The sequence below is a fragment of the Biomphalaria glabrata genome, chromosome 1 (assembly GCF_947242115.1).
Source record: "Biomphalaria glabrata chromosome 1, xgBioGlab47.1, whole genome shotgun sequence".
Classification (NCBI taxonomy): Eukaryota; Metazoa; Mollusca; class Gastropoda; family Planorbidae; genus Biomphalaria; species Biomphalaria glabrata.
This window is the reverse complement of record NC_074711.1, coordinates 77,380,353-77,452,441: the sequence shown is the minus strand read 5'-3', so window position 1 is coordinate 77,452,441 and position 72,089 is coordinate 77,380,353. Positions and strand designations below refer to the sequence as shown.

General features: G+C 38.4%; 1 long non-coding RNA gene and 1 other non-coding gene across 2 annotated transcripts; one reads left to right on the top strand and one right to left on the bottom strand.

Annotated features, from left to right (window-relative positions):
• The first annotated feature begins 3,658 nt into the window (after nt 1–3,658).
• On the top strand, nt 3,659–8,736 carry LOC129927200 (uncharacterized). The gene is made up of 3 exons (XR_008778806.1): nt 3,659–3,906; nt 7,559–7,681; nt 8,460–8,736. It is a non-coding gene; the product is annotated as an uncharacterized LOC129927200 (long non-coding RNA).
• A 44,297-nt stretch (nt 8,737–53,033) lies between these two features.
• On the bottom strand, nt 53,034–53,105 carry Trnag-ucc (transfer RNA glycine (anticodon UCC)). Its single transcript has one exon. It is a non-coding gene; the product is annotated as a tRNA-Gly (tRNA).
• Nucleotides 53,106–72,089: the final 18,984 nt, after the last annotated feature.

Below are 72,089 nucleotides of genomic sequence, written 5' to 3'. Positions count from 1 at the left end.
TTTTTTTTTCTGCATAGTTTTCTTTATCTCACTTTTTTCATCCTTCTCAGAAAACAATCTTTTTTTTATGCTAACATATTTCTCTTGATTAAAACTTGTTTTCCTAGTCATATTTCAAAATGAGAGATTCGAACTTGGTTCTATCACACTGTCTGGGCGTTGAATATTTAAAATTTGAATTTCGCAACCCAGCCTAGATTTGACATTTCATGAGCACTGAACACAATTGATTTCCTGGCTATGAGTAAATGCCACACACACACTCACACACAAACAAACAAACAGACACACACACACACACTCACACACACTTACGAGGTAAGAAAACAAGAACATCAATGAAAGATTGCAAGGGAAACAACAATTGAAACTTTAGTGATGTGTGTGAAAACAAAAAAAAAAACAAGCAAAAGACAAAAAAAATAATAATTAAAAAGCAAAGATTATCTAAGGGAAAGAACCGCTAATTACTGACATCCAAAATGGCAGGGTATAACTTCGTTTCTTCTATATAAATCAAAATGAATCAATTAGGACTAATTAATTAACTGGTTGATTGTTGGATTGATTGGTCTATTGTCATCCACTAGAAATAATTACGCAAAACGTAAAACTTCAACTTGATCCGAGATTGGGGGGGGGGGGGGGTGGGGGGTGGGAGAAAAAACAATTCACACTTTTTACCAGACAGAAAGACAGACAGAGAGGGGGAGTTGATCTAAGCTTTGTAAAAAGAATAGAAAATAGACAAAAAAATGTAATCAAAAGAATAACACTATTTTGTTTAAAATCAGAAGAAGAACAGATGAAATCAGATATTTCTACAAATAAAACCTTTGCACGTTTCTGGCTGAGGTGTCATCCACAGCTGCACAAAACTAGATCTTGTTTTGGACAAATATTTGTCAAATGTTTTACATCTTTCGGATGTTCCTCCAGAGTTGAAGATAATCTACTTCCTAGCCCAAAGTTCCCGCTGGAGGACGGGGGATGGCAGGGGTATGAACCCGAGATCCGAGACGACAATGGAGACGACCGAACAACAGTGCAGCGCGCGTAGCGCACGACCAAGCAGCAGACGTCATGTGTACAAGTTGTGTAACTGATTAGGAAGTCAAGATATAACACAATGTGTCCTTCGACCACTTTAAATAGAAACTATGATTTAAATAAATCTGTTGGTCTCCGTCTCTAACTTCCAAACTTCAGAAGTTCTGTACACGTTCACTTCCTGACTGTAGCACGTGCTTGTGTCAACTCTAAACCTGTTTGTTAGTGCTCACCATCTAGGCCACGCACACCACGTCACGTGACTTCCATATCCTTTTTGATAAGTGGAAGATAAATACTTTCAAATAAATAAAAAAAAAAATTTTCGAAGACTATTAATTAATTCTTACTGCTGTTAGCAATCAAATGAAAAGAAATAACCGCCATCACTATAAGAGGAAACAAAAAAAAAAGTCAACAATAAAAGTTGACAATGCGGGGATCTAAGCAAAGATACAGTAAGTAGGGGCCAATGTGTTGATTGTAGTTGATTCTCTGACTCTAGTTAGGACTTGAGACGTGTTCGTTTGTAGTTGATTCTCTGACTCTAGTTAGGACTTGAGACGTGTTTGTTTGTAGTTGATTCTCTGACTCTAGTTAGGACTTGAGACGTGTTCGTTTGTAGTTGATTCCCTGACTCTAGTTAGGACTTGAGACGTGTTCGTTTGTAGTTGATTCTCTGACTCTAGTTAGGACTTGAGATGTGTTCGTTTGTAGTTGATTCTCTGACTCTAGTTAGGACTTGAGATGTGTTTGTTTGTAGTTGATTCTCTGACTCTAGTTAGGACTTGAGATGTGTTTGTTTTCAGAAAATTTGTACATTTACTTCCTAGTCCAAACTTCACGAAGGCGTGAAAGAACTGAACCCGGAACCATCCAGACTCTAGATCTGCTCCTAGTCATAACCAAAAGACGTAGATTCCTTAATTAGAGGACATCTAGTTCAAGACAATCTATATGACTTGTAGATCTACTCATCGAATGAAATTAGATTCTAGAAATTAGACTAGATCCTAGATCTCAATTCCCATGGGTTGACTTAGACTGATTCTAGACCTCCTCTCATATACTTGTCTGTCTACTTATCTAGTCAATTTAGGTTCTAGACATCTAGATCTACTTTGACCTATCGCAATTTATTGTAGCTCTGACTACTGAAATAAATAAATTCTAGAGAGCTGGTATTTAATGTACCGTCTCCATTAGTCTCATGCTGTTGCTTTCCCTCGTGCTATATTCTGGCCACTTTTAAACATTGTAATGAGAACCAAACAAAAACAAGTCTCTACAAATTTAATGAGATATTGGACTCAATCATTGAACGGTCCTAACACCAGGCACACGCCATCCAGATGCTGAAAACGTGTGATACGGCTCCTGGCAGGTAAGACCAGGCAGTCAGCATCACATTAATTTGACATGTTTTAGCGCCCCAACCCACGCCAGGGCTTTTCTCGCCTCTCCGTTCCCACCCCAGTTCCCTTTCACTTCCTACTTGAATACCCGAGTGAGCACGCTGAAAACTCAAAGAGAAAGAACAGTCGAAAAAACATTGCAAGGACCGCAACTCTTCATCCCGATTTGAATAACAAAGGGAGTTGAACAAAATGTTTTCGGGAAGACAAGGCAAAAGTTTTAGAGAGTTGTCTTTGGAAATTTTTTTTTAGGCCGTTTTAAAAACACGGACCTGATCAATGTTAAGGTGCTTTAGTAAAAAAAACCTTCACATTGAATCGATATGCAACAGTGAACACCTGAAGGATCGATTTCAACAGAGCAGCGTTGTCACTGTTACTGAAAATGATTAGATCGTGCGAGTATTTGCCCTTTGTTCCCAGATACAATTACTACAATTTCTAATTCTCCAAGGGCTAACAGAAACATGAACTCGCTACAGTAGATGCACGAGAACAAATCAACAGTCCAAACTTTCCCAACATTTCATTGAACGGTTGGTCTCGTGTGTTAACATGTCATGTGATTCCTCTCACGATATGAAGATGATTATTATTAAAACTATTGTTATTGTTTTTGTTGTTTCAATTAAGTCTTGTAGCGTTCTATCTTCAATAGATTTGGGCTTTGCTACAACTTTCCCGACCTCAAATGTGACAACCGATAGATTGAAACTTTGACGGACACTTCCAGCCATAAAACTTGTGTCCAGACGTTAGGGAGACGACCTCTAGGGGTTTTTTTTAAACGCTTTGTGACCAATGACCAATATGTATGTATATATGTATGTATGTATGTATGTATGTATGTATGTATATGTGTATGTGTGTTTTTAACGCTATGTGACCAATGGCCAGGCATTGTTTGTGTTGTCCAAGTCTTAAGGCAGGTACCACACAGGAAGCTGAATGAACATTTTCCCTTTCATTAAAGACTCCCCCCCCCCCTGGACACTGTTCTAAACTGAGATTGAGATCTGAACCCTGCACGCAATGGATCAAACAAAACTATAACGAAGTTAGTAGGTAGTGGTTGCGTGAGTATAAAATGTTTTTGAATGCCTATATTGTTTGTGGTTATGACTTTACATCATATCTACGTAACGGACAAAGTCTAATTCGGCCGATTCGCGAAGTGGCCGGCCAAAGTAGAAAATATGCTTTTAATTTCAAGTACCATTCGCGAATGGACCACTATACGTGATTTGGCCGTAACGTATATCTGACGTTAAGCAAAATATATCGGCGGCATTCTCAAATATGTAGGAATTGTTATTGCTTTTGAAAAGTGCAACTTACATACATGCACTCTATATTTCACAGAGAGAAGCTGTTCCTGTTAATGCTCGAATTGAAACTTTCAAGGCTACGTTTGGATTCGAACTTAAGCTTTTTTGATCAGGTAGCAAAGAGTTAATACCACTAAAAAACAAAGAGTTAATACCACTAAAAAAAACAAAACAAATTCCTTTATGTAACTCTAAAGACATTATCTTCCAAAATAGCATTCTTACGGCTTCATTTGAGCTGACAGAAAGGGAAGTAACTTGTTTTGTTAATGGTCGACTGCAATTGTGGTTTACGATTTTTCCTGTCCAACTCTTTCTGGTGCCTAGAAGAAAACCTAACAAGAATGTCAGACTTTATGATGGTCACTGGTCCTATGTCGTAAAGAACAGAAGAAGGCGATCTTTACGACCTTAACAAACCTACTAGGGTTCACTGGGGCTCATCTCCCCACACACAATTCGAAACTAAAATGACACTATCTCTTTTTATTGCGCAGTCTCTCTCTTTCTCTCTCTCTCTCTCTCTCTCTAGCTGTCCCCTCTCTCCATCCTATTTATTAATAAACTGTCACAAAGACTTCATCTGGTGGGACGAGACGATACCATACCTTTCATTTCCTGTTGTCTCCAGCCCGGTTACCCAAAGTGATCGATACCGCCACCCCAAACGAAAGCCTTTACAGCTACCGCTGTCTCCGCTTGGCTGGCTGCTGCGATGATCGATACCGCCCAGCGTTCGCCCCCTTTACAAACTACTTGCATCTCCCGCTTGGATGGCTAACGATGGAGAAATGATGGGAGGATTGAAAGAGGAGGGGAGGGGGGAGGAGAAGATTGATTGGAGAACTAAGTGGAAAGGGGCGGTTGGCGGCGCTCTACAGGTCCCGTATTTATAAAGTATCATAGGCACACACATACACATGTATACTATTCATGTCACTCCACACAGCTGGACGGCAACTACAAATATTTTCTTTAGGAACCAGATACAGGGAACTTTCGGGGGGGGGGGGGGGGCGGAGGAGGTGGAGGGGGATATCAATTTCGTCTGTCACTGAATGACAGGTCCATTTAACAGTGACGTCACAAGTGGTGAAAGTAGATCTAGAAGTAGCCCAAGGATGTGGCTGCAACAGATCCGAACCCTTACCCACTCCTTACTTTTACTAAAATCCTCAATGGATATTTGTTTTTTTAAATCTCTGCACGTAATGAATCATGGCAGTCATTTTACATGTCTGACTAAAAGCAGAAGACGACTCTCGCGCCACAGGGATTGCATTAACATGGGGGCCGAAACGAGGAAAACGCAAAAAGGACGCCCTCGTATAACATTGCGCCGGACCTTCATGGGGGAAGAGGCTACTAACTTTGTTATAGCCTGATTTCTTGGTGACAATGTGTATCTTGATGTGCGGATTGGCGCGGGAGGATCTAAGTAAGACTACAAACTTGGCGGATTTCATGGGCAGATAATTGACATTAAAAACTAGGGATATGAGTTATCATTCATGACCCCAACCATAAGCCTATTAACAAATTCTTCCTATGAATCATTGGTTCATCCTAAAATGTTTATTTCAAAGTACTTTAAAGATAATATTTATGAAGAAGGAAACAACTTCTACTTTCGTATTCTAAGTGAATGTAAAAGAAGTCGGAGTCTTCTCCCCTGAAGCACACGTACGTCACGCTGACTGCCCAATATTCTAAAGGCCATGCCTAGCAAACAAATGCCACGGAGTTAGTTCTTTGGATGAGTGCAATAGTTCAAAGTGCAACATTGCTAGACCAACAACAAAAAAAAAGTCGAAGTTTCAAACAAATACACACAGAAATAACAAACTACTAGTTTAGCGGCACACGAAGTAAAATCAAACGTAGGTGAAGGTCATCTGTTAACTGTGGGAATTCCCATTCACTTCCGACTACTTTAAGAGTCCTTACGTTGCATAGATCTGGGTTTTTCCAATAATGACGCATAAATAGTATCATGATGAAACTAAAGAACGCCGTCACTCCTTAAACTGAAACCTACGTGGCCCAAGAGATCAGGTTTCGAGTTTTAATTTAATCTTGAAACATGTGTTTGAGTCAAAACAAAGTCCTTTTAGCAAATTGGAATGCATTTGTTTATAATACTACTGTTGTGTGTCCTTTTTTCCCTCTTGATAAATAAAACAAACAAGTGGTTGAGAAGCATAAACCATTTTCCATCTACCCAGACAACCAGAGGCTTGAGCTCAAATCCCGGAATCGCTGAGCGCCTGAAGGCACCACCATAACAGTCTACCAGGCACCCTGTCCCCCCCCCCCCCCCCCACAGATCAGCCAAAGACATTGGACATTAGCGAGCTGTAAGTTAGATATTTGTTGCTACTAAAATTCACTTGAAATAATTATTCCCCTCGAGATGAACTCAACAGATGACTACGTCCAACTTGATCATCATGTAGCCTCTCTTGTATCTCAAGTGTATAATGCAAGTCCTGGTGTATAATGCAAGTCCTGTAAAGAATGTATATTGTCCTGAGTGTGTATTCAATCTGATTGTGTTTGATCTTTACCATGTATCGCTACACCAGGGAACATCAGAAGGAGAAAGATGCATTCAGTTCACTGCTGAGCCATAGAAGGCACAAGTGGACTGGTTTGTCCTTGACCCCGTGCAGAACGCAAGAATTTCATTGGATTGAGAACCTCTTGAACAGAGATCATGACAAGCCGAAGTGCCCACATGAATCCCTCTTTAGATGTTGAAATTACAGATGTATCACGTGATCCCCCCCCCCAAACACCCACACAGACATAAAAGTAAGACTTCTTGGAAGTTTGACACGTGTCTATAATTATCACCGTGTAAATCTTGTATTGAAGATCTCTTAAGTACATAGATGTAGTCCTACAGTGTATCTCTTGTCTAGACACATGTTATAACATTTTGTTTTTGGTAGGGGAGGGGGGGTTGTTTCTCAATTCCTCCATTTCACACATCCACCTCCATATAAACACACGCACATACTGATATGATTTCTTCGTCATTTAAAAAAGAAATCGTTTATTTTTGCCTACTCTCATGGACACGTGACAGCCGGTTCTTTCAGCTGATCACGACTACAACTAATAGGTCTTTCGATTATAATCAGGTCATAGTCAGCTATGGAGTCTGATAAAGATGCAAAAGTCGTCATAGAATCTTGGCCAGTTTCATGTCAGGGTTTTAACTTCCTTCTCCGTTCTCAAACCGGAACCAGATTGAGAGATAAATAACTTTTTTAACGGATCTGTCTGTCTGTCTGTCTGTCTGTTCCTGTGTTTTTACTCTGCACTAAGCTAAGTATAAAACGAAAATGTAATGGACGAAATCTCAGCGCTAGACGATAGTTCCAAAATAACATTTCTTTTAAAAAATATCTAGAGGCGGAAATCACAAGGAAAACATTAAAAAATGTAATCAAATTTCCGGCTGGTTTAAATCATAAATTGTAGAAGATTTATTTGTCTAGGACCTGTCTATCATTTTTTCATTTCAATTTCTAACGCTGTTTGACCACCTGGATCCATGAGACCGAGTCTCTAGACTACGGCCCGACTTAGATATTAGACTGTTAATCCATCATCCTGTTTGCGGTTAACGGGGGTAAATAGTTTAAAAACAAACCCCGACAAACAACACATCTATTGTATCACTTTATACTTGCTATAGATAGGAGGGCTTTGGGAATTCCCAAATAAATTAACTTATTTTATTTTCATGAAACTAAGGTACCCGACCTTCCCCTTTCAACAAGTGTCTGTAACATAGGAGAAATTTCCGATTCCTGCTGACGTCTCAGTGTAGGGGAAAAGCCGTTGCTGTTGGCAGTTTGATGTTACGATGCTGAAAGTGTAAGCCTGTAACGAATTATTTGAATTTAAGAAGTACTTTTGAAATACTTGACAAATTTGTGGCGAACTTCTCTCAACTTAGCTCTTGAAGTAGTGTGAACATTTACACTTCCCGGTTTGTTGTTTTTGTTTGTGAGCTTAAAGTTGATGGAAATCAATTCTTTTTAAGTGATCTCTAGAGATAAGGCAAATCAAAGATTAATTCATTTTCTAATCAAACCACAAGCAACACAAATACAAAACTCACACTGATAAGGTTCAACATAACAACTTTCAATTTCACTCGTCAAATGTCACCTGTCTCTTTCTATCTACCAATAAACCAACCAGCGTCTCTATCTATTTTTCTATCTATCTATCTACCTACCTACCAATCTATCTATCTATCTATCTACCTACCAATCTATCTATCTATCATCTATCTATCTATCTACCAATCTATCTACCTACCAATCTATCTATCTATCTTCTACTGCTCCAGCACACATCCTACCCAACCAATGTTAAATCACTAAAATACAAGCCTTTATCCAGCGCTTCAGAAATGTAGCCACTGCTACAGCAAGGCATTGTAACACAGGCATTGGTACAGCACTGCGTATTTTAAGAAAAAAAATTGTTTCGTTTAACATAAGTCTCTCTCTCTCTCTCTGTAATGTTATATATGCGTATGTGTATATGTATGTTTGTGTGCATCTTTTGTTTCTATTTTTTTAAATCACTAACCTATATAATATATGACCTGTTGTTCAAATCATTTCATTCTATGTTATGATAGGGATACACCCAGAGCCTCCATGACTGATGGATGATACTCCCTCGTCATTTCTTTTTGTTGTTAATCTACGCTGAGAGATAATTGAAAACTAGATCTACCTGCGTTTTTGTTTAATCACGTGAGAACATTAAGTGTCTCAGATACATGTTCTCAATCTCTCGCTAAACAAATAAACATAGTCTTAAAATATTTACATTGTTTCCTTTGCTTCTTTGAGATGTCCAGCTTTTGAAGTTGGAGATTATCTGTCCCTGGTTTTTAATGATACAGCACAACTACAAACCACAGCTACATGAAAGGTAACAAAAAAAATGGCAATAGTGATAAAAATGGCAATGTCTTAATTTCCGAAATTTAAGAATGACTACGCAGGGCCAGTTACGACCTGCTCATTTTGTTGCACTTATTGTTGGTAGTGCCGTAGAGAACAACGCCAGTTGTCTATGTTTCAGATCTATGGTAATGGATCTCTGGTTTCTAAAAGGCAAATAAATTTATTTCTTTGAAGTCAAGAATGTTGGTCAGTGTGTATAGTGGTTCTTGTGGACATTTTTCTGGAAAAAAAAACAGCAACTAGTCAGATGTTCTCTACCTGGACAATGGTTTAGGCTAGAGACTTTCAAAGACTTAGTTGCATGGCATAGCTGGCAAAGTGGCCAAATCTAAAAATAGATTGTGAATGACGGACATATTGCATCATTTTCTCCTTCCCTTTAGTGTTAAGTTGTAGCTGGTAAAATTGTAGCTGGTAAAGTTGTAGCTGGTAAAGCTGTAGCTGGTAAAGTTGTAGCTGGTAAAGCTGTAGCTGGTAAAGCTGTAGCTGGTAAAGCTGTAGCTGGTAAAGCTGTAGCTGGTAAAATTGTAGCTGGTAAAGCTGTAGCTGGTAAAGTTGTAGCTGGTAAAATTGTAGCTGGTAAAGCTGTAGCTGGTAAAGCTGTAGCTGGTAAAGTTGTAGCTGGTAAAGCTGTAGCTGGTAAAGCTGTAGCTGGTAAAATTGTAGCTGGTAAAGTTGTAGCTGGTAAAGCTGTAGCTGGTAAAATTGTAGCTGGTAAAGCTGTAGCTGGTAAAGCTGTAGCTGGTAAAGCTGTAGCTGGTAAAATTGTAGCTGGTAAAGCTGTAGCTGGTAAAGCTGTAGCTGGTAAAATTGTAGCTGGTAAAGCTGTAGCTGGTAAAGTTGTAGCTGGTAAAATTGTAGCTGGTAAAGCTGTAGCTGGTAAAATTGTAGCTGGTAAAGCTGTAGCTGGTAAAGCTGTAGCTGGTAAAGCTGTAGCTGGTAAAGCTGTAGCTGGTAAAGTTGTAGCTGGTAAAGCTGTAGCTGGTAAAGCTGTAGCTGGTAAAATTGTAGCTGGTAAAGCTGTAGCTGGTAAAGCTGTAGCTGGTAAAGTTGTAGCTGGTAAAGCTGTAGCTGGTAAAGTTGTAGCTGGTAAAATTGTAGCTGGTAAAGTTGTAGCTGGTAAAGTTGTAGCTGGTAAAGTTGTAGCTGGTAAAGCTGTAGCTGGTAAAGCTGTAGCTGGTAAAGTTGTAGCTGGTAAAGCTGTAGCTGGTAAAGTTGAGATTCTTTGGTTTCAGGTTCATTGGTGGCTCTATCCTTCTTTAGTCTGTGACGTCATTAGGGTCTCACACTGTGATCTGTACATTTCTTGCATTTTTTGTTTTTTATTGTGTCTGTATTCTACTGTTGTTACCCCGTCTGTGTACTTCAAATAGTTGGTAGCATAGTCAGCATTAAAAAAATATTGCTTTTTGTTTTAAGAGTGAATTCAATTCTGTACTAACCTATGATGATGTCAAAGTAGATAATACTACTAATAAAAATCTGTATTATTTATATGTGAAGAATTTTGTTGTACAAGTGTGCATTACAAAACAACAACACTACATGATTAGAGCAAACATTCTGAACCATAGCAGACAAGATATACGTCCTAACTCTAGTTTCCTCTTTAACATTACATGCCAACTACGACAAGTTACATATTGTTTAACGATTTCATTGCCAAAGGAACTATAAGAGTTACTCAATGTGAGCCTAGCCAAAGCTAAGACTAGTGTAGAACAAACATCTTGTTATGAGTTACTCAATGTGAGCCTAGCCAAAGCTAAGACTAGTGTAGAACAAACATCTTGTTATGATAAACTAGTTGGTCCAAAAACTCTTAAGCATTAAATGTTAAAATAAATGAAAAGTTATCAAGGAATTCCCATCTTGACAAAATCATCCCATCAGCCTCAAGTGGCTTGGCGCGTGAACACATCCCGGATAGAAATGTTTCCTCAAACAATGCATGAGGGTTTGTTCAAATACAAATCAAACAAAAACATTCAACTAAAATGCTGTTTAACCTTGGTCGTACCAATATGAGAAAATGTCTCATCTGTTTTGGATCCATCAACTTCAGAATAAAGGAGAAACTACAATGGACGCAAACTAGAACCATGAGGTAGATTACGAAATAAAAATGATCAGATAAAACACTTATCTAGAACCTGCAAATAGAAAAACACTTATCTAGAACCTGCAAATAGAAAAACACTTATCTATAACTTGCAAATAGAAAAACACTTATCTAGAACTTGCAAATAGAAAAACACTTATCTAGAACTTGCAAATAGAAAAACACTTATCTAGAACTTGCAAATAGAAAAACACTTATCTAGAACTTGCAAATAGAAAAACACTTATCTAGAACTTGCAAATAGAAAAACACTTATCTAGAACTTGCAAATAGAAAAACACTTATCTAGAACTTGCAAATAGAAAAACACTTATCTAGAACCTGCAAATAGAAAAACACTTATCTAGAACCTGCAAATAGAAAAACACTTATCTATAACTTGCAAATAGAAAAACACTTATCTAGAACTTGCAAATAGAAAAACACTTATCTAGAACTTGCAAATAGAAAAACACTTATCTAGAACTTGCAAATAGAAAAACACTTATCTAGAACTTGCAAATAGAAAAACACTTATCTAGAACTTGCAAATAGAAAAACACTTATCTATAACTTGCAAATAGAAAAACACTTATCTAGAACTTGCAAATAGAAAAACACTTATCTAGAACTTGCAAATAGAAAAACACTTATCTAGAACTTGCAAATAGAAAAACACTTATCTAGAACTTGCAAATAGAAAAACACTTATCTAGAACTTGCAAATAGAAAAACACTTATCTAGAACTTGCAAATAGAAAAACACTTATCTAGAACTTGCAAATAGAAAAACACTTATCTAGAACTTGCAAATAGAAAAACACTTATCTAGAACTTGCAAATAGAAAAACACTTATCTAGAACTTGCAAATAGAAAAACACTTATCTAGAACTTGCAAATAGAAAAACACTTATCTAGAACTTGCAAATAGAAAAACACTTATCTAGAACTTGCAAATAGAAAAACACTTATCTAGAACTTGCAAATAGAAAAACACTTATCTAGAACTTGCAAATAGAAAAACACTTATCTAGAACTTGCAAATAGAAAAACACTTATCTAGAACTTGCAAATAGAAAAACACTTATCTAGAACTTGCAAATAGAAAAACACTTATCTAGAACTTGCAAATAGAAAAACACTTATCTAGAACTTGCAAATAGAAAAACACTTATCTAGAACTTGCAAATAGAAAAACACTTATCTAGAACTTGCAAATAGAAAAACACTTATCTAGAACTTGCAAATAGAAAAACACTTATCTAGAACTTGCAAATAGAAAAACACTTATCTAGAACTTGCAAATAGAAAAACACTTATCTAGAACTTGCAAATAGAAAAACACTTATCTAGAACTTGCAAATAGAAAAACACTTATCTAGAACTTGCAAATAGAAAAACACTTATCTAGAACTTGCAAATAGAAAAACACTTATCTAGAACTTGCAAATAGAAAAACACTTATCTAGAACTTGCAAATAGAAAAACACTTATCTAGAACTTGCAAATAGAAAAACACTTATCTAGAACTTGCAAATAGAAAAACACTTATCTAGAACTTGCAAATAGAAAAACACTTATCTAGAACTTGCAAATAGAAAAACACTTATCTAGAACTTGCAAATAGAAAAACACTTATCTAGAACTTGCAAATAGAAAAACACTTATCTAGAACTTGCAAATAGAAAAACACTTATCTAGAACTTGCAAATAGAAAAACACTTATCTAGAACTTGCAAATAGAAAAACACTTATCTAGAACTTGCAAATAGAAAAACACTTATCTAGAACTTGCAAATAGAAAAACACTTATCTAGAACTTGCAAATAGAAAAACACTTATCTATAACTTGCAAATAGAAAAACACTTATCTATAACTTGCAAATAGAAAAACACTTATCTAGAACTTGCAAATAGAAAAACACTTATCTAGAACTTGCAAATAGAAAAACACTTATCTAGAACTTGCAAATAGAAAAACACTTATCTATAACTTGCAAATAGAAAAACACTTATCTATAACTTGCAAATAGAAAAACACTTATCTAGAACTTGCAAATAGAAAAACACTTATCTAGAACTTGCAAATAGAAAAACACTTATCTATAACTTGCAAATAGAAAAACACTTATCTAGAACTTGCAAATAGAAAAACACTTATCTAGAACTTGCAAATAGAAAAACACTTATCTAGAACTTGCAAATAGAAAAACACTTATCTAGAACTTGCAAATAGAAAAACACTTATCTAGAACTTGCAAATAGAAAAACACTTATCTATAACTTGCAAATAGAAAAACACTTATCTAGAACTTGCAAATAGAAAAACACTTATCTAGAACTTGCAAATAGAAAAACACTTATCTAGAACTTGCAAATAGAAAAACACTTATCTATAACTTGCAAATAGAAAAACACTTATCTAGAACTTGCAAATAGAAAAACGCTTATCTAGAACTTGCAAATAGAAAAACACTTATCTAGAACTTGCAAATAGAAAAACACTTATCTAGAACTTGCAAATAGAAAAACACTTATCTAGAACTTGCAAATAGAAAAACACTTATCTAGAACTTGCAAATAGAAAAACACTTATCTAGAACTTGCAAATAGAAAAACACTTATCTAGAACTTGCAAATAGAAAAACACTTATCTAGAACTTGCAAATAGAAAAACACTTATCTAGAACTTGCAAATAGAAAAACACAATCGAATAAAATAATCATAAAGACACGAAGTCCGGGGCTAATTCATACAAGTGTTATTTCTTTCATACTTCCGTGACAAGAACATTGAACAGGTTGCCTGAATCAGCCAAGAAAATCTATTTCTGAAAAGCATCTCTAATTAGCACGTAAGACATAAGTTAACATCCTTGAACTGCGTAGGACGTAATCACCTTCTATTTAGGACGTCAGAACGTAATAATCTTTTTTGAAGGGACGTCAGTAACGAGCATGGGGCCGTAGACACTTCCGGCATGCGCCACAAGTCGCGTTACTGAGCACCTCTACACAAGCTATAGCTTATCCACCCCTTTTTTTCCCCAAATAAAACTGACCACTGACTTCTAATATCTTGACTTGTAAGGGCCACAAAAGGGCCCCATATGTGAAATGCGTATTGTGGGTCAATAATTCTAGCGGCAGGATTGCACCGCATCATGGGTTGGATATGGCCCGTGGGTCGTCGTTTAGGCATCACTGGGACATAAAGTCCACATATTTTCAAATTTGACTAACTGCCAAGGGGAAGATAACTTCACCCTAGCCATGTACAAACCACAGATCCTCACCGCTGAAGAGTCCACCCCACAGCAGTAAACTATGGAAGGGAAAAGGCTGTACATTAAGAGAGAGCTGTCTGTGAGCGCGTGGAGAACATTTATATCCCAGATGTGTTCACGCGCCAAGTCACTTGAGACTGATGGGATAGATAGGTCCCAGCTAATCGTCAGATCAACAAAACTAGTCTAAACAGCTCAATAGCTTAGCGTAAATAGTAAATTAAGATGGCCATCTGGATATAATTGACCTACTTCGACCTTCGACCGACGTGTAGACTTTGATTACTAATGACATTCTTGTTGCAGACGATGTCATTGTGGCGGGAAAAGAAAAACAATTTTTATTAAGTTGTATTGTAAAATTCATTAAATAACTATGAAGATTCTTTTGGCTATACTTTACATTATGACAGAAATATACCCTATCACTTGATTTGCTTAAATTCAGCAGATTTTAAGACTTGGCTATCTATTGCACCAAGTTTATTGATAACACATAAATCTACATAGTCATATGGAAAGAAACTTGTATTTTAAGTCCTCAAGATTTAGGCACACTGAAGCATTATGTAGCATTTTAAGAACCGAAAACTTAATTAGAGGAATTTCCTGTCTTCTAGATTTAAATCATTTTTTTTTATACCTGAATCAGTTTGGGTGATTTTGTTATTGTTGAACAGGTGGTTGTATTTGAAACGAGTTAAGGTCAGTGCGATCCCTATGCGGAACTTGAGTTCAGTACCGGAAATACCTGTATGCAAATTACTGTATCTTTTGATAAACATGTAGGTCTATACCTAGAGATAGAGAACAGTTTGCTAATGGATCAGGCTGGATAAACATTGAACATTATGTGCAAAAGACAAAGTTGATGCAGAATGCTTTTAGTATTTGTTGGTTTATGTAATGGCTGGTATTCCTTGCATTGGCACATCTAACAGTGATGCTACACTACACATCTGACATGGCACTACAGATCAATCTGTCGTTACACATTAGTCTGTCATTACACATAGGTCATGGCACTATAGATTAATCTACCATTACACATCAGTCTGTTATTACACATCGGTAATGGCACTACAGATCAATCTATCATTACACATCGGTCATGGGACTACAGATCAATCAATCATTAGACATCAGTCTGTCAATACACATCGGTCAGGCACAACACATTTTTTGTACAACTTTTTACACTCTTGTATTTTTCTGCTTGACCAACATGTAAAACGCATAAATATTGATTCAAGCTTCCCTCTAATACAGTTTAGTGACCTCATAGCAGTACTGCACGTTTAAATCTAATCCCTTATCGTTCACATCAGTAAATGCTGTAAAACTCGATAGAACTACATGCAAGTAGAACATTGCCTTTGATGTATTGCGTAATAACGAGTGAGTTATACAAACAAGTAATGAATGGAAGTTTCCAACTTTTGTAAGTCTATGGAGAAATATGCATTAAGCTGAAGAGAATAAAACCATTTGAATCCAAAGTAACTATTGAACCCAACTAATGAAATAGGTTCTATAAGATATTCAATTCCGTTTTCAGAGTTGTCTTTCCTGCTCAATTCATTAAAGCTTTGCAAATATCTCCGTTTTTTCTTTTGGTCACTCCTGTAGCACGTCCATAATGAATATTTGATGTCGGACAAGACATTGTGAAATATTGACGGCGTAACATTAGCTAGGGAAATATTTGATAGGCTTCTGGATAAAACAGAGAGAGAGAGAGAGAGAGAGAGAGAGAGAGAGAGAGAGAAGATTGTTACAAGCAAATCTCATCTCTATAGACGTCAATCGCTTATAGCCTTTTAACACACGTAATACTTTCTGGGGTTATTGCCCCCAGATGTTACCCATGAAAAAATCAAGTTAAACTGTTTATGTTGGGATTAGAGACATTTTGTGCTGGGATAAGTGAACTACGGTAGATATTTAACATTGAATGGTCTTTGTTGTTGCTGTCCAGAGTTGTATTTCTTGCCACACATTGGCTTTGAAAATAAGAATATCTCGGTCTATCGATGGCCATTGATACATTTAATCTGTGGTGCGGGTGGGGTACATAGATTATGGTATAACAGGCTATTTCTCTTTTAAATGTAGACATTTTGACGTCTTGAGATTGGAAGGCTAAGATTGTACATAATTAAAGAAGAGGAAGCAGAGAAAGCGATGGGAAGACAGCATTAAAAAAGATTCTATCCAAGGTAAAAGACAGGAATGGATAACGACGGTGGACAAATCATGTGTGGTGCCCCAACAGTCCAACAGACTAAGGGATAGGTGAAGGTGAGTTGAAGGTGAATGGAGGGCAAAGAAAGAGTGAGTTGCTCAACTCTGTTTAAGTTCGAGGCTAAAGAATGACCTCAATCAAAACGACCAACATTGTTCCCAGTGTTGACTTGATTTCATAAATCCGTCTGATGTGACATGTTTACAATGGAGCACAGGTTTGTATTTGTATATACTACAGGGTGGTCCGAAAGTAGGTGGACGGTAAATAATTTGGTGAACTAAGGATCGATCCTAGGGCGTCGAATTTGTCACGAATGTGGTAAATGGTTTGTCTCTTTGGTGCTTGAGCTGCAGATGTTGCAACCCTTTGTTGTTATGACTTCAGCATGTTGTTATTCCAAAAACTCATTTAAAATGTGTCTTCTTCCATCTACATTCAAATTATTTGCCTTTTTGTTTTATCTGAATTTTTCTGAAAAGAAAACAAATGAAAATCTAAATAATTGCAGTTTAATGAATGTCCAGCATGTAGCACAAAGAATATTGTTAAAATGAACCTAATGACAGTGGCGTAGTTAGGGATTTTGGGGCCCGGTGGGGAGGGGGGGGGCTTAGGTGCCCCTGCATTTGGACATTCTACATCTTGAAATGAGATCATGGCGTAATATTTAACGTAAAAAAACAATTTCGAACACTCATTAGGGGGCCCCCTCAAGTGGGGGCCCGGGGAGATTTTCAAATTTGGACCCCCTCCCCCACCCTAGCTACACCACTGCCTACTTATGATATAACCGAAGTATAAACCCCCTAATCGCCACTTACTTTTAGACCAGCCTGTAAATTACGTTAACGAAATGATGCAATGTTCAAAATAGATTGCAACAGGAATTTCTAACGTTTGTTTTTTTAGCGGCCCCCGAAATGGGAAAAGACGCTATTAGCTTTGTGTGGAATGCCTGTCCGTCCGTCCGTCTCGTTTAGATCTCATAAACTAGAAAAGATAGTGAAAAGCCGAATTCAGAATATTTCACACCATTCAAAGTTCTGATGCAACGGCTACTTTTTTCTTTTCTGTAAGCGAAAAATCTAATTTTTTAAATCACTTAATGCAAGCAGTTTTTCATAAAACTACACCACTTTTACAACTATTCAATATTAATAGTAACAAACACGGTAGGCACTTTAGCAGGAAACGTACACTATGTGCCATATCTTCAACACATTTATGCAAAAATGTTTTAGTTTTTTTTGTAAAAATTTTTTTACAAATTTTTATTGCTGAGATAAGTAAGTTCTGTCATACTAACTATTACACTTACACAAAAAAAGAGAAAAAAATTATTTAGTATGCATATAAGTTGGACATAATTTAAAACAACAATTGATAAGTAGTTTTTCATATTATCTCATGAACTGTAGAGTTACAACGCAGCAATAAAACACCGAAAGAAAAAAAAAAATTTTACGGAAATGTTTTTTCCTTGAGGATTGGAATAAGAGATTGACCCTTTACAAAACAATTAGATCAATTAAATATTCATTATAAGACATCAGTTAGGCCAGGCTCACATCTAACTTAATATTCACTTTCACAAATCTCTTGGTCTGCTGGACCGCTGGGGCAACACACAAGATCTGTCAACATTCTTTCTCCATTCTACTCTGTCATTTGTCTTTGATAGAATTTCATTCTGATGTTTTTTCTGAAAATACTGAAACCTGCCTTTTTACCTGCCTGGGTGGACCACTTCGGGAGCCGATTTTGAGTTTTTGTTTCCACACAAACTGTATTTGTAACTTTTTTTTTTCTCTTTGATTTTACTTTTCAGGTGTTGTGTTTTGATTCAGACTTTTGATGCATGTAATGAAATGTGTTGATTCAGGCGTTACATACGTGTAATGGAATATATTGATTCAGACGTTAGATGTGTGTAATGAAATATGTTGATTCAGACGTTACATGGGTGTAATGAAATGTTTTGATTCAGGCGTTACATGGGTGTAATGAAATGTTTTGATTCAGGCGTTACATGGGTGTAATGAAATATGTTGATTCAGACGTTACATGGGTGTCATGAAATATGTTGATTCAGACGTTACAAAGGTGTCATGAAATATGTTAATTTTTAGACTTGACATTTAAATGTGAACACATGGACTACTTCTTGTTTGCCGTTTCACTTTTTTTGTACTTCTAGTTAACTATTCGGTTATCGTTCCTGGAATTCCGTGTCCAGATAAAATAGAGTTTGCACGTGTGTAAATCTGTGTCTTACCGATAAATACAACTTCAGATCTTGAAACTTTAGCCTTCCCCCCCCTCCCTTTTTCTTATTTTGCCCTCCTCCCTTCCCCCGCCCGGTGTTTTTTTTTAAACTCCCGCAATGTCACCACAAGAATCTGGATCTATATTTTTTGGCGGAAGAACTCTACTTACCGACCGACTAACTGCTACTGCAATGTAAGTCTAAATAGATCTAGGTCATGACAAAACATCTAAAGTACCGCTGATCACTGAAAGATGAGATTTGGGGGGGAGTAAAAAAAAGAAGATAGTGAATGAGAGGGGGGGGGAATGAATCTGGTAGCAAGAAGGGTGGAGGAGGGTGGGAGCGGAGGTGTTTGGCAAGAAAGTCTCTGAGAGTGAGAGAAAGAAAGATTGAGGAGTTGATTGGAAAAGTAGTGTTTACACAAACTACTAATATTTAGTCGTACAAGGGGAACAACTGACATTTTCTAAGTAGTATAAACAAACACGCCGGATCACTGCATTTGGACGCGAGATGAAAGTGGCACCAGACTCTGGTAGTAGGTCCTCTGGCAGACTTTATTGCGGTTATTGTAATACGCGGACGTCCCAACAAACAACAATGGTAACGGAGGAAGGGGTATAATTAGATGTCATTAGGATAACATACGTCAATGTTGTGATAGTCTAATAATAATAGTGTTTCATACCAAAGCAGCTGGAGCTCTCTCAACAACCTCAACACTATTGAAGCAAAGATTTATTTCCAGCGTGGATAGGCATCGAGTACAAGAAATAGGTCACTTCTGCGCGTTTCTTTAGCAGAAGGAATTTCGCGCGACCATTTATAAAATAATGCGCCAAAACTCATGAGTATAAAACAATTAATAAACCACAGTAATTAAAAGAACAAATAATAATAATAATAAAAATAATAATAAGGATAATAACATATCTTTATTATTATCTTACAATTATACATAACAAATCATTACAACCAAAACAGACATACATTCATACAACAGCAGACGTTTTTAAACTTCGGGTAAAATTAGGATATTCAAATTAAAAAGCTTGGCTTTATTGTGAATAGAAATCTTAGCGCCTGTAAAGATTTCAGTCCTTCACTCCCGATCTAGCCAAGTCTTAGTAACGAAGATCCTTCACATATTCCTTAGTCTGTTGGACCGTTGGGGGGCGCCACACATGATCTGTCGATCTTTCACCATTGCTATTTCGTTTTGATTTGATTCGGGACTCATTCAATGACAGACACGCCCATTCTTTAATCTTCACATTGCTTTCTCTGTCTCCCTCTATTTCTTGACCGGGCATTCAAGGGCATATAAGGGCATACAATTAAAGTTTTCGGGGGTTTTTTGGTGTTTTTTTTTTTACAATGATCAGAATAGATAATGATAAATCCACAGTGATTGAAGACTGTAGAAAATCAAGAAATGTTTTCACGACAACAGTTGCCTTAGAATTTTCATGACGCTAACTTCTGTCTCAAGGGCTGGACGTCAGCAAAACAAAAAGAAAATAGATATTCCTTAGTGACATACTGCATGACGTGAACCGGAAGGAATTCATCAGGAGAATACACAGAGAAAAACCCAAGAACTATTCAAACAATTTTAAAATACATTCAGATTTACCTTACCTGTTCTCTTCCTGCAATTTTTTGTTCTTTCTCCATTTCTTTTAAGTCCTCAATTTTAAAACACAGTAAATCCCATCGTCCTTGACCTTAACATTCAATACATGAATAATTAGAATATATGCTATGGGGTGTTGGGTGTGGTGGGTGGATTTCAAACAACTTTGAGTAACTTATCTTTATAAGTATTTGAAGTTAACTTGCTTTTTTTCTGGACGGGAAGAAATATTTTTGACTGATCGTAAAATTTAAAGCGACGACTATTTAGTCTTATAGAGCAGAGCGGGATGTTTGGGGGGGGGGGGGCGATGGTTTCGAAGTATGAAGTTTTGATTTTGTATTTCTGTTGACATTTTCTCTACTCGTCGATAATCAACAGTTTTAAATTTTTTAGAAATTTTCATCAAAGCGGAAGTTGAATGCTGGGACGTGATGGGGTCGGCGCTCGTGGCGAGTACGTGGATCAATGAGTGTTGAATGTATTCTGCCATGCGAAAAGAATCGTCTGCTGATGGGGGCCTTGCAGGGCGTGCTTGTCGCGTGGACAGGGATGGCTGAGTCCTATGGAGTGTTGGGGCGGGGGCGGCTCTCGTGAAACGTGATTAATTAATGGGCTTCTTGTTAATGTGGAAATAATGTCCAGGGGTTTACAGACAGCCGCAGAATTGGTTTACGGGCATCGATTGGTTCGAGAAGAAGGGAATCGATATGAAGTTTTAAATGGAGCAGTATCGAATATGTGGCCTGAGAAGAGAAGAAGATCAACAGAATAAGAGAGAGAGAGAAAGAAATAGAGATGAACAGAGAGAGAGAGAGAGAGAGAGAGAGAAATAGAGATTAACTATTTTAAAAAGACAATACCTCCTTTATGCAACGAATAGTGCGCTTGTTTATCTCTTTAAAATTAATGAATGTTAGATTAAAGAATAATGGAACATGTTTTACCCCTTTCTCTCCCCTCTTCTCCCAGAGAAAGACTCCTGGTTCAGTGAATGTATGGATCTAGTACACTACATAATAGTCGGATGAGAAGTAGTGAGAGCTAGACTTAACAAGAAGATGAGGGAGTAAAAAGGAAACAAAAAAAAAAGCAGACAGACAGAGAAAGAGAGAGAGAAAGAGAGATAGAAAAAAGAGAGAGAGAGAGAAAGAGAGAGTGAGAAAAAAAAAAGAGAGAGAGAGGGTTAGAAAAGTAAAAAGACTTATAGTATCTAAACCTGAATGTACCTGTAGTGGTTCTTCATGAGACAAGGACTGAGGCGAGATACAGCACTTGTGTCACTGGCATAGATGGGACATTACATTGTCAGAAAATGTCAGATTCATGGATTTACAAATTTAGATTTAAAAAAAAATGATGTCTTTATGTTTTGACATAATTAAACATTCGAATGCAGGAATGAACAGAATTAGGCTGATGAAGTAATTGAAGAGACATACACATTGTGGACAATCTCCCATTTGATGAAGTAATTGAAGAGACATACACATTGTGGACAATCTCCCATTTGATGAAGTAATTGAAGAGACATACACATTGTGGACAATCTGCCATTTGATGAAGTAATTGAAGAGACATACACATTGTGGACAATCTGCCATCGACTCCTTAGACAACTCGAAATACGCTCCCCTCCCCCCCAAAAAACAACAACAATATCATGAGACTGATACGAGCGAATCTCAAGCAGGGGCGTATACCATCGCGTGGCATCTTCATAGAATTCTTTAAAGTAATGGACATCACTTGGGAACCGATCTCTCTCGAGACATCTCCCGCCCTATGTATTGAACTGCGTCGGAGTATCTTGGTCGAAATCGATTCGCCATAATTTACAATAAAAACGAAACCTAATAAAATGTTCAGAAAGACACAATGATAAAGGCACCTTTCTTATTCCATATGCTAGGAGAATTACATACTAGTGTTTCTTCTTTCCTATGCCATTAGAGCATAGAACTGGTTTCCAGAATCAGCCAGTAAGACCAATGAATTAACAGAGTCTGTAATTAACATGCGTGGCTAGATTAACACACGGATTAGCGTAGGAAAGTCTGTACTTTAAGAAGATACAAAACGAAAATTATTTCCACTAACAACGGTTTAACCAGAACCCCCCATGTATAACCATGTATAAACGCCTCTGAAAGTCTATTTTCTCAAAACTACCAAAAATGAACAGGAGAAGAACTATAAATAGAACAAGGTTCTAATGAAAGATCTGACTCCAAGCCCTTGATGACGCAGATAGCTTTTTTTTTTTTTTATTGAAGTTTCTTTTTTTCTAATTACATTTCAATCTGAAGATTTATTTTTATTTTGTTTTCTGAGCTTACAATAACAAACATTACAAACTTCATTTCTTTTTTTAATGTTACTTTCTTTATTTCACATTATTTCTCTTGTCATCTTACTGTACATGAACAAAACATTTATTTAAGAGAAGGTTTTTTTTAATTATTTCAATTTGCGTCATATATTCATCTCTGGGAGCATTAATCTAAACAAAGTCTACTATCTAGTCTCTACACCAACGAAGTGCTGAGTAGTGCATGTCAAAACAGTAGATTAATCGAATAATTCATCTAGATGTAAAACTTAGAAAATATGCATGGCATAAGTCCACGTAGTTTCAACGTGAAATGTAAATATAAAAATGCATTATCAAAATTTTGGAAATTACAGGAAACCGTAAGAATATACCTACACTACAAAAAATACTTCAAATATGTCTTACCTTTACCTATACTATAGTCTGTTGGACCGTTGGAGCACCAGGCAAGACTTGTAGACCGTCTTTCTCCATTCCTCCTTTTTTTTGCCTTGTTTAGAACCTCTCTCAATGGCAGGCCCGTCCATTCTTTAATGTTGTCCTCCCATCTCTTTTTCTGTCTGCCTCTTCTTGTTTTCCCTGGCCAATATGTCTGTATTGGATGAAGTGATATTCATGCCGAAAAAAGTACAGTTTAGAAAAAAAAAACAAAGCTTATCTAAGGTGAAGAACCGCTAAATCATTGTCATATCTCTCAATGCTGCAAAGTTTAAGTCCCTTTTTTTATATAGAATAATAACCAATTATCATGCTAATTAAATAATTGGTTAATTATTTAATTGATTCATGTATTTTCATCGACTAGTGATAATTGTATAAGTGTACGGTATTACCACTAACACCAAAAACTAATGGTAAGAATATCTGTGGTAACATGGCAATACAATTAAATGTCCCGATTATTCCGATGATTGAGATTAGAAGCTATTTTTAGACTACGGTCATTACGTCACAACAAGCCATATCTAGCTATTGTAAGACATCAATACCTCTCGCTACGACCTGTAGCCTATTTGGTAGTCCAACGTATTGCATTGAACTTTTGCTCTATCACGACATTGTAACATCACGGCTTCCAATGACAGCTTGCGAAAGATTCTCTTCTCTTTCTTGTAGACACAAGACATTTTAATGGCCATGTTTTACTGTTGCCGTAGCTCAACGAACCTCGCCAATCACTCAGACAAGGGCAATCATTCTAAAGGTGCAAAGATCTAATCAGAACGTGTTTTGAGAATATTTAAAATATTTTGTATGTTTGTAAAATTAAGTGTGAAATAAAACAGTAACACAATTAAAATTAGTGACATTACATTATGTAGAAATAAAAATGTATGTATTCAATAATAAGCCACCATTTAATTAATCTTTAACTTTTCGAATTAGAAATTTAAGTTTAGGGGCTATATTAGGTCAATTTTGAAATATTATGTAACGTTATATAATTGCCCTAATTTGAAATACACATAATATAAATGTTTTCTAATGGAAACACAGTTTAAATCACATGTTTAATGTCATATGTATTATGTATGTTTTGTTATTTTGTCGAATATTTCAAAATCTTGTAGCTTATGATAAAGATATTTCCGAAGTCTCATCTTCAGTGGAAGTATTCAGCCATATCTCAATTACTCTAGTGCTGTGATGAGCTCACCATCTCTAATATATTTTAATCCTCATCTTTAATGTCAATGTACACACCTCGCACAGCCCCCTCTCTTGCTAAGTCCTCGATGGGAATGATTTGGGAATTTTCCCATCCCCGTTTTTTTAAATTTAAAAAAAAAAGTTTGAACAAAAACGCACATACAAAACATAGGTGTGTATTATTCTTTTTTAAATAAATGCTGCAAATACTACATATCTAATGTGGCTAAGACAGGATTAGGACGGAATGTTTTTGGTGATAAAAATTGTTTCCCTATCAAGGATGGAAGGTTTACAGTGAAATGGTGGAGATGGACTTCCGTGTCTGTCTAATCATTGGATCCTTCTCATTATTTTATTTCACATTTGAATCTTGTCTAATTCACTATCGCTTACATTTGCAACAATGTAGATTCACCATATAGTGTGGTACGTATGCAATTAAATGGCTTATACTTGCTCATTGACCAACAATCTTATGAGGACTGAAGATAGTATGAATAGTGCAGACCAAAATTATTTTTAAATTAATTATATATTTTTTAAATATATTTTTTATTATATATATATATATATATATATATATATATATATATATATATATATATATATATATATATATATATATATATATATATATATATATTACTTTTTTTTATATTTTATTTACTTTTTAATGATTACCAACGTTTTTTTTTTCAGGTATCAATACTTTTCAAGAACGGCAATAAATCTTAAAATTGCTGATGCTGGAAGCGACTTATTTCTATTATCATTTTCTTGTGAAAATGTCAAATTGTGGAATGTCTGGTGTAAAGCTGAATGCTGTTTGTTGTACTGGTGCTGTACCTTGTGAGTTTATGATGTATGGTGTGTGTAGTATGCAGTGTTCTGTACTATGTACGCTGTGTTTTACGCTGTGATCTGTATGCTATATGCTGTACACTCTACCATATAAGCCGTGATGTACGCTGCATGCTGTACGGCGTGTGCTGTATGCTGGACACTGTGCTGTATGCTGTATGGGGACGTTTGAGTGTTTGAGATCTAAAAGGAAACTTGACCTCTGGCAGTAAACAATGGATGATGAGGTGGTTATAGAAAAGGTCTGGCGCCCTTTTCAAACTCGCCCCTTCTCTCTATTGCGTTCTGAAACGAAGCCCGACGGTCACGTGGTCCTTCAGACGTAAACCGATTAACTGCTTTGTCTCCAATGGATAAACAGATTATCAGGAGTGTGTAGAAGATCTATTCAACTTTGTGTTGGTGTGTGAGGGGGGAGAGAGAGAAAGAGAGAAAGAGAGAGAGAAAGAGAGAGAAAGAGAGAGAGAAAGAGAGAGAGAGAAAGAGAAAGAGAGAGAGAAAGAGAGAGAGAAAGAGAGAGAAAGAGAGAGAGAGAGAAAGAGAGAGAGAAAGAGCAAGCGTATTTGAGAAGAGGAATAGGAGGTGGTTGATAAAGAGGCACGGTAATAAAGGACTGCACCACTTAGTGGTCATGTTGGTCCAGAAAAATCTAAACAACTGGATACCTAGTGACAGATTGCGAGGGAATGGGGGGACAGGCTTAGCGGACTGGAAGAAGTCATTTTGACCAATGTTTATTTTCGTTTAGGTACAAATGGCTAAAAAGGACAAATACTAAATGATATGTGTTGGCCTGATGTAATAAACATCTATAGAGTATTCTCAATTTATGTCAGTCTCGAACTTGTCCTTACAGGAAGAGAGGTAGTCAGAATATATAGTAACTTGATGATGACATAGATAGTCTTATTACATTATGACACACTTGAACACAAACACACACACACACAAACAAATCAAGTAGACAGCAGTTTGGTCTGTACTGGTCGGGAAACGGAAATTACTCCAGAGGATCAGCCAACTATATAACGCCTATGTGCGTAAAGAATAGAACATCTCTCCCTGTAAAGAAAAGAACATCTCTCCTTGTAGAGAAAAGAACATCTCTTCCTGATTCCGGCCGGAGCCTAAGCTCAGAATTGGTTGTTTTGACAAGCGACACATACAACGTCACTTTAACATTTCTCTAATACCTGTTAAACGACTGTGTGGCAGACTTTCCTTTTGTAATACAAAATTTGACTAAACTTTAACTCTTTGAAATGCGGCCTATTTGTACCGGAAGATTGATGTGTGTTGGAAAAAAATAGCAGCTTCAAAGTTAAGTTAGCTCTGAGATCTCCAAGGTAATTCCCCCGATTTGGATTTCACAGTAGGGCGTAGGCATTCATTTTCATAATTTATTTTAGCGAAAAAATGTAGGTCTGTATGTATTAGACCTAATGTTAGTACATTACTGAAACAGTTTAATGTTTAGGACATTTGCGATGCGTATTATTTTTCTAAAACAGTAATATTTAAAAATTTAGGACGTATCATGTTTGTATACATGACATTGAGGTTGGAGCAACTCGTTCCTTAGAAGTAACCTGTTTGTATTACTTTTATTTGCGCGGCGTAGTAAGTGCCGTTTACTGGTATGTCTCTATATATAGTATTTCTAAAACATATTTTAGGTTCATACTTTCTGCATATTTTGCTATTGTATGCTATGTGTGAGAATATTCTCCCAATGAAAAAGATCATTTTACAGTTACAGATTTGTTTCTACGATGATCAGTTAGTTAGACTTTTAAAAAACTTCAGCTTATGAAATCCTGTTTTTTTAACTTCTCAGTCTCAAGACTCACGTCTGCTCTGTCGTACTGACACGTATTTCATAATCTGATTTTTTGTTCCCTAAAACTATTTTTTGTGACAAGAGTTATGTCTTCTTGATCCGTCTCTGGAGAGTTAACGAACTTGCTTGAACTTTGTATTTTATTAAGAACACGCCCTTCATTTGATTTTCTTTTTTTTTCTATTCAATTTTCTTTTATATTCTTGAGGGAAAAAAAAAAACACTTTTTCTTCAAGTTAGTCATTCGAAATTCGTTTTGCCATTAGGCATACAAGTAAATCATTGAGTCAAGTATTAGACAGAACTTGTCAAGGAATCGGCTCTTCATTCCATTCATGCTCTTTTAAGAGAACATTTTATTTGTATGCGAGTTGAAAGTTCAGCACTTGTTTTCTCCTAAAGTATTAGTTGAATTAATGCTTAGAATAGTGACAGTGACAGTAAGTGACAGTGACAGTTAGTGACAATGACAGTAAATGGCAATGACATTAAGTGACAGCGACAGTAAGTGACAGTGACACTAAATGACAGTGACAGTAAGTGACAATGACAACTAATGTCAGTGACAGTAAGTGACAGTGACAGTATGTGACAGTGACAGTGTAATGAAACAACAAATACTAGTATACCAATAACATTGCATTATTCGACAAAATTAGACTACAGGGAATTAAACCAGTGCGTCTCACCTAACACTGATGAAGTACTATAAACACACACACACACACTGGACATGACCTTCTAACACGCTGGACGCAAGCAGAAAATAATCAACTCAGTTACACTACAATCACCCCTCCTAAAAGTTAAAGCAGCATAACATGTAAATAATAATGAAGGACAACGATACTTACAGAGTGACTCTATTGAAAAGCATTGTATAACTATAAACAAACACGTTATACACTATAAAATTATCAGTCCATAAGTGTCATATTATGCATACAAATATTAGGTTAGACCAGTAGAGAAAGTAGTCTTGAATAATGTAATAGGTAATACAATACAAAAAGTCTAACTAGAAAAGTTATACACTATAAAATGATCAGTTTTAAGTGTGTCATATACTGAGTTAGAACTTGTGATAAGGAAATATAAGAAAATATATGTTAGACCTTATAATTAGGTCTGCTTATTCTTGGTCTTAGGTTATATTTACCAGGACCAATACTGCCGTCGCTTTGAGTTGGTGACATCGGCGGCTCTCTAACTGGAGACTCAGTCCCTGCATTTACTTTTTCTTGATGTCCATTTTCCCCCTGTTGTACATATGTGTTAGGAGCAGCCATTGGTTCCATAGTCACATGGGCAGTAGGCACCTGCATCTGTGTGATAATGTTTGTCTCCGGCTCAAAGTCTTCATGTTCCATATGTTGATACACCTCTGATTCTCCCTCTCTAGGAGCGGGGGCCAAATGTCGCAGTAACACTGTTTCCTCTCGTCCATCAGGAAGTCAGACAATGGCATACTGTGGGTTTAAAGATATCAAAGTGTACCTGACGTTTGTTAAGGGAAGGTATAGGCGGCTAGTCACTGTGCTGGCCCACATGACACCCTCGTAAACCGTGGGCCATGGAGACATGTTGACCTTTACATTATTTGCTCTTTAGATCGCAAGGTCTGAGCGGGTAGTTACTCCCTACCTAACGTGGGAATACAAGCTGTGAGAATTGAGGATCTGAGGAGCTGATAGTCTGAAGGACCGAGGGAGAATTGAGGATCTGAGGAGCTGATAGTCTGAAGGACTGAGGAACTCGGGAAGAGAGGAAGTAGGGAACTGAGATAAAGTAACTAAAGTCTGTGTACGGTCGTATGCCGACCGCCGTTGACTTAAAATATACAATCGAAATTTAAAACAAAATTGAATAATACCAAAACAGGTTTCAAAAATCCACATTTTTTCAGAAGATATATTTAATAAAAAAAAAAACATTTCAAATCTTTTCGCGCGCACTTCTCAAGAACTAAAGCGTATTGAGTTAATTTCCATTTTTAGCTTTCAGGCTTTTAATACATGTCAGGGTTTGAATTCTGCTAAATGTTAAATGTAATAACCGGAAGTTTGAGACTCGGCACTTCCTGTTTCCTGTGTATGTTTACTCGATAAAATTAAGTTTATATAATGCGCGAATGGGAAAAAGTCGGACGGGGTGAGGGGGGGGACCAAGTATCCATTGAAATGTATTCCGTTGTGAAATAAGTAATTTACTTAAGAAGTTATAACGCTAAAATAAAATTCAATTGCCTTTTTTAAGTTTTTTTGTTGGAAATCTCCAGTGACATCGTTACTTTGCATGTTTGTCTTAGTGACTCGATTTAAGTAATGTTGCATTTTAAAACGTATTAATAAAATAAAACTCTATACCAGGATGTACTTGTCTTGTTTCTGAAAGTTGAATCTTTTTTTAGTCTCCCAGAGAAACAAATTTTAAACTATTTTTAAACAAAATTATGGTTCGATTAAATACCAACCTTTTAAAAGTTCGCGGCCTGTGTCCTCGTTCAGCCAATAGGGGACTGTCCTGCAGATACGGTCAGCACTGGGTGACTTAATGTCCTAGGAGTAAACCATTATCAGTACCTGCTGCCTAACAGTAAGTGCTCTTACTCACTTACTTACTTACTTAGACTTAGTTCGGCGCATGGGCGGCAAGCTGTATTCATTAAGATCTGTCAGTGTCAATGTTTGAAGCCGAAGAGCGGACTGGGTGTTAAAACCGGCCCGGGCAATTCTATATCATCCGGCTCATAAATTGTATATTATATGATGGATATCAAATTCTAGGTCTAGCTGTCCTCAAAATCATTATGCTAAGTTTGAAAATGTATCGATAGCTGTACACATGCATACAGTAAACACTATATTCTTATAAAGAAAAAGCCTGAATAAGGCCTTTTGTTGCTTTTTTCATCGCAAAGTGTGTAGACATGACGTAGCCTACTAGTAGCACTGTCTACCGATGTAAGCTATTACATGATTTCGGAAATTGTGTTAGATTAAATTAGTAGGGAACTAGTAGAGTCGGTAAACGATTTGTTTTAAATACTTCGCTCAGAGGGCCCTCTTATAAGAGAATACTATAAAACCTTTAACAATTTAATACGTACCATAAATAACATCCATGCGGCCCTTATCTTATAAAATATAGACGTGACTTGAACTGACGTTAAAAAGAAGACGATGACTGTGGTCCTACAGGCCCATTTGGGGTATCGGCCCAACGGGAATTTGCACGAATGCCCATAGAGCCAGTCCGCCCCTGCTGAAGCCTCTTCCCACCTAGTGTTCACTGCTTTAAGGTCCTCCATGAAAGTTATACGAGGACGTCCCTGTATGCGCTTTCTCGTATTGGCCTCTGTCAGGGGGGAGGTATGGAGAGAGTGAATGTTACTTTGATATTTTGGTATGTACTTCCAGGCCCAGGTTATGAATGTGAATAGTTTTGCATGTGTTATGAACTGAATGGATTAGTCTTCCTTGAATGTATATGTTTGTCTCAAGTCCAATAGCTTGACTTGTCCTAATAGGCCGCAGCCTTTGGAAAATGCTCTCTGCCTTGCCTGTTCAGAACGCTACGTCATGACAGGCAGACTCCTAGTTTGTTAAGATGCTGCCTAGGTGTGTGAACTGATCCAACTCTTCAAGCTCTGACACGTAAACCTGGAGATTTTAATTCGGGTGACGGTGCATAGGTCAAACAAGTAGATATATAAGAAAAACGAAGAACAAGGGGCTGAACTCCAACTTGAGAATCGATTTTATTTTTACATGTTGGGGCGGATCTTTAGTTAAAACTTTTGATGGATTAAAAGATTTAGAAGATAATCAATGTGTGCTCGTCCTTAAAAACAACACCAGATTCTTGACATATTCCAAAAACTAAACAAGACGGTCCGAAGGTTTCAACTAAGTCTCAGGTTACGCATCATTGAACAAGAATTTGGAAATGAATCACGACTTGGAAGTCTTTCGTAATATTTGGAGTGTCGGGGCGCCCATTCATCTGTGACACCGCATCCCTTGTGGCGCCATTTACCTTGTCCAGTGTCACCAAAATCTCTGCACTGCTGCCGCGCCATCAATTAACACAAACACACAAACATTTTGCGAAAGTTAAGGTAGCTACTTCTTGTAGTTTTTCTTATGAATGGCTACTTCCGCCCTGGTAACACGTGCTGCACAAAAAGAAAAAACAACAGCAGGGGGCGGGGGGTAGTCATAAGCACCCTTCATGACACGTTGCGTTAATAACTCCTTGCACGAATATGACCTTGACACGCTAACAAAGTCACTCAAGTTAATCCTGTGCAAGGACAAAGGACTACATTGTACAACTTTCGTGTCTATTTATACACCTGACACTTCAGCTTTAATAATAATTGTATCTCAGCTACAGTCTATTGCATTCTTCTGAACTGGGCTTCTTTTGAAACAGTGAGAAGAGGGTCAGAACATTGGCCAGTGGCCATAGTGCATACAAAGACCAGTAGCTGTGATGACAGACGTAGAAGTGTGTGTATACTATCAGACCTTTTTGACCTGTATGGTGGGGAGCATTCATGTCTGACTGGCTGGACAAACAGAGAGCTGTCGATAGTTTTGTTATAGCGTTCAAGTGTTTATTACGAATGTGTAATGTGCTAAGATCAAGGATCTCTACAAAGGCTTGAGGTTTACTTACAAAGTTACTTGCTGTTAGTTGATTAACGAGGAGTATTTATTTGGGGGAACGAACTAAAACATTTACCATAGCTTGGAGACCCAAAAACTGTTTCCACTTATATATGCAATTGTTTTGGAGACAGAGAAAGGAAAGATAGGCTTCATGTTATAACGGGCTTTAGATCAATAAAAAAAAAGGTTAGGGCCCTATCGAGTCTATTCTGGTCCTGGACCTGATAGCTAAATAAGTTTTGGATTGCATGTTGGCATTAAGCGATTCACAGAATGACAGTCATTAACGTAACCTAGTAGGTTTGAGGTCAAATCTCCAATGGTTTATTTGGACTTGAGATTTAGCTTTAATTGACTTGTGGATACTATTTGATTTTGCTCCTGCATTAGCTTGAATGAAATGGTGAAATTAAACGCGTTTTATTTAAGTGGCAAATAATAGAAAAGTTCGAGTTTATCTCGCATGCTCTGGCTGGCTAGGTGGGAATGGGTGTATATCATTCTCTTTAATGCTAAACCATTATCTGTACTCTTCTCTAGAATACTATTTTATAATTCCGTATTAACACATTTTTTTTAAATTCTGTAATATTGATTTCATTAATACGTTCTACACAATACAGAAGACAACAGATCAAAGGGATAAAGACCCGAGGTCAGTCGTCCTGATTGAATATCTTACAATATCTGCTTCATCGGAGACAAAAGTTTTGGAATCAAATTTGTGGAGGTGTTACCTCATAAAGCCTGGACTAGTCAGAGGAATCAAGCATCACCCATCGACAAAACTGTGAGCGAGGCTTGTGAAACCTTATGGAGGTTTTCCACTGATGAGGTGTAGACACAAACACTATGGGAGATAAGGGCGAAGCTAGGGTGGGGGAGGGGGAGGATGTAAAAATCCCCCGAGCCCCCCCCCCCTTGAGGGGGCACCCCAATGAGTGGTTGTTTTTTTTACATTAAATCGTAAATATTACGCAAAATTTAGTGTACCTCAAAGAGGTCAAGCCCCCCCCCGGGCCCCCCAAATAAGGAAAAATTCACAGCTACGCCACTGCGGAATATATATATATATATCTATTTAAGATCTGAAATCGTAGGAAGAAAACAAAACTAATATAAACAAAAACTTTGTATAAAATAACATAGCTTTATAAAAATGTTAGTCGATAATTTACTGTGCACATATTTTGACAGGGCCGGTCTTAGGCCACTTCCACCTATGCGGTCGCTGTGGGCCCCGCGCTTTCATAGGCCTCGCGCTAATTCTAAGTGTAATTATTAAATTACAGATTATTTACGAAAAAGTCATGGAAATCTCCTGAATTTATTAAAATCTCCTGAAAACTAATAAAAATCTCATGAAAAATAGTGAAAAGTGTCATTTGTGGGTGTCATTCTTTGCGGAAAACGACAACCCTAAGCGCGATAAAAGAAAAAAGGCATTGTCAGCTTTCATGTAATAAAATGTTATAATCGTGCGAATTTTCACCTTAATCGAAAGTTACTTAATTTATTTACTTTTATAGTCACTTGCATATAAATATGCCATAGGTTGCAAGGTTCATAAATTAAAGTTAATTTTATCGCAATTTTGTACTTAGTAAAGAATAAATACAATTCAAAGTCGAATTTTTTTTCTAATACAAAATCTTAAATTTTCACTTATTACCCTTATTTCCACCCAGATTAGGCCCCGCGCAATCAGTTTCGCATAGGGCCCCGCAATTGTTAGGACCGGCCCTGTTAATTTTGACACTTGAAAAAAAAACACCTCCGTGAGTCTCTTAGATTATCTTTTATCTTATCTTATGAAATACAGACGTTACTTCAAAAAAAAAAAAAAAAAGAAGATGTCTACTCTACGACATACTCGTGTTTCAATCTAGTCATGCCTGTTAATCAATGACTTAATTTCTGCAAAGTCATTAGTTTTCTAGGCTGATTCAAGCAAACCATTCCATGCTAATAGCGCCGGAGGAAAAAAGTGCATTTATCACCATACAGTACATAGAATACTTTGTGATTCTGGCCATGTTTCTCAGCCTCAACGTGTTGCCTGAATCAGACCAAGTATACGTTTGTATTTAACATGCACGACTAGATTGACGCGTGAGAATTAATTATCTGCTGCTAAGAAGGAACGTCTGTAATTTATAAGATAATTACAAACAAGGAGAATTTTAAAAGTGACATTGATTTTCTAAATAGATAAGTCATTTCAAAATGAATGTTTAAATAGACGAGACATCCAAAGTGAAAACTTGCTTGGGACAAAAATATATACATAAACTAAACACTGCAAAACAAAAATCTTTCTGATGTAATGTGCTTATGCCTAAGTGTGTGTGTGTGTGTATAAATGTGCATGTGTTAAAGTGTTAGACACTTGTGAAACGTTCTCCTAACTAACCACAAACCACTTGAAAAAGCTATTCTCGTCCCAGGCACACTCCGTCCATTGGATTGTTGAGCAGGAAATTTTATTGCATTCAGTGTCGTTCTTTATAGAAACTTCCTTTCAGTTGGTCACGTGACTTTCACGGAAACTAAAACATGTGTTTTATACAGGCTCTCATTGGTCCTCATTTCTGAATATCCATGGGACATTCACATTTACATTCGTATAGATTCGTATTTCTTTAAGTTGTCAATAGCCAGATACAAAAAAAAAAAGATTATTAAATTAAATTTTAAACAGTAACATTTTTTTTAATGACCATTCCTTCTTTGTGATAACTATTTGTAAGTGCAATTACTTAGATCGTAATAACCAATAAAGGAACATTTCTTAAGTTCCAATTCCTCCCCCCCCCCCCCCCAACTCTAGGAAAATTCTGGTTACGCCAGCCTATAAAACTACTCAGAGTACAGTATATAAGATTCTAGTTCGGAGATAGATATCCAGATTTCAAATAATAAAATAAAAACAACAGTAATCTAGACTATAATACTGAATCTATTTAGAGATTAAGTATCGATATTATGTATGGATAAAATGTAAAAGTATTATGAATATTGTGAAAAATTCATTCTAGCAGTCCAGCTAATGATTTCTACATAAGATGATGCGCCAAATATTCCTGAACTGCTATTTATTTCATCAACTCTTTACTGAAAACATGCCGGAATTCCCAGTTACCACTCGACCAGTTGAATCAGCCAACACATACTTTCTACTTTCTATATTCAAATAATATTACAAATAATCTCCAAATAATCATTGTACAAATAATATTCAAATAATCTTAAGAGAAATGTCCAAATCCTTGATTTTCTAAGTTAAACATGAATAATGAACACTATATTTCAAGCTACCAAATTTTGGGAATGATAGTAGATAGCTTTGTAGGACGCCTTTAGATTCAGCGCAAGCAGTGGGAGGACAATATTAAAGGCCAGCCAGTGAATGGAATTCTATCCAAGACAAAGAATAGAGCGGATTAGAGAAAGACGGTAGACAGATCTTGTGTGGTGCCTCCAACGTATATCAGACAAAGGGATAGGTGAAGGTGAAGTAGATAGATTAGTACGATGTTTTAGATCAAGCCTCAAATTTTAATGTAAATGTTTCCATTGCAACGGAAATATTCTAAATCAACTTCCAAATGGAGGGAAGCACAGCTGTTCGTAACGTCTGACTGAGGAACTATCAGGGTCAAGGCCTATCAATGTATACTTTGACGTCTGAGAAAGATTTTAGAACTTAGAACTTAGCGAAAGAAAAAAAAGGTACAAAACAAAATACAGGTAAAATAATGAGGAGACAGACTTTTACTTGTTATTTGTCGAATAACAACAGGTGACTTGTTCAAATTGCGTAATGTTAAAAGACCTTCATCTTTTGCCCCTTCCACTTGACTAAGATTGATATTTGACTAATATGACGTGACTAAAGGTTGTCTTTGTGGTTATAGCAGAACAAAATTAGAACCACTGCATCGCTACGACACATTTAAGGGGCAAATTAAAGCATGAGCTAATATTCCGGCTTCAGTGACATCATAAAGTTTGAAAGAGATGGGAGAGAGAGGGGGTGATGTGAAACAGGATGACCTGGAGACATTGTTAACAGCTTATAGGAGCTCATAAAGACAATTAAAAAAACATTTCACATAGACCTGCCATCCCCCCCCCCCAAACAGATTTCCCGTCTATTAAAACCACACACGGTATTTAATTCAAGCTTACCGAGGGATGTGTAGACTTTTTATGGACGACCTTCACATTTAACAATGTCAAGAGCATAGAACCAGAAGCAGAACTGAGAACTATAAATGTCATAGGGTTTTAAGCAAAGCAACGCCATCTTTAAATTGAGCTTGCTAAAGTAGCATGGAAGACAAGAGTCTTGACTTCAGCTGAGTTGTGTTTGTGAAGGTGCCTGAATGCAGCATGGAAGACAAGAGACTTGACTTCAGCTGAGTTGTGTTTGTGAAGGTGACTGAATGCAGCATGGAAGACAAGAGACTTGACTTCAGCTGAGTTGTGTTTGTGAAGGTGACTGAATGCAGCATGGAAGACAAGAGACTTGACTTCAGCTGAGTTGTGTTTGTGAAGATGCCTGAATGCTGCACGGAAACCTTCTCGTATGTCAACACAAGAGATGGACCAGAGGACAATGAGTTTATTATAGGAGCATGGCAGAAGATAATGTGCATGGAAAACCAGAGGGCACTGAAAATTCTAATGGAGCATGGAAGACGTGTTTCGAGAAACGCACCATAAGCTTTAGAGTGGGCATACGTTATTGTAGCAGACGTCAATGTGGGCAGACGTTACCAGTGGCAGGATAGAACCGCGTCAGTGGCTCGATACAGGGGCGGGCTGGGTGTCAAAATATGCCCGGGCATTTCTATACTATCCGGTCCACAAAATGTTTGTCATAAGATTGCTTTAGATTATTGTTAGTCTTTAAATTGTAAAAGATTTTCTCTTAAAATAATTTACTGCCATTCATGCGACCCTTTCGGTGGTCCTACCGGACCAATTGCGTACCGGCCCACCGGCCATTTGCTTGAGTGCCTATATAGCCAGTCCGCCCCTAGCTCGATATTTCCCGCGTGTTGTAGATTGGGCGTCGGTTGTAACCAAACATGGAAAAGGCTTCGGGGAAAGTAAAGTAAAATAAATGTTCCCTTTCAGGACTTGCAATCTATGGGGTAAATGATGTAAAGGACATATGTTTCTGTGGCCCACGGTTAACGAGGGTGTCATGTGGCCAGCACAACGACCAACCGCATTTACTTTTCCCCAACTAATGTCAGGTATCCATTAGAGCTGGGTGGACTCAGAGGTGCCCCAAGATCCCGAAATTTAAAATCCCAGTCTTCACCAGGATTCGAACCCGGGACCCCGGTCCAGAAGCCAAGCGCTTTACCGAAATTAAAAATCACAGTCTGCAACAGAATTCTATCCTAGGAACCCCGGTTTGGAAGCCAAGCGCTTTGCCCCTCAGCCACTGCGCCTCTTTACAAAATAAAATTCCTGACAAATTTGCTGAGTATGAATTTGTAAAATGTAGAAAAAGAAAGAGGCTTCGGGGGAACCCTGAGGATTAATCAGGGGCCTGGCAGCTACACCCTGGCAGTACATGCGACGCCGTTGAACCCAATTGCATCAGGTATCAATTTGAAACTGTCAGTTAGAGTTTAGCAGACGATTCTTGAAATTCTAGGTCATCAAGAACGAACAAGGAACCCCGTTTTACCGGCCCGATTGTACAGACTCGTTGTTTAGAAGAGAAAGACAATTAAAGAATTTCCCCTAATGGCTTGAAACGTTTCATCACTTCTCTCCTAGTGCTGCTTAAAGACATGACAACATATAGAAGTCACATATCTACATTTTCTTGCAGTTCTATCTAATGGTGTTGACTTCGATACTTATTTTACTGATTAAATACGCCGTCATAGTTATTTATAGATGATACTAAGGCACTAATTTTACTTAGTAGTATATGTACGTGTGATATTTGAGGTCATGAGAAAATGAGAGGGGCCCCATTAATGTCCATTGCTGTAACGTGATTCTGAGTTTCTCTCGCCACAGTGACTAAAGCTCCAGTTCAAATCGGAAACATGCCTCGATGACAATCTCCTGAGAACATCACGCTAAGAACTAGCACGCTTCAGTGCCGAGGAAATGAAGAGGAAAAAATGTCAGTAAAAAATTAACGAAGAGTCTCGTTTTCGTTTGCCTATCCCCATTCAGAACGAGTCTCACAATTTAAAAAAGTAGTCTATAAAGTCAAATATTTAAGTGATACGAAAATTCAGATGTAAAATTTGACATCCCGTGTTATTGTTGTTTTTTTTTTCACTGGCTCTGGATTCAACATGAACGCTTGGTATTCAAGCTGGTTGAATGGAGAAACTGCGCCTGAAATTCGACATATTAGCTACTTGTCTACACATGTCATTATACTCACATAACCTACCGAGTGATTCTACATACACTGTTTCAATAGAAACTTCTGCTCAAGTTGATCATAACAAGTTCATTACTTGCACGTAAGAATTGCGCACTGACATGAATTACACATTTGAATTTTGATAAGCAGCCAAAAAAAAAGCCAAAGGGAAGGAAGTACAAGGTTTCTATTTCTTTTATGACTTATCTCCCCTCAGGCCCCTTGTTTTTCTCATCCTCTGGACCTGTATGGAGGAGAACATGCGGTCAGAGTGAACCAGTTCTAGAACACGTACAAGGTAAGTTTACATGTCCTTTAGCTAGGACACTGTCCTTGTGTTCCAATGTTTACATCCTCATCACGACCACTGAACAGTTACAGAATATGTAAACAGGAAGGGCGCAACGGTTAATCATCCCTCCACAATATAAATGCAGTCATCATCAATAACAGTGGATCTTTAAAAAAATGATTTAAAAAAAAAATGTTTTCAAATTTCTACGTAATAAATTGATTTTATGTCGGTCAAAATTTATCTTTTGACATTTTCATGTACATATTCTCCCAGGAATCTATGATTTCTAATTAACCATCGATTAATGTCCAATATTTTTTTTTAACAATATACTTTGTAGAATAAAACAAAGACATAAACTTTTTTGCTGTCAGAAAGTAAAATAATAACAATATATTCTCTGAATTTGTTTTGTAAGTTTTTGAAAGCCTCAAATTTTCTTGGTGCAATGTGCACGCGACAAATTTTTACAGGCGTACATATTTGAGACCAAAATCCGCTACCGAGGACAGACGTAGACGGCGAAAAGAAAATCTAAATCGACCACCGGCCGACAATTGTTGGACCTGCGTTAGATGTGGCAAAATAGGTAGGTCATAGCTGGGGCTGCGTAGCCACGGGAATAACTGCATTCCTCATTAATCTGCGGACTCGAAGACAGGCCTTATTATTATTATAGCAGTGTTTAATCATGGAACACAATTGGTGTAACTTTATGGTAAGCAACTATAGACATACAAAGTGATTGAACTAACAGGGCACTAGAGGGGATAACCATTAAGTCTGGGCCTGGTTGTGATTTGTGATGGTGCGCACTGTAAGTTTTGGTGCAAAAGTCCAAACTCGGATCAAACATCAAGACTTGGAAGTAGAAATCCTGGGCCCAATTTCTCTCACACTCATCAACAAGGAATTTATCATGTTAGTACTTTTAGGATTAGGACTAGATCTAGATCTAGTGGAGACAGCATCGGCACACTCAAGTACTGGAGTGACACCACAGATGGTACCCGTGTTCTATGGTCACTGAATAAAAGACACACACACAACTGCAATGTTCAATGTTACCGTCACCAACCAGTCTTCCAACAACCCATTGGAATCGTTTGTGCAACCCGATCGCTAGCTACTCCCCCCACCTTCTTTCGCCGCCTATGCTATCAGCAACCATCACACACTTGCAAGCAGATCATAGGGTTGTTTCATATCCAGCCCAGGTAATCAAATACAAAGGCGGATCCTGTATCAAATAACTGATGGGGCAAGAATACAAAAATAAATAACGTGCTGACAGTGTAAGCAACAAGTAGGGAAAAAAAGCTCTTAAGTTGGTGTGTTTTTTTTTCAATAAAAATTGTGCGTTTAAACATTTGGAATTAGAGGGGGAGGATAGAATGCAGATACCTTCTGGAGTTCTGTACCTCCCAGCACTCCGACACATATCAAGAAGTCTACATTTTCCCACGATCCTTCGACAAACAACTGTTTTGGGACTCAAGGTTGTTGCCTGGCTCTCCAGGTAAAAAAAAAAATGATGTAGAGTTCTTGCCCCTGAACTTTAAAATAAAAAGAATAGGGTAGAAAATATCTTAGAAAATTATATATACATCTTTTTTTTTTACCTGTGCAGTGACGTCAGAGGCTGTAAGGGAGAGGGGAGAGTTCCTTCCAGGTAACTCATTCAATTGAACCACCTAGCAGCGCTGTATTAGTTCACGTCTGAAAGGTAAGGTCACAGATAACACTGTTCCCAGAGGGATTTGTTTTCAATGTTTTAGGTGGGGGGATGAGTGGAGCTGTTGAGAAGTAACATTGTCTTAACTCTACCCAGAAATAATGTCTACAAGAAAATTTTTTAATATAATTTTGTTAACGTCAATCAACTGTGTGTGTGTCTTCTATCAATGTATGTAACTTAAATGAGATGTGTGTGTGTCTTGAATTGATGTATGTAACTTAAATGAGCTGTGTGTGTGTCTTGTATCGATGCATGTAACTTAAATGAGCTGTGTGTGTGTCTTGTATCAATGTATGTAACTTAAATGAGCTGTGTGTGTGTCTTGTATCAATGTATGTAACTTAAATGAGCTGTGTGTGTGTCTTGTATCAACGTATGTAACTTAAATGAGCTGTGTGTATGTCTTTCAGCTGTGTATGTAACTTAAATGAGCTGTGTGCGTGTCTTGTATCAATGCATGTAACTTAAATGAGCTGTGTGTGTGTGTTATGCATCAGTGTATGTAACTTAAATGAGCTGTGTGTATGTCTTTCAGCTGTGTATGTAACTTAAATGAGCTGTGTGTATGTCTTTCAGCTGTGTATGTAACTTAAATGAGCTGTGTGCGTGTCTTGTATCAATGTATGTAACTTAAATGAGCTGTGTGTGTGTGTTATGTATCATTGTATGTAACTTAAATTAGCTGTGTGCGTGTGTTGTATCAGTGTATGTAACTTAAATGAGCTGTGTGTGTGTGTTATGTATCAGTGTATGTAACTTAAATTAGCTGTATGTGTGTGTTATGTATCAGTGTATGTAACTTAAATTAGCTGTGTGTGTGTGTGTTATGTATCAGTGTATGTAACTTAAATTAGCTGTGTGTGTGTGTTATGTATCAGTGTATGTAACTTAAATTAGCTGTGTGTGTGTGTTATGTATCAGTGTATGTAACTTAAATTAGCTGTGTGTGTGTGTTATGTATCAGTGTATGTAACTTAAATTAGCTGTGTGTGTGTGTTATGTATCAGTGTATGTAACTTAAATTAGCTGTGTGTGTGTGTTATGTATCAGTGTATGTAACTTAAATTAGCTCTATTTTCTATGCTTGACTTAAATCAACTCTGTGCTTGAGTTACATTAGTTATGTTCTTGACTTCAATTAATTCTATACTTGACTTTAATTAACTCTGTACTTGGCTTAAATTAACTCTGTTCTTGGCTTTAATTAACTCTGTTCTTGACTTACATTAACTCTGTAGACTTACTCGACTTCCATCAACTCTCTTAGTGACCTAAATGTGACATAGGTAGACTTTCTCCTCCTTCTCTTTCTTAAATATCTTATTTTTAAAAAGAAATAACTTTATTTATTCTAAAATTAGAAGTGGGATCTGGTGGCCGGGTACTAAACACTTTGTTTCTTGGTCAAAGGCTCAAATTTAATTCCTCGTGATGGCAGTGAGTGTGATATTAGTTTATTTTTTGTTTGGCATTTTAAGCCTTACCAGAGTTTTTCCAGTTACTACAGTTAACTTTCATTTGCATGCGGAAGTAATCGAGTCTACTCATTGGACTTTGAAAACAAATTTAAACTTTCGCCTCTTCTGTGAGACAATTCTATTTTAGTACCGTACGCCCACATGCCATTGCCACGTCTTCGAGAAAACGTAACTAGTAGGTATAACATATTGTACGTATATTAATAACTTTGGGTGGTAATTGGATCAGTCATGTAATTACATTTCTAATAGATATAGACTAACTATTATATCAAATGTGAGATTACAATTATTTTTTTTTTTTTACAAAGCTTACATGAACTAACTCCGGCCATATTGTTGCCAGTCGTGGAATTCATCAGAGGTCATTGAAAGGAAAGTTTTTGAGAGACATTGAAGGTCATTAAAAGACATTGCAAGTCAGAGAGGTCATCACCAGTCACAGAAGTTCATTGCAACTCAGTGAAGAAAATCGTTAAAAAACTAAAGGTTATGACAAGTTCACGAAGACCTTACCAAGGTGGATACCGTCAGCGGTTAGAGAAATCTTTAATTTGCAATACATTCAACTGTCCCCATTTTTTTTAATGACTTACAAATACAAATGTTGCTTCAAGAAAGCGTGTTAAGTGCAGCATTCTGCATGATGGTGGGAAGCGTGGTCGAGAGGCTAAGTGCGCTTGAACTTGGCTTGGCGTGGCTACATAGAAGGGGGCTCGCGGTTCGACACCCGACTCGGGCAGAGTTGTGTTTACTGAGCGCCTAAAGGCAGCACGGAAAACCAACTCCTAGATATCCCCTCCCCCCCCCCCCACTGGTCCACAAATGAGATTGGACCAAAGCGCTCTGAGCATGCTTTAAGCATGAAAGTAGCGCTATCTAAAAGCTATAATAATAATAATGATGGTAACTGATGATTTAGGTGGGGTTTAAACCTAGAACCATTCAGTTTTATAAATCCGGAGTGCATTCCACACACCATATTCTGGTGTCTAATTTCGAACTGCTTACTTTGTTTTTTAAATCACGTTGTTTCATTTCTGAGTAAAAATATCCTAAAATGTGACCTCAACCAACATGGTGGGGGCCGCTTGATCTTCTCTATCATAGGACTAGCCTACATAGTAGGTCCACTATATCTGCCTTACATAGGACCAGTCTACATTGTGGGAGCCGGTAGATATACCTTTCATAGGACCAGTCTACATTGTGGGAGCCGGTAGATATACCTTTCATAGGACCAGTCTACATTGTGGGAGCCGGTAGATATGCCTTTCATATGACCAGTTTACATTGTGGGAGCCGGTAGATATACCTTTCATATGACCAGTCTACATTGTGGGAGCCGGTAGATATGCCTTTCATAGGACCAGTCTACATTGTGGGAGCCGGTAGATATGCCTTTCATAGGACCAGTCTACATTGTGGGAGCCGGTAGATATGCCTTTCATAGGACCAGTCTACATTGTGGGAGCCGGTAGATATGCCTTTCATAGGACCAGTCTACATTGTGGGAGCCGGTAGATATGCCTTTCATAGGACCAGTCTACATTGTGGGAGCCGGTAGATATGCCTTTCATAGGACCAGTCTACATTGTGGGAGCCGGTAGATATGCCTTTCATAGGACCAGTCTACATTGTGGGAGCCGGTAGATATGCCTTTCATAGGACCAGTCTACATTGTGGGAGCCGGTAGATATGCCTTTCATAGGACCAGTCTACATTGTGGGAGCCGGTAGATATGCCTTTCATAGGACCAGTCTACATTGTGGGAGCCGGTAGATATGCCTTTCATAGGACCAGTCTACATTGTGGGAGCCGGTAGATATGCCTTTCATAGGACCAGTCTACATTGTGGGAGCCGGTAGATATACCTTTCATAGGACCAGTCTACATTGTGGGAGCCGGTAGATATACCTTTCATAGGACCAGTCTACATTGTGGGAGCCGGTAGATATACCTTTCATAGGACCAGTCTACATTGTGGGAGCCGGTAGATATACCTTTCATAGGACCAGTCTACATTGTGGGAGCCGGTAGATATACCTTTCATAGGACCAGTCTACATTGTGGGAGCCGGTAGATATACCTTTCATAGGACCAGTCTACATTGTGGGAGCCGGTAGATATACCTTTCATAGGACCAGTCTACATTGTGGGAGCCGGTAGATATACCTTTCATAGGGCCACCTTACATGGTGGAGAAAGGTAGATCTTTCAAGGCACCAGCTCTGCCTAAAACTGAACCTTATTCTTTTCAAAAGCATATCAAATGAGAAACTCATTCAATGCCAGGAGCCCGTGACCAACGCATGCAAATGGGTACCACGAATACCTTCAAGGACTATCCGTGACGCGGTGGGGAGCTCCATCCTTCAAAGTTGGCACCACGATGGTTGCCAAAATACGTCACCACCTCCCTATCCCCCTCATCTGCTGCTGTTGTTGTTGTTGCTGTTTTTAGTGCGTCCGCCTACATCTTCCTACCTTATGAGTGCTCTGGCCTGGTTTATCTACCTTGACGTGAGACTGTGAACTCAAAGAAAACGTGCTCGCTAAGAAGAAGACTTGTAAGATCTTTGCGGCTTATCCTGGGAGCGTGTTTACATTCAGCAGGATTTAAACTGTTTTAGTCATTAGTTTTGTTGTTTAGTAGAGCCAGTTCATTCTGGGCCTGCAGAACTCTTCTGAAGTAGTTGCTTTAAGGTGTACTATAAAGTTGCTAATGTTTACTCGCTAAAGTTTACTGTTTATGTTTACTTCTCGATAGAAATAGACAAAAGTTAAATTTAATAGAAAATGATCAAATATCGGTTTAAGTGTGGCTATAGTTTATTTGGTCGGGCGAGGTAGTCAAGTGGTTAGTTTTTAAAATCGCAGGTTAGAATCCTGGGTAGGAGCACATGGGTTATTTCTCTTGATCTTGGGTATCGATAGAAATCCCTAGATTTAAACAGCTACCTCGCCACATTTAAAAAAAAAAAATTAAGATGCTAGAAGTTGTCCTGGCCAGAGGTGTTGCCTAGTGCGATGACCCCCCCCTTCTCAAAACCCCTTATAGGTGTCATCCAGTGCTGTCCGCACCCCTCCAACCTCCCATAGCGACGCCACTGTTGCTGGCCACATATCCTCATTAGTCATTAGCCTTAAATCATTTTAGCAAAACTTCTAACCGAAAATCACGAAAAGGATTTTAAGTTTTCTTTTTTCTTTTTTTTTAATCATAAACGTGCCAGTTTTTTTTTTACCGTACATTTTATTTGAGCTTCATTGATTTTAATAATGAGACCAAGAAAAATTTAGATCTAATTGCAATCGCGTGATTGTCCAAACTGGTCGCTTGTCACTAGAAGCTGGCACACAGGAGCTGAGCACCTTCATGTCCTGACATATCCTGCCTGATTCAGCGAAATGGCCTGACATGTCAATGAGACACGACACTCTCAACGTAATGTCGTAATAGGCGGGAACGAATTTTGTTTTTGGTTTATATTTCTCAGAAGTATACTAACTTCCGTTTGAATTATGTTTTAAATTAGAAGCATAGTAACTGGGTTAAGTCGCGCTTGGCTTCCGAACTTAGAGCTCCGTGTTCAAATCCTGGTGAAGACTGAGATTTTTTTATTTCGGGATCTATATGGCGCCTTTGAGTCCACCCTGGCATGAGTTGGGGAAAAGGTATAGGCGGTTGGTCATTGTGCTAGCCATTTAATACCCTCGTCAACAGAGGACTTTTACATCATCTACCCTGATTGTATCATTTAATGTTTTTTTTTATTGCTTAATCTAATGACTTTGATTGTATAATTTAACAGCTATGCATATATAAGTTAATGACTGGGAACACCATTAAACAGTTAATGAAGATTGTATAATATAAACTAGGCCTATATATATATATGCATAAATAGAAATAGATAGACGTACATAATTTCAAAATAAATTATAACTTAAAATGGGGGGGGGGGTATTTATCCAGCTTGTTCGTAAAGCAAAGAAGGATACACCTAGAAATTAGATTGGATGCCATTTTATTTATTGCTTCATGAAAAACAAAAGTCGATTCCCTTCCATTGCAAATTATTATTCGACTGAGGGACTGAAATCCCTTTCGGCAGGCAGTATGTCATTTTTTCATTTTCTATTTTACTATGTGTATGTTAAAAATGTGTATATATAGAAATTTTATTTTACGTTTGTATGTGTTAGATAAATAAATGGTTCCCAGGTGTCACGGATGAATGTGTGTATGTATGTATAATCTATTTTTACATTCTGCGCGAATGACCGGAAGTGTGTTCGTTGTTAGTCAGAGACCAGCGTGTGTGATATGCAGTAAAGATGATTAAAGTTTATGTGCTTGATCTAGTGGTTTCATTGTTTTATTTCGTTAACTAGAACTGAACCAGGGACACCTAGACGTATCGAGACCTAAGGTAGATTCAATCGAGTTATTATTATAAATTAATAAGGAATCTGTGACACCAGGCTTTTGAATAGGTAAGGGTACCTGTTAAATGTTAAACCGCATTTTGTATCCATGTTCCATCTAGAATGGTTCCCTCCCCTTATTTCATAAATACAAACAAATAAAAACAATGTGCTAAGTCCGTTGTTTAGTCTATTGTTTCTGCATTTTATGTATCTTCCTATCACTGCAGTACCACCGCCAGGACCACAGACTGCTGCATCACCGGGGCAACAGGCTCATCTGGAGGAGACGTGAACCAGTTTACCACATGTGAAATTCACTCAGGTGAATGTGGCATTTCTGAGATGATCGACACCTGCCCACGTTCATTATTTTACCTACTGCCACCTGCCAGGTGATGGGACGCTGTGTCATGTCAGCTGGCAGAGATGCGCCATTCGCGGCCCAGGTGGCAGACGTCCAATATGTCAGCAGCTGGAGCCATATGGAGCCACTGGCTCTACTGATAACGTCAACCTCGTATCACGTCGTCTGTTGTCTTGTTGTGTTGATGATGTACTTGTGGTGGGGGGGGGGGCGTACGAGATATGTTATGTATAGAGATATGTCTCTAGGTCTCTACACGTTCAGGATATGTTATGTATAGAGATGTGTCTCTAGGTCTCTACACGTTCAGGATATGTTATGTATAGAGATGTGTCTCTAGGTCTCTACACGTTCAGGATATGTTATGTATAGAGATGTGGCTCTAGGTCTCTACACGTTCGAGATATGTTATGTATAGAGATGTGGCTCTAGGTCTATACAGGTTCGGGATATGTTATGTATAGAGATTGGCTCTAGGTCTATACAGGTTCGGGATATGTTATGTATAGAGATGTGGCTCTAGGTCTATACACGTTCGAGATATGTTATGTATAGAGATGTGGGTCTAGGTCTATACAGGTTCGGGATATGTTATGTATAGAGATGTGGCTCTAGGTCTATACAGGTTCGGGATATGTTATGTATAGAGATGTGGCTCTAGGTCTATACACGTTCAGAATATGTTATGTATAGAGATGTGTCTCTAGGTGTATACACGTTCAGGATATGTTATGTATAGAGATGTGTCTCTAGGTCTATACACGTTCGAGATATGTTATGTATAGAGATGTGGCTCTAGGTCTATACAGGTTCGGGATATGTTATGTATAGAGATGTGGCTCTAGGTCTATACAGGTTCGAGATATGTTATGTATAGAGACGTGGCTCTAGGTCTATACACTTTCGAGATATGTTATGTATAGAGACGAGGCTATAGGTCTATACACGTTCGAGATATGTTATGTATAGAGACGAGGCTATAGGTCTATACACGTTCGAGATATGTTATGTATAGAGACGAGGCTATAGGTCTATACAGGTTCGGGATATGTTATGTATAGAGATGTGGCTCTAGGTCTATACACTTTCGAGATATGTTATGTATAGAGATGTGTCTCTAGGTCTATACACTTTCGAGATATGTTATGTATAGAGATGTGGCTCTAGGTCTATACACGTTCGAGATATGTTATGTATAGAGATGTGGCTCTAGGTCTATACAGGTTCAGGATATGTTATGTATAGAGACGTGGCTCTAGGTCTATACAGGTTCGGGATATGTTATGTATAGAGACGTGGCTCTAGGTCTATACAGGTTCGGGATATGTTATGTATAGAGATGTGGCTCTAGGTCTATACACGTTCAGGATATGTTATGTATAGAGACGTGGCTCTAGGTCTATACAGGTTCGGGATATGTTATGTATAGAGATGTGGCTCTAGGTCTATACAGGTTCGGGATATGTTATGTATAGAGACGTGGCTCTAGGTCTATACACGTTCGAGATATGTTATGTATAGAGATGTGGCTCTAGGTCTATACAGGTTCGGAATATGTTATGTATAGAGATGTGACTCTAGGTCTATACAGGTTCGGGATATGTTATGTATAGAGACGTGGCTCTAGGTCTATACACGTTCGAGATATGTTATGTATAGAGATGTGGCTCTAGGTCTATACAGGTTCGGAATATGTTATGTATAGAGATGTGGCTCTAGGTCTATACAGGTTCGGGATATGTTATGTATAGAGACGTGGCTCTAGGTCTATACACGTTCGAGATATGTTATGTATAGAGATGTGGCTCTAGGTCTATACAGGTTCGGGATATGTTATGTATAGAGATGTGTCTCTAGGTCTATACAGGTTCGGGATATGTTATGTATAGAGATGTGTCTCTAGGTCTATACACGTTCGAGATATGTTATGTATAGAGATGTGTCTCTAGGTCTATACACGTTCAGGATATGTTATGTATAGAGATGTGGCTCTAGGTCTATACAGGTTCGGGATATGTTATGTATAGAGATGTGTCTCTAGGTCTATACAGGTTCGGGATATGTTATGTATAGAGATGTGTCTCTAGGTCTATACACGTTCGAGATATGTTATGTATAGAGATGTGTCTCTAGGTCTATACACGTTCAGAATATGTTATGTATAGAGACGTGGCTCTAGGTCTATACACGTTCAGGATATGTTATGTATAGAGATGTGGCTCTAGGTCTATACAGGTTCGGGATATGTTATGTATAGAGACGTGGCTCTAGGTCTATACAGGTTCGAGATATGTTATGTATAGAGATGTGGCTCTAGGTCTATACAGGTTCGAGATATGTTATGTATAGAGACGTGGCTATAGGTCTATACACGTTCAGGATATGTTATGTATAGAGATGTGTCTATAGTTCTAGAGCAAACCCCTAAGTGGAACACCACTATAGTCCGGAGTTCGACCCCTGCCATCCCCTGCAGTCCTACTGGATTTGTGGCTAGGTTTAATGATGTTTATTTCTGAAAGAACGTCCGAAACATCTAAATCCAAACCAATTGAAACATGTCCGAACTTAAATACAGGCGTTGTTGAATGTGGTTTAATATTTCATTGTCATTGAAATTTGGATTTAAGTCAGGTAAACATTCAGGACCTAAGCGTTTAACAGAGTTAGGTCCTTTTTTTGTGGCAAATGAGCAAAATAAAAAAAAAATCTTTGAGCAATATATATATATAAATATATTTGGTATATTTATTTATTTGTAAAAAATACAAAGTATCTTCTATTAAGACAGCCATTTTGTATCTTTGTCAACTTTCAACTTTATTTATTTCAACAACTTTCGAGAAATGCTAAAAAAACAAAAGAGTTGGCAGCTCTTCCAGCCAACTATGAAATCTTGGCTTCAACCGGTATTCGCTTTTAAAATGCAAGCTCGAAGTTTATTTATTCCCTTCTGTGTTGAGTTTATTTGTTTAGAGATTGTTGCAATCTTTCAGTAAGGTCAGAGCTGACTTTCTAACAGCGGTGGTCTTTGAACAAGCATAGAGCAGACTGTTTTCTTCCTGAAGATGTGAACTCGAGTCTTTAAGAAGCATTTGAACATTTATTTTAATCCGGTCAAATTGTATAACTTTCTTTTTCTGTATTGCAAACAAATAACAGATTACATTTTACTTTTTTTTTTTGTTGGTTATTTTTATCATAAACATAATGCATACTTTCTGAGCCCTTCTATTCGAAGACCATGGTGTCTTTTTTTTTATATAAATTATAACCCGGGCATGCTACCATTCTCATAGTGGCGCCCGGGTGGAAACGATCGTAGCAGGAAACGATTAGGCTAAAGGGTAGCAAAACAAGACTCCCGTGGGCGTGCCTAAGGGGGTGCGAGAGCATCCTCATTGCACTGTGCGGAGTTTTAAAAAAGCTTCCACAACCTTGTCACAAACCAGGCGCAGTTCCTCAAGGGGCCGTTACATAAATGGCGTGTCCTGCACGGTCAGCCTGGTATAGAAAAGGAAAATGGCAGGGGTCCCTGTGCACGCGGTCTCTGGCCGCGAGTCTGACACCCCGCCAGAACACTGTTCTCATTCAGGCCGTGAAAGGGAGCTCTTGTTCACTTTTGCTGGCCTGGAGTTCCAAGAGCCGAAGGCTCAACTCTAGCTGACAGTTTCAAGAAGAAGAAGAAGAATATAAATTATAAATTTTTCTTTTGGAGGCGATGTGCGTAAAGCGCTTGGCTTCTGAACCAGAAGTCCCTGGTTCTAATCCTGGTGAAGACTGGGATTTTAAATTTCGGGATCTTTGGGCGTCTTTGAGTCCACCCACCTCTATTGGGTACCTGACATTAGTCGGGGAAAGAAAAGGCAATTGGTCGTTGTGAGGACCGCATGACACCCTCGTTAACATTGGCCACAGAAACAGATGACCTTTACATCCTTTGCCCCATAGATCACAAGCACATAAATGGAAACTTTACTTCTTTCTTTCTTTTATTTTGTGTTTTTGTTATGTCTGTATTCAACTGTGAGCAATCGTCATAGAAGACCTGAACACTGGCCTGCAACGTCACAATCTGTAGGCAGTAGAGATCAATGCCTGTACGACGTGACGACGAACTATTTATAATTAATAAGTCAATAAGTTTAGATTATGTACTAAATCGGTGCACTTGGTTACCAAACAACCAAAAAGTACTTATCCACCTTGTCATATCAATGATATGGCCATGCTGTGGACTATTCACGGTGAATGCACTCCTCCCCTGCCAGCAATGCCCTGGTGCCCCAAATTGGACTTGACATTTTGGTTACAGATGCCCCTATCTCAAAGATTCGGAAAATTGGTTAAGCCTCACCGGTTTGGGTGAAACGGTTACCACTGGTTCGGTAGACATAGTTTAACGGTTTGATGTAAAGGATTCGCAGCTCGGCAACTGTTCTACTCTAAAACATTTCCCAACGAATCATAACTGTGAGGGCGTGTGTATGTGTGTGTGTGTGTATGCGTATTATCCGTGCGAGTGAATACGTGTGCGTGTGTTTAGCGCATGAGTACATTTGCGGTGTGTCCATGACGACATCTGCTGCGTACGTGAAATATGTGTATGAGTGTGTGTGTGTGTGTGCGCCCGCGCTTGGGTGTGTGTTGTGAGAAAGTACTAACGTTACATTGCTCTGCACCAGTTAACCCTGGACCTCGCCACAAATCCCCTCCACCGTTAGGAAACCAGACACATGTTTGGGTACACAAGACTCTTCGTACCGAGCACAGAGTACTCGAGATTTAGAGGTGGGCGATGATGAAATACCGGACATGATCTTTCAAAAACGTATCTTGCTTCTATAGGCAACTTTACTACACCACAGTACAGTTACCCAATTCTTTATTCTACATCCACGCTAACGGCATCTGAGATTAGAGGGGCAACAATAAAGATGGAAGAAAAGTCCTACCGAAGAGCCTTGGCGAGAAACTCTGCTGTTAGGAGCAGTGCCCCTAAGCTCCCATACAGGTCAAGTGACTCTGCAGACAAACTACCCCCCCCCCCCCGCATCATCTACACAGAAAAAAAAGTAAAGTTGTCGTACACCTAAGGCCTGACTGTTAAGCCACTGGTCTTGAGTTCAAACCCTGAGTCAACATGTGAGTAGGACGCCTGGTGTATATTAGAACATCTAGGGTGTCAGTGGGGTAGGGTGCACCCAGCCTAGTTTCACTCCCCCTTCCAACCATTGCCCTCAACTAAACCCTCAGAACGCTAAGTTACATGTTTGGTATTGACCTAGATCACGTGGTTCGCAACCTTGTTCAGTCCGGGGATCAATTAAATTTCCAACACACGTGTCATATCAGCTCAAAAATAAAAAGACGTCGGGTCCAATGGAATCTAAGACTTTCAGTATTTATGTAATGTGGGAAGACATGTCGAAGGGCCGGACAGCACCGTGTCACGGGCCGTAGTTTGGACATAACTGACCTATACAAACTAGTGACCTAATAGTCCATTCTAGTTCAATGAAGGCGGGGAGAGAGAGAGAAAGAGAGAGAGAGAGAGAGAGGAAGAGAGAGAGAAAGAGAGACAGGAAGAGAGAGAAAGGGAGAAAGAGAGACAGGGAGAGAGAGAGAGAGACATTGAAAAGGGGAAGTGGATACTAATAAAAAAAAACGGGGCGACAAAAAGGACCATGACGTGCTCAAAACGTCTACTGCAAAACTATCTCTAGAGCCCTGAGACGCACAAGCGACATCAAAGTATAGGACAGGGACAGTATGTAACGTAAAGTCGTGTTGGAATTCCGCTGTGGTGTTTCTAGAAGTCACGCTGTGAAGTGTGCACCGTGTTGGTAGCACGTGACGTTGCGAGAAAGAAGAGACACACTTTTAAAAGTATGGACCAATAACCTGTGTGTGTGTGTGTGTGTGTGGTTGGGCACTTGTGGACCTCCTAGTCCGTAAATCAATTTAGAATAAATGTTTGTCCAGTATATTTCTTAGGTCTTGAAGCATTGTATTTACTTATTTGTACAAATGTTGTAAAATGTTTTAACTGTTTCAGATGTTCCATCAGAGTTGAAGATAGTTTACTTCCTAGTCAAAACCTCCCGCAGGACGATGGGGGGTGGGAGCGGGCAGGGTTTGAACCCGGGATCATCGATAAATCCAAACGACAGTCCAGCGCGCAAACCGCACGACCAGGCAGCCATCCAGTGCACAATAACAGTAAAGAAGCGAAAGAATGAGAGAGAAATATATAGGATGCAGTTATATATAAATATATACACAGTACTTTTTTTGTAAAGAAATAGATGCCGTTACTCAGTGATGGATTGCCTAACTTTTAACTACTAATAAATTAATCATAAACGTTAAAATTCAAGAAAAGAAATATTTTTCCCCACATTGAAAAAGGTGCCGGTACGCCGTACCGGTGCGTACCGTCACAATAAAGCACTGCGTGAATATATACGAGAACAAGCTTTTATAATCCTTACTAAATAACATTTAAGTGCCGTATAACAGGTGGTTAAATAGAATGCTACCAGGTGGAATTAAAACATAAAACAATAGAATGCAAGAACATCTGTCCTATTTTATTTTTAAAAAAAATCATGCGTCAGCCGGGAATCGAACCCGGATCGATTGCTTGGAAGGCAACCATGCTAACCTTTACACCACCGACGCTGTTAACAAAAGAAAATATTTTACAAAAATATACACATTTTACATGAAATAAAATAATAAGGGCCAAATTTGAAGCAGGTTAGGGTTAGCATAAGAACGTTTTTTTATTATTCAAAATATAGTCTAGTATATGAGAAGGACCTATTTAAAACATTTATTAGCTAACAGATTTGTAATACTGCTACGCGCGCTCTACTACGAGAGTGAGAGGTAAACAGTCCGGCTCTCATTCTAAACTTGTGAATCTAGGTTACAGCAAGATCAAGGATTCCAACACTGCTTCAACATGATAGATCGAACCGTTTCAGCATACGATCTCTTTCAAAGCACTATATTTAATACCTTGAAGTCTGTGATGGTGAAGGTTTTAATATAACCTCGGTATCATGTCTAATGCCTTTGTGAAACACTTGAATAGTTTACGCATTGACATGACCTACTTATGCTCCTAGGGGGGAAAAAATACTTATTTGACCTTATTCTGTAGTATCGCTTGAATGCGGATATAAGGGAACCCAGCGGGATACTACAACGTGTATAAAAAAAAGCGAAAATACCGGTAACAACAAAATTTTCCGAATTCTTATCACGAGGATAATATTATTATATTTTTTTTGTTCCTTGTCAGATAAGTTGAGTGATTCGTTTCCTAGCTCTGACGTTGTTCGAAGTTGTGGTGGTGTTTTTTTCCCCCCAATAACAAAGCTATTAACCCAGTTAGTACTTTCGCACACTCCCCAACCCCCAGCATCTGACTTTTTCATTTAGTGGGGGGGGGGGCGCTGCCTGTAGGCGTAGTAAACAGTTACTTTGTAAAGCGAATAAACATGACAGTAACTGTACTCTACTTATTATATGTACTAGTCAAGTCCTGGCATAACAAGTCGTTACTGTAGTATCCCCCCGCTCCCTTTCATACCTCCCTCCTCTCTTTCGTTCTTTCACTTTCACAACTTAATCCCCCCCCCCCAAACATATGCTACGTCACGCATTGAAATTAGGTCGCGAAGTTCGCTGAGTACTAGATGTAGAGCAAGAACTAGCTGAAGGGAAAAAAAAAAGCATATAATTAAGTAGGTAAAGCTTGATCCAAGCAACAGAACACATTGAAGTCAGAGAGCGCTGACTGTTGAGGATTTGAAAAAAAAAAAGTGCTAGTCACTGACATATATTACGTTCAAAGGATACGATTGACAAAAAATGTACATACGACTTTTTATGTATCCCTGTAGACGATACAGATAGTTTCCCCATCCTCTTAAAAATCACACCAGCTAAAAGATTTCAGTGTATTGGCCAAGCATTTTTTTTTCTTTAAATAAAAGATTTTTGAAAGCGTGTGTCTAGGGGGGGGGGGGGGGGGTAGCCATCAACAGCTTCTTTACAATGTGAAATTAATATTCCAAAAATGTAAATTAAATAGAATTGAACTTAACATCGGCTTAATGAAGTCCGACAAGGAGAGAGTTTCTATAGCGAAAATGTCCTACTTATAGCATGCTCAGCGCGCTTGTTCAATCTCTTTGGTGGACCGGTAGGGGAAGGGGGTATCTAGGAGAAGGTGTTCCGTGCTGCCTTTAGACGCTCGGTAAACACGAGTCGGGTTTCGACCTCGAGCCCCCTTGATAGGTAACCAAGCGATTTAAGCATCTCGCCACACCCCTCGCCCCCATCCCTCTTTTTTTTCTCTTGTCCAGCGCCCTACATCAGCCTAAATTTTTATTTCATTATTAGTAGTATATAATTCTATATGTAGATATCTTTTTATTACATTGTTAAAGGGAAACTCCGATGGTTTTGACAATTTTTGATATAATATGTGTTTTGATTTACAGATAATGAATATATTATTCTTTTTTTTTTTATTTGCAATAATAACTTAGTAATTGATGTTTTTCCGACGTAATTTTCCTGCGCATCCAAAACAGTCAGACTTTCACCGGGTTTCTATGTGACGTCACAAAGGTGTTTTAATCTACTGACTTATTGTATAACAGGAGACCATACAGCAAAGTTTACATTCTCGTAAAAGAAATATATCTTTGTCTATGCAGTTAGATCTAGGATCTTGTAAGCAAAGAAAAATTGCGTATTAAAAGTAGATTTACATGCTTGACTAATTACGGCAGTGTGTATTTTCTCGCCAGACCACTCAACACACAACAAACACTATCGCTTGGTTGTCTTGTCATGACCGACTACACGTAGTCTCGACTAGCCTTACACTGACCAGCTTGTTCGAATCATTCAGACACACGATCTATTTACTTCTTGGGATAGGGAGAGGCTTAGATGAAAATGTTACTTTTTTTTCTCGAGTTGGTTATCCTAATGCTTTTGGATCTATCTATACATGTTTATATATATAACTGTATCATAGCTCTGGACTAGTCCGTCACTAAGCATAACGGCTACTGTAAGAATGAAGCGATACGATTGGTTAAATCAAGTTTCTCTTTCAGTATTGTTTAGGGAAGTGACGCATGAAATAACTTAAAACAAAATCTGGCAGAACCCCGTTTTTTGGGGGGGGGGGGCGTGAAGAATTTTCTGTCTAATTTATTAAATATAAAATTTTCTGAGCATTTAAATAAAAAATGATATAATGTTTACTATTACAACTTTTTACGCAGAATTTAAATAAGTCAATAACTAAAATTTGAAAAACTATCGGAGTTTCCCTTTAAATATCGTCTGCTGGATAGAACTGTCAAAATGGGTATTCTGATAGTTATACTATTAGAATCTAAACTAGAGCCGTATAAAAAGTAATCATACACATAGTAGTTGAGAATAAAATGTAAAGACTATAGTTACTCAAACAAATCCGAGCAAAATCTCTAACTGCAGCCCGTGGGAAACAACCCAGCCAAAACCCAATAGAGTAAGAACTGTAGAGACTCAAAGGCGCTGGATTGGACATACAATGCGAAGAACAAGGAAAAATAGAGCAAAGCAGGCTCTGGACTGGAACCCACAGAGTACGAGAAAGGCTGACCAAAGCAAATCATGGAGGAAATCAGTGGAACAAGAAGCAAAGAAGGCAGGATGGACATGGGCCCAGCTGAGGGGAATCGCCCAGGTTCGATGTCGAAGAACTGCTTCGGCCTTATGCTGCACTGGGAGTCAAATGGATTAAAGAAAGATAGAAGCTCAAATTCAATCGTATTTTTTTGTCTGTCGTATGTTATAAATAAATTTATTTCTTGAGCACTTCGTTTGAGCTAATAGAAGTAAAGTAAAAGTTCTTGTGTTGACTGTCCAGGGTTTTAGAAGAATCGAGCCCCGATGTTGCCAAAATGCTGGTCGAAATAATAGTAATAGATTCATAAGTGGTTTATGAGTTTTGTGTGTGTCTCTAACCGTAATTTAGCTGTGGTAGTGAGCCTATTACATTGAATCAATCACATTGTGTTCCTAGGTTCGAATCCTATTCACGCCATCTCCAGTCACCCAACTTAAAAAAAAAAGACTCAATGTATTTTTCGAATAAAATCTAGATCTATATATAGAAACAAACAAAAAAAAAAGTACAGAATTACCATAAACGTTAAATACTGTGCGCTTAAAAATAGTTGTGTTTAGGTTTTTAGTCTTAGTGAAAGTAAAGTGTTTGAAATCATTATAAGGCAATCATGGAAAGTGGCGGGCGATGAAATTGTAAGGAGAGATTTGATTGGTTAACTTTTTTTGAACCTCACCGCTGCAGAAAAACTCGCCTCGTCTTAGCGCTGCGAGCAAGCTGCTTCAGCTCGCGCTCTCAACCAACCTTTCAAAATCAAGATTCCCCCCCTGCGCTTTTTTTTTTTTTTTTTTCGTTTCGCCCATTTTCTTTCCTCACTACTTTTTTATTTATATAAAAATAGAGCTCGCTTGCCTCGACCTACTTTCTTCTCTTCCCCCCTCCCTCTCTTACAACTTGTAATAAATGTTCGCTTCTCTCCCCTTCCCTTCTAGCCCCGAGTTGTACTCTTGGCGTGACGTCGTTGCTTGGCCTGACTTTCTATTTTAGTCGCTGAGCTCATGTTGTTGCCAAACAAAGCCGAAGCGTTTTTTTTCCTTTTAAATCTACACTGGCCAGGTTGGTTGCTGTGAGAGGATAAGGCCAGTTTTTTTTTTCTTTTCTGCAGGCCAAGCGATTTTAATATTGCTAAATCGACATTTTTTTTTGTAGTGTGCGTAATTTGTCACTGGCTGCAAGATTATTGGCAATCATAAAACCTTTTAAAAGAATCAATAAAGATTATTTTAAAATAAAAGTTTATTTGGCCGTAAAAAATCTAATTGGAAGTAATGCTTTTTAAAAAAATTTTTTTTTGTTATGAACTAATGCATTTTGACGACGGACGTTCTAGTTTCAATGTTCCTTGTGCTGATTTTGAAAGAAGGTTGGTCTGCAGACGACTGAATTGTCTGGAGGCGAGATTGAGGGAATTTTTTTTAATCCGAGTCAAAAGTCAAAGCTGCCTGGTTGAGAGATATTCGCGCCTGACTGTCGTTCGGACATCTCGGTGGTCCCGGGGTTCATACCCTGCATGTGTCCATTCCCCTGAGGAAGGTTTGAACTAGGAAGTAGATTATCTTCAACTCTGAAGGAGCATGTCAAACAATTTCAAAAGTAACGATCACTATTTGTTGTAGCAGTAAAGGGAAGACAATTTCTTTCCGTTGTGTTTCTCATTCTCATGAAAGGCTTCATACCACAGATGTAACCGTTTGTTTGTTGCTAAGTGACACCATTTCGGATGATGGTGAAGAGTCTTAATAGGTGTAGTCCATGAGAACCTCTGACCACAGAGCAGATTTTTTAGACACGTTCACACACACGCTCATACACACACACATACACACACATACACACACATGCTGTCAAACACAAACATACTCAAAATAGGAAAAAAAAACCTCGTTAAAAATGTCTCTACGTCAGCGACCAATAAATATCTATTGATTGTGAATCAAAGGGCTAAAGAGATTTATCGGCGGAGGGACTTGAATGCATGAACACAAAAATCAGAGTGAACAAAAATGGTTGAAATAACAACATTGAGACATCTTGAAGAATTCGAAAAAAAAAATAATAAAGTTGAAACAATATTTTGTGTTAACTACAGAGTAGAATATCACGTGATTTTAGTTGGACTGGTTTATCTTTGACTTATGTTCTATTTACTTTCCTAATGACTGAGTCTTAGTTGTAGAAACTATTCCAAACATTACTTAGACAAATGTACAAAGGATTCTTTCATTTAATATAATAAAATCATTTTATTTAAAAAAAAATACATTTCGGTAGTGGAAATAAAGACCAGGGATTTTAAACCAAGATAAAGACGTTTGTTGGTCAGAGGGCGATACAAGCCTGCAACATTTTTAGGTCACTCGGAACTGGACAGGGAAAGGGGGACTACTGTGAATTTTCTTTTTCTTTAAGTCAATCTCGATTTTGGTATTGAGAAAAATCGTCACTAGTTGCTAAAGTTGTATAATAATAACAACAATCGTAAAGGAAATGAGTTCAACGCTAGTTTTATTTTCAGACCCACTTGACAACGTTTGATATAAAAAAAATACAAACACCAAACCTACAAGTACATCGAAGTAAGTGGCAGTCGAATGTACCATAAACAATGGAGGTAATAACATAGGAGCCAGACTATTACTACTGTATGGAACTCGGATTACACAGTTCAGTATATTACTATATCTTACTTTAGCCTTTTACTTCGCAAAGCTATTTTGCTTTAACGGTGGAAATGATGTCGCAAAACTGAGTGTCGCTATTCTTCCTTAATTTCGGGGGGAGGGGGTGGTTTGTGAAAAGTTATTGAATCTGTATGAGAGCTACGAGGCGCTACGCTGTACACCAAAACCTCTTGTTAGGGCGTTACGGGAGGAGTAGCTCTTGTCCAAGCTTTTATCTTATCACTAAAGGATGAGCTATAATCTTCCTTAGCCCGAAAGCGGCCAAAATACATATTTTTTTTCTGGTATTAGTGCTTCGCTACGCATATTTGGCCCATGAGTTCTATAATTCCTTACTTCCCCTCCACACCTAAAAAAAAATTCCTTCATATATCATCTGACTATTTTTCAGTTTCTTGATTGTATATCTAGGTAGAATACTTTCTCTTAAACACTATGTGACTGCTACAAACTAACACGAGCGTTCAGACGGCAGTTTAATACTTTTAAATGAGAAATTGAAAAAAAAAAAAAAAAAAATCCCTACTTTCTGAAGCTGATATTGGTCTTTGACTTTATGGTTGTAAGAAGTCTTTCACGTGGGCTTCGAGCAAGCAGTTATCAGTGTATTTAATGGTTTGCAAAATATACATTATTATCTAATATAAATCAATTAAATACACTTCTCTAGTTATAGGTAAGCAGAATAATATTTTTTTTGTTGTTTATTTAATTCCATCAGTTTCTTTACTAAGGCTAACAACAAATGTCAGCTTTAGGAATTTCCGGTCCACAAAATCTTTTCCTTCCGCTCACGAAGAGAGAGAACGATAATAGACGGAATCTAACGAGTGCAAGATTAATTTGTTTTCGTAAGTGTCGACAATCGCGCGCCAAATTTAAAAAAAAAAAAAGGAAGTGTCATTTTTTGCTATTTCACCTTCAGGAAGATTTTATCGCTGGACTTACGAAATCTGTCTGCTGGATGTTTCCATCATGAAAATGTTCTAGTTGTTCCAAGTACATGGTCAGTAATAACAAATCTCTTTTATTTTATCATCCCCAAGTTGAGAATCAGTGACGTAACCAGAAAAAAACATGTCTTGAATCATTGAGATCTGCCAAAAAGTTGTTTTTTTATTTTGCACAATGAAAATTGCGGTTGTAAATTTGTTGTTTTTTTTTCTATAAATTATGGAAATATTTGCAACGTAAATATTTTACAATATTTACGATTTTTTTTGTTGATAAGTTGTAGATGGAAACTGAACGGGATTTTACAGACAATTAACCACTTGATTGACAGAGGCTTGGGAGGGGGGTTGGTGGGAAGGGGGTCATGTCATCAATCAAAACCTTTGTTTTTGTATTTTAATTTTTTTTTTTTTCCTTTTTCCCCCTCTCATAAAGAGATCGTTCAATCATCGTGAAAGAAACAGAATAATCAGTCAGAGAGAGAGAGAGAAAAAAAAAAGACAGACAGAGAGAGAGAAAAGATAGCAAGAAAGAATTGGAAAAAATATGACAACACACTAACAGATTCCAAAAGTTCCCCCCCCTCCACCTGCTTTATAGAATGGCCCCTTTCTAGTATCTACATTAAAACTTGGCTTAATGACATGTCTCCTCCAGAGGGGCATTGAACCCCAACCATACGTCTCCTCCAGAGGGGCATTGAACCCCAACCAAACGTCTCCTCCAGAGGGGCATTGAACCACAACCATACGTCTCCACCGAACTCGGCTCTGAGCAGCTTTCTTCATCTGCTAGCATGTCATTCCAGTATCCCCAGCTTTCTTCATCTGCTCTCAGGTCATTCCAGTATCCCCAGCTTTCTTCATCTGCTTCCATGTCATTCCACTATCCCCCGCTTTCTTCATCTGCTCTCAGGTCATTCCAGTATCCCCAGCTTTCTTCATCTGCTCTCAGGTCATTCCAGTATCCCCAGCTTTCTTCATCTGCTCTCAGGTCATTCCAGTATCCCCGGTTTTCTTCATCTACTTCCATGTCATTCCAGTATCCCCAGCTTTCTTCATCTACTAGCATGTCATTCCAGTATCCCCAGCTTTCTTCATCTGCTTCCATGTCATTCCAGTATCCCCAGCTTTCTTTATCTGCTCTCATGTCATTCCAGTATCCCCAGCTTTCTTCATCTGCTTCCATGTCATTCCAGTATCCCCAGCTTTCTTCATCTGCTTCCATGTCATTCCAGTATCCCCAGCTTTCTTCATCTGCTTCCATGTCATTCCAGTATCCCCAGCTTTCTTTATCTGCTCTCATGTCATTCCAGTATCCCCAGCTTTCTTCATCTGCTTCCATGTCATTCCAGTATCCCCAGCTTTCTTCATCTGCTCTCAGGTCATTCCAGTATCCCCAGCTTTCTTCATCTGCTCTCATGTCATTCCAGTATCCCCAGTTTTCTTCATCTGCTCTCATGTCATTCCAGTATCCCCAGCTTTCTTCATCTGCTCTCAGGTCATTCCAGTATCCCCAGCTTTCTTCATCTGCTCTCATGTCATTCCAGTATCCCCAGCTTTCTTCATCTGATTCCATGTCATTCCAGTATCCCCAGCTTTCTTCATCTGCTTCCATGTCATTCCAGTATCCCAAGCTTTCTTCATCTGCTTCCATGTCATTCCAGTATCCCCAGCTTTCTTCATCTGCTTCCATGTCATTCCAGTATCCCCAGCTTTCTTCATCTGCTTCCATGTCATTCCAGTATCCCCAGCTTTCCTTATCTGCTTCCATGTCATTCCAGTATCCCCAGCTTTCTTCATCTGCTCTCATGTCATTCTAGTATCCCCAGCTTTCTTCATCTGCTTCCATGTCATTCCAGTATCCCCAGCTTTCTTCATCTGCTCCCATGTCATTCCAGTATCCCCAGCTTTCTTCATCTGCTTCCATGTCATTCCAGTATCCCCAGCTTTCTTCATCTGCTCTCATATCATTCCAGTATCCCCAGCTTTCTTCATCTGCTTCCATGTCATTCCAGTATCCCCAGCTTTCTTCATCTGCTTCCATGTCATTCCAGTATCCCCAGCTTTCTTCATCTGCTTCCATGTCATTCCAGTATCCCCAGCTTTCTTCATCTGCTCTCATGTCATTCCAGTATCCCCAGCTTTCCTTATCTGCTCTCATGTCATTCCAGTATCCCCAGCTTTCTTCATCTGCTTCCATGTCATTCCAGTATCCCCAGCTTTCTTCATCTGCTCTCATGTCATTCCATTATCCCCAGCTTTCTTCATCTGCTCTCATGTCATTCCAGTATCCCCCGCTTTCTTCATCTGCTTCCATGTCATTCCACTATCCCCCGCTTTCTTCATCTGCTCTCAGGTCATTCCAGTATCCCCAGCTTTCTTCATCTGCTCTCAGGTCATTCCAGTATCCCCAGCTTTCTTCATCTGCTCTCAGGTCATTCCAGTATCCCCGGTTTTCTTCATCTACTTCCATGTCATTCCATTATCCCCAGCTTTCTTCATCTACTAGCATGTCATTCCAATATCCCCAGCTTTCTTCATCTGCTTCCATGTCATTCCAGTATCCCCAGCTTTCTTTATCTGCTCTCATGTCATTCCAGTATCCCCAGCTTTCTTCATCTGCTTCCATGTCATTCCAGTATCCCCAGCTTTCTTCATCTGCTTCCATGTCATTCCAGTATCCCCAGCTTTCTTTATCTGCTCTCATGTCATTCCAGTATCCCCAGCTTTCTTCATCTGCTTCCATGTCATTCCAGTATCCCCAGCTTTCTTCATCTGCTCTCAGGTCATTCCAGTATCCCCAGCTTTCTTCATCTGCTCTCATGTCATTCCAGTATCCCCAGTTTTCTTCATCTGCTCTCATGTCATTCCAGTATCCCCAGCTTTCTTCATCTGCTCTCAGGTCATTCCAGTATCCCCAGCTTTCTTCATCTGCTCTCATGTCATTCCAGTATCCCCAGCTTTCTTCATCTGCTTCCATGTCATTCCAGTATCCCCAGCTTTCTTCATCTGCTTCCATGTCATTCCAGTATCCCAAGCTTTCTTCATCTGCTTCCATGTCATTCCAGTATCCCCAGCTTTCTTCATCTCCTTCCATGTCATTTCAGTATCCCCAGCTTTCTTCATCTGCTTCCATGTCATTCCAGTATCCCCAGCTTTCCTTATCTGCTTCCATGTCATTCCAGTATCCCCAGCTTTCTTCATCTGCTCTCATGTCATTCCAGTATCCCCAGCTTTCTTCATCTGCTTCCATGTCATTCCAGTATCCCCAGCTTTCTTCATCTGCTCCCATGTCATTCCAGTATCCCCAGCTTTCTTCATCTGCTTCCATGTCATTCCAGTATCCCCAGCTTTCTTCATCTGCTCTCATGTCATTCCAGTATCCCCAGCTTTCTTCATCTGCTTCCATGTCATTCCAGTATCCCCAGCTTTCTTCATCTGCTTCCATGTCATTCCAGTATCCCCAGCTTTCTTCATCTGCTTCCATGTCATTCCAGTATCCCCAGCTTTCTTCATCTGCTCTCATGTCATTCCAGTATCCCCAGCTTTCCTTATCTGCTCTCATGTCATTCCAGTATCCCCAGCTTTCTTCATCTGCTTCCATGTCATTCCAGTATCCCCAGCTTTCTTCATCTGCTCTCATGTCATTCCAGTATCCCCAGCTTTCTTCATCTGCTCTCATGTCATTCCAGTATCCCCCGCTTTCTTCATCTGCTAGCATGTCATTCCAGTATCCCCAGCTTTCTTCATCTGCTCTCAGGTCATTCCAGTATCCCCAGCTTTCTTCATCTGCTTCCATGTCATTCCAGTATCCCCAGCTTTCTTCATCTGCTTCCATGTCATTCCAGTATCCCCAGCTTTCTTCATCTGCTCTCATGTCATTCCAGTATCCCCAGCTTTCTTCATCTGCTCTCATGTCATTCCAGTATCCCCCGCTTTCTTCATCTGCTAGCATGTCATTCCAGTATCCCCAGCTTTCTTCATCTGCTTCCATGTCATTCCAGTATCCCCAGCTTTCTTTATCTGCTTCCATGTCATTCCAGTATCCCCAGCTTTCTTCATCTGCTCTCATGTCATTCCAGTATCCCCAGCTTTCTTCATCTGCTTCCATGTCATTCCAGTATCCCCGGCTTTCTTCATCTGCTTCCATGTCATTCCAGTATCCCCAGCTTTCTTCATCTGCTCTCAGGTCATTCCAGTATCCCCAGCTTTCTTCATCTACTTCCATGTCATTCCAGTATCCCCAGCTTTCTTCATCTGCTTCCATGTCATTCCAGTATCCCCAGCTTTCTTTATCTGCTCTCATGTCATTCCAGTATCCCCAGCTTTCTTCATCTGCTCTCAGAACATTCCAGTATCCCCAGCTTTCTTCATCTACTTCCATGTCATTCCAGTATCCCCAGCTTTCTTCATCTGCTTCCATGTCATTCCAGTATCCCCAGCTTTCTTTATCTGCTTCCATGTCATTCCAGTATCCCCAGCTTTCTTTATCTGCTTCCATGTCATTCCAGTATCCCCAGCTTTCTTTATCTGCTTCCATGTCATTCCAGTATCCCCAGCTTTCTTTATCTGCTCTCATGTCATTCCAGTATCCCCAGCTTTCTTCATCTGCTCTCAGGTCATTCCAGTATCCCCAGCTTTCTTCATCTACTTCCATGTCATTCCAGTATCCCCAGCTTTCTTCATCTGCTTCCATGTCATTCCAGTATCCCCAGCTTTCTTTATCTGCTCTCATGTCATTCCAGTATCCCCAGCTTTCTTCATCTGCTCTCATGTCATTCCAGTATCCCCAGCTTTCTTCATCTGCTTCCATGTCATTCCAGTATCCCCATCTTTCTTCATCTGCTTCCATGTCATTCCAGTATCCCCAGTTTTCTTCATCTGCTTCCATGTCATTCCAGTATCCCCAGCTTTCTTCATCTGCTCTCATGTCATTCCAGTATCCCCGGCTTTCTTCATCTGCTCTCATGTCATTCCAGTATCCCCAGCTTTCTTCATCTGCTTCCATGTCATTCCAGTATCCCCAGTTTTCTTCATCTGCTTCCATGTCATTCCAGTATCCCCAGCTTTCTTCATCTGCTCTCATGTCATTCCAGTATCCCCGGCTTTCTTCATCTGCTCTCATGTCATTCCAGTATCCCCGGCTTTCTTCATCTGCTCTCATGTCATTCCAGTATCCCCCGCTTTCTTCATCTGCTTCCATGTCATTCCAGTATCCCCAGCTTTCTTCATCTAATTCCATGTCATTCCAGTATCCCCAGCTTTCTTCATCTGCTCTCATGTCATTCCAGTATCCCCAGCTTTCTTCATCTGCTTCCATGTCATTCCAGTATCCCCAGCTTTCTTCATCTGCTTCCATGTCATTCCAGTATCCCCAGCTTTCCTTATCTGCTCTCATGTCATTCCAGTATCCCCAGCTTTCTTCATCTGCTTCCATGTCATTCCAGTATCCCCAGCTTTCCTTATCTGCTCTCATGTCATTCCAGTATCCCCAGCTTTCTTCATCTGCTCTCATGTCATTGCAGTATCCCCAGCTTTCTTCATCTGCTTCCATGTCATTCCAGTATCCCCAGTTTTCTTCATCTGCTTCCATGTCATTCCAGTATCCCCAGTTTTCTTCATCTGCTCTCATGTCATTCCAGTATCCCCAGCTTTCTTCATCTGCTCTCAGGTCATTCCAGTATCCCCAGCTTTCTTCATCTACTTCCATGTCATTCCAGTATCCCCAGCTTTCTTCATCTGCGTCCATGTCATTCCAGTATCCCCAGCTTTCTTCATCTACTTCCATGTCATTCCAGTATCCCCAGCTTTCTTCATCTGCTCTCAGGTCATTCCAGTATCCCCAGCTTTCTTCATCTACTTCCATGTCATTCCAGTATCCCCAGCTTTCTTCATCTGCTTCCATGTCATTCCAGTATCCCCAGCTTTCTTCATCTACTTCCATGTCATTCCAGTATCCCCAGCTTTCTTCATCTACTTCCATGTCATTCCAGTATCCCCAAATTTCTTCATCTGCTCTCATGTCATTCCAGTATCCCCAGTTTTCTTCATCTGCTCTCATGTCATTCCAGTATCCCCAGCTTTCTTTATCTGCTTCCATGTCATTCCAGTATCCCCAGCTTTCTTTATCTGCTTCCATGTCATTCCAGTATCCCCAGCTTTCTTCATCTGCTTCCATGTAATTCCAGTATCCCCAGCTTTCTTTATCTGCTCTTATGTCATTCCAGTATCCCCAGCTTTCTTCATCTGCTCTCATGTCATTCCAGTATCCCCAGCTTTCTTCATCTGCTCTCATGTCATTCCAGTATCCCCGGCTTTCTTCATCTGCTTCCATGTCATTCCAGTATCCCCAGCTTTCTTTATCTGCTTCCATGTCTTCTTATCTTATCTTATATAATACAGACGTTACTTCAAAAAAAGAAGATGATTACGTCCTACGCGTCATGCATTTAATCATGCATATTAACCAATGACTTAAATTCTGCCAAGTCACTGGTTTTCCTGGCTAGCTCAGGCAACCCATTCCATGCTCTAGTAGCACTAGGGAAGAAGGATTATTTGTACAAATTTGTCCTAGCATATGGGACGAGGAATGTGCCTTTATCTTTGTGTCTTTCAGAGTATTTTATTAAATTTTGTTTTTGTATTTGAAGATTATGGTTCAGTGTTTTATGTATTATTGCTACTTTACTTTTGAGCCTTCTGTCCTGAAGGCTTTCTAAATTTAGTGATTTTACTAAAGGTGTTACTCTAGTCAAATGTGAATATTCGTTTGTTATGAATCGCACTGCTCTATTTTGTGTCTGTTCTAGTTTCTTAATGTTTTCTTGAGTTGAGGGGTCCCAAACAGAGGATGCATATTCTATTATTGGCCTAACCAAGGTTAAATAACATTTTAGTTTTATGTTCTTATTTGATTTATAGAAATTTCTTTTAATAAATCCTAATGCTTTGTTTGATTTTTTTGTAGTTTCATCAATATGTGGATTCCATGACAGTTTTTCATTTATTATAACACCTAGGTATTTTGCGTTTTTAGTCTGTGTTACTGGTTTGCCATGAATAAGATAAGTGGAATTAATTTGTTTTAGTTTTTTTGTTACTCTTAACAACTGACATTTTTCTGGGTGGAAAGACATGCTCCGATTTGATTCCCATTTTTGTAATTCATCTAATTCTCTTTGTAAAATATCTGTGTCTTGTGTTGTTTTTATTGTTCTATATATTATGCAATCGTCTGCAAATAATCTGACTTTTGTTCCTGAAGTAATGCAATTTGGTAAATCATTTATGTAAATTAAAAATAGTAGTGGACCCAAGACTGTTCCTTGAGGTACACCTGAGTTTACTGTTATCGGTGTTGATTTAGAGCCATTTATTATTACAGTTTGTTCTCTCCCTATCAGAAAGTCTTTAATCCACTGATGCAGTGGACCATTAATGCCGAAATATTTTAATTTTTTAAGCAAACTATGGTGGTGAACTTTGTCAAAAGCCTTAGAAAAATCTAGTACAGTGTTTCTCAAACTGTGTGCCGCGGCACACTAGTGTGCCGCCGAAGATTTGCAGATGTGCCTCGGGAGTTTTCAGAACGCCACACGTGCAGCGTTACACAGTCTGCCTTCTATTAAATGTTTATTTTACATTGCGACGACATTCCCACTTACAACGACCAGTAGTAGTTGTGGATCGCTCCATAGTGACGGAAAAGGGTGTTAGCTCTTCAGGTTATGGAATTGTCCACTATACATATATTATTATAATGACTAAAGGATGGCCACCTTAGCAGACGCACAGCAGTTCTTGAATTGGTAACGATAATAATAAGCGATGTGTTTCAAGTAAATTGGTTAGGTGTATGCTAATAATAACAAATTATCAATAAGCGTTATTCATTGTCATCCACGGAGAAACACGTTAGCAAGAATGAAACTGCGAAAGCGTTCAATGAAAAGCATGGAACCAAACGAAGGTACAAAGAAGATTACATCGGGTATGGTTTCATATCTTCTGGACTTGTACATGCTCCATTCCCATTCTGTCTGATCTGCAATGCAACTCTATCGAATGAGGCGCTTGTTTCAAGGAAATTGAAGAGACACTTGGAAACAAAATATCCATCTCTAAAATTGCAACCGAAGAAATACTTCGAAAACATCAGGGCTCAACAAAATAAACAAGCTAAGAAACTTAGGAAGTACCTAAAGCTTCCAGAAAAGGGTTTGATAGCAAGTTATAAGGTTGATCAGTTATTAGCGAAACGCAAGAAAGCACACACAGAGTCTGAATCAATCATTGCACCAGCTTTAGCAATAGTTGTTGAAACTATCCTTGGACCCGATGCCGCCGAAAAAGTTAAAAAAGGTTCCTTTGTCAAATGATACTCGCGCAGAATTGTAGACTTATCGTCAGATTTACAAGATCAAATCTGCGAACACTTCGACGTTACTGACGATGAAGTGTCTCTGGTGTGGTCTCTTCAAGTTGATAAATCCACTGATGTTAGCGGCAAAGCCCAGCTGCTAGCTTTTATTCGGTTCATAAAGGATGAAAAATGTGTCAACGAATTCTTATTTTGCAAAGACTTACAAACTACGACTAAAGGCGAAGATATTTTTAAAGTGGTGAACGAAAACATTTTGCTCTTCAAACTACAGTGGAAAAACTGGGTCAGTGTTTGTACCGATGGCTTTCCTTCCATGCATGAAAATAGAAAGGGATTCGTCACTCTTGTGCGTCAAGAAAATTCAAATGTATTAGTTGTTCACTGCATGATCAACAGAGAAGCTCTTGCCTTCAAATCTTTACCGAAAGATTTGATGTCTGTTCTGGATCATGAGATTGAAGTTGTAAACTTCATCAAATCTCGACCGCTTGCATCCCGACTTTTCTCAGAGCTTTGTGAAGCAATTGACTCAGACTACAAATGTCTTCTGTATCACACCAACGTTCGTTGGCTCTCCAGGGGGAAAAGTGTTAAAGCATGTCGCCCAACTCAAGGCTGAGCTGATTTCATTCTTGGAGGCTGAAAAAAAAAAGACTTTGAATTTTCTATTCATGACGAGACCGGTGGATTAAGGGGACATTTCTCTCTGATTTATTTGACAAATTAAATTCATTGAATTTGAGTCTTCAAGTACCATCGGAAACCATCATCACTGCATCCTCAAAACTGAAGTCATTTGGTGAAAAATTGTCTTTGTGGCAAAGTAAGATCTTGAAAGGAGTCCTGCTTTCCTACTTACATTGAATGTGCTTCAAATAAAGAAATCACCCCCGAAATTCTGGACACTTTGTCACACCTGCAGTCAGCGTTGCAGCATTACTTTCCAACAGTTGGAAGTAATGAGTATGGATGGGTCAGCTATCCATTTGGAAACAATGAAGCTACAAATCTGACAACCGAAGAAGCAGAGCAGCTCATTGATTTAAAAAACGATGCAGTTCTTAAGTCATGTTTTGCCGAGAAAAGCCTGGATGTGTTTTGGATTTCAATCAACAAGTTATATCTTGCAATCAGTTTAAAAGCAATCAAAATAATTCTTCCTTTTGCATCTTCATGGTTTTGTGAGCTTGGATTTTCAGCACTGACTGAAATAAAATCTAAGAAAAGAGAGAGACTTCTTACAATAGACGATGAAATGGGAGTTTGTTTGTCGACTCTGGAGCCTCGATTAGATCGCATTCGCTGTCAAAAACAGGCACACCCTTCACATTAAATGTAATACTTAAAAACAGTTAAAATATTTTTTCTTTTTATTATAAAACAACTGTTGCTCTTCGTGGTGTGCCGCGAAATTTTTGTAGTTTTTTTACTGTGCCGCCAGACAAAAAAGTTTGAGAAACACTGATCTAGTAAGATAGCATCTATTTGTTCACTATTATCTAAACCTTTTGAAAAATCATCAATTAGTCCTATTAGTTGTGTTTCACATGATCTATATTTCCTAAAGCCATGTTGGTATGGTGTGAGGACATTATGTTTGTCTAAGTGGTTTATGATGTTGCTACATATTATGTGTTCTAGGATTTTACATGTGATGCTGGTAAGTGATACTGGTCTGTAGTTTCCTGGGTCAGATTTTTCTCCTTTTTTAAATAGGGGGGTGACATTAGCTTCTTTCCAGTCCTTTGGTACTCTGCCCTGGTTAAGTGAAGCCTGAAAGAGTATTTTGAACACTGGGGCTAGTTCATTACTTAGTTCTTTGAGTAATCTAGCTGGAATACCATCAGGTCCAGAAGCTTTATTTGGTTTGGTGTTGGCTAATAGTTTTTGAATTCCATTTTCTTGTACTACTATATCTTCTATGTTGTCTACTTGGTTCAAATTCAGTAATATGTCTTTGTCTCCTGGGGCTGAGAATGCTGATGCAAAGTATTTGTTTAGAATGTTTGCTTTAGTTTCATTATCATTATGTATTATGTTATGTTCATCTTTTAATGGCGCTACGCCTGTTGTTTCCATTTTCTTAGACTTAATGTATGACCATAGGTTTTTGTTGTTGTCTTTAGATATTACATTGTTTATGTATTCACTCTGCAGCTGTCTGCTTACTTTTTGGGTTAAGTGTTTAATTTTTATATACTTTTTGTAAACTCTTTCTGCATTAGTTTCTTTAAATTTTCTATATAGGTTTTCCTTCTGTTTACAAAGCTTCTTTAGTCTATTATTAAACCAGCATTTATTTATTTTGTTTGATGTGTATTTAGTTGGTATATGATTTTCTATAATGCTTTTAAGATGGTTTTTAATGAAATTCCAGAGGTCATCGACTGGTTGGTTAATGTCTTTTTGTTGAAAGTTTAATGCAGCTTGGTGTAGTTGTGTTAGGTTACATTTATTCCAGAGTAAGATTTTTCTTTTGGGTTTTGTATTGGCTACTGCTTTTATCTGACTGTGTATTTTTATGATCTCATGGTCTGATAGACCAGGGATAATATCATAATCAACTACTAATCCAGGTCTGTTGGTTAAGAAGAGATCTAATGTGTTGTTTAATCTAGTTGGCTTTTTAATGATTTGATCTAAACTTAGGTTGTGTAAAGTTTCTATGAAAAGCTCATTTATGTCCTTAAGGTTTTGGTGTTTATCTATGGTTAGTGTTTTCCAATTTATATCAGGTAGGTTGAAATCACCCATAATCCAAAAAACTGCATTTTTATTTGTCTCTTTAAGTGTCGTAATCTGATTACATAGTTCCTGCATGTATTCTAAACTAGAATTTGGTGGTCTGTAAATGCTGCCTATTATTAGGGATGTTGAGGTGGTATTTATTTTACAAAATGTTGATTCTATATTTTTTGAGTTAGGTAAGGTAATTTCTTCTGCTATAAGAGTGTTTTTTATTGCTAAAAGAACTCCTCCATGATTATCAGCCCTATCTTTTCCAAAAATTTCATAATTACTATTGAAAATTTCTGCATTATAAATTTCAGGATGTAGCCAAGTTTCTGTGCCTGCAATTATGTCTGGTTTCTCACATTCTAATAAAATTTCTAAGTCTGCTGTTTTGTTCCTAATGCTTTGAAAATTTATTACTAAGGTTTTAAGGTATGTCATTCCAGTATCCCCAGCTTTCTTCATCTGCTTCCATGTCATTCCAGTATCCCCAGCTTTCTTCATCTGCTTCCATGTCATTCCAGTATCCCCAGCTTTCTTTATCTGCTCTCATGTCATTCCAGTATCCCCAGCTTTCTTCATCTGCTCCCATGTCATTCCAGTATCCCCAGCTTTCTTTATCTGCTCTCATGTCATTCCAGTATCCCCAGCTTTCTTCATCTGCTCTCATGTCATTCCAGTATCCCCAGCTTTGCTGACGACTGCACTCCTCCAGGTTTCTTTGGGCCTGCCCATTTTCCTATTTCCTTGTGGACTCCAAACAAGTGCCTGCCTTGCAACATCGGTAGCTGGTATTCGCAGCGTGTGTCCTGTTCAAACCTATCGACCAAAGGACAAGACCCTGAAATAGCATATAAATAATGTTGTTTTGTTTTGTTTTATTTTGGAAGTGGCACAAACATTTGTTACCGCTGAACGAAAAAAATATATTTCTTAACATTTTTCCTCACCCATTCCCCTTCCCCTTTTTTTTCACTCTTTTTACTAGTTCGTCCCTCTCCCACAAAAAAAAATCACTCCATCTCCTTTTCAGCCTTCACTCTTTCATCGCCTTCCTCCCATCCCTACCCATACTTCCAAAATCAAGTAGAAAAAAAGTGTAAGAGAAATCAATGGCTAGGTCCTAGTTAGGTCCACGTTAGGTCCACATAATTGATGATTGCTCCAGATTTCACGGCGCTGCCAGTGCTAATGCTGGAACTT